The sequence below is a fragment of the Haemaphysalis longicornis genome, unplaced genomic scaffold (assembly GCF_048455015.1).
Source record: "Haemaphysalis longicornis isolate Haplotype H1 unplaced genomic scaffold, Haemaphysalis longicornis Haplotype H1 scaffold_1, whole genome shotgun sequence".
Lineage (NCBI taxonomy): Eukaryota > Metazoa > Arthropoda > Arachnida > Ixodida > Ixodidae > Haemaphysalis > Haemaphysalis longicornis.
Genome location: NW_027526203.1, coordinates 139,748,341 through 139,820,429, shown reverse-complemented (window position 1 = coordinate 139,820,429; position 72,089 = coordinate 139,748,341). Strand labels below are relative to the sequence as shown.

General features: G+C 49.4%; 1 protein-coding gene across 1 annotated transcript; it reads right to left on the bottom strand.

Annotated features, from left to right (window-relative positions):
- Positions 1-39,776: 39,776 nt before the first annotated feature.
- LOC144137036 (cytochrome P450 3A14-like) lies at positions 39,777-70,996 on the bottom strand (the record flags this gene model as incomplete). Its single annotated transcript, XM_077669441.1, is given in 5 exon segments — positions 39,777-41,046; positions 54,830-55,024; positions 64,713-64,845; positions 67,430-67,581; positions 70,788-70,996. Coding segments are annotated over 5 exon segments (1,217 nt in total), but the record flags the coding sequence as incomplete, so codon positions are not given.
- Positions 70,997-72,089: the final 1,093 nt, after the last annotated feature.

The following is a 72,089-nucleotide window of genomic DNA, read 5'->3' as shown; positions in this document are numbered from 1 at the left end:
GCTGTGGACGCCGTCCGACGCAGGAAGAGGCGAGGCTAAGAAATGCTCTGCATTTAAAATTGTTGTTTTCTAATATTCGTTGCTCACCACCTCGGCATTCCCTGAACTGGCACCATGCGCCGGCCAGATGAATACCACCTACTGCCGCGGCATACGCGTGCACCTGCCTGTTTTCTTTCTTTTCATGACTTTTTTGACCTTGCCTTTTTTTCATACCAATGTACACTCATTTCCTGTCGAAACTGCCTGTCCTATTGCTTTTGGGCGCGACCCTTGCCTCCCACCAACAGAAGCCACGTGTCTCTTGTTTCAATGACTTTACCCGGTTCCTAGAATGTGTGTGTATGGGCAGATGTTCGCCCTTTGTGTGCATTTGCATATCTTCTTTGGAACTTCTTCGTTCCGCGTGACTAATCTTTTTCCATGTCAAACATGTGCATGGGCATATCTTGTTTTGACCCCTCCTTCACCCCCGTGGCCACGGGGGAGGGGAAAACTACCTTGTTATTTATTTTTTATTATGTATTTTTCTCTGTGTTTGGTTCTTCTCTCTCTTTTTCCCATGTTCGTACCGCGTGACTGTGTGTTCTTATTATCCTTTTTATAATGCATTTTCCCGCTCTCTCTTCATTCTTTTGCTACCCACCAACCATGATCCATTTGTACAAACCCTCCCTCCTCTTACCTTGCCCTCGCCCTTGCTACATTTTCTGTATATATATAACTCTGAAACGAACTTATTTTGTACTCTGAAGAAAGGGAGTCCTCTCCCTGAAACGTCAGTAAACTTTTATTTTTATTTTTAATGTCCTTCTCGTGTGTCTCTGTCTCTACTAACCTTATTTTTTCGCGCTCTGTGTGAGTTTTTGATTTCAGACTATATATATATATATATATATATATATATATATATAGAAATAAGGGTTGGCAGTCAAGAACAACTCGGAAAGCAATGGGGAGGTTGTGTTAGCTCATTGAAACAGATAAAGAATTTGGAAAGAAAGAAAGAAAGCGAAGAAAAAATGCCCGCCAGGTGGGATCCGAACCCACGACCTCCAGAATACCGGTCTGGATAAAATATATATATATTTTATATATATATATATATAAAATTCAGGGAGTAGTAGAACTTTGAAGATGGTGGTAGAGAACACAAGAGAAGAAAAACTTCGAACAAGGTAAAAGCACGATTGTGGCCATATATATATATGGCCACAATATACACACACACATATATATATATATATATATATATGTGTGTGTGTGTGGGGGGGGGGTCTGTCTATAAACTGTAAACTGTTGGTCCCAGCACTCGTGTGCGTCTATATCTCTTCCTTTGTGTCCGTGTTCCGGCTGCACTATCATATCCTAATTATGTTCAACCAAGAAGCCCAAATAGCCCCCAGAAACATGAAATGGCGATTCTAGAGAAACAGTTGTTACCGAACCCGTGGGAATAAAGAAAATCTTCCAAACTCCTAACCTGTGGTCCCTCCAACCCCAGAACAGCGCGAAACAGCACCAAAACAAATGCCTCCTCACGAACCTTTTTTTTCCCGATAAACAACACAACAGATTCCGAGTCAACCTTTTGCCTCCTCAGGGAAACAGCCAGCCGTCCCGCCTTCGCCTTTGCAGACGGGCTATAATTGACCATGACCCCTTCGCGTGGACACTCGCTCGAATAAACCGAGAAAGGTATCGGTATAGTCACTGGGCATTCCTCATAAAGGACACGGGTAAAATACCGATTTCCGCGTGAGAACACTACTGTCGGCTAGTCCTGGAGGCCGGGTAGTGACGTCGCGGCCTCCGAAGTAAAATAACTGCAATTGAAAAGACACTCCTACAGCTGAGTATTTGTCCCTTCGCGCCCAACTAGTAAAAATGCGGTGCGACCATCCACACAAAAAGAAGAAAAAACACTGCAGGCAAGCCTTAGTAGCTAAGTGAGACGCCGGGAACTGAGGGTTGTCCGCTGAATAATAAATAAACTGGTACAAATGAACTTACGCTCTGATTTGGAAGCTTTATTAGTTTCAATGCGACGAAATGAACACGAGCGCTCTGGGTGAGGGAAACAGGACGAGGCGTCTTCAGACAATGGTGAGACGAGAACTCCAGCGCGCTGGGCGCGTCCGGAGGCGGTCCGGGCCAAAGGGCATCGGGTTTCACTTCACCATTGGGGTTATCAATGGCCGTTTCCAGAGCGGGAAATTCCAGCGGAATTTCTGCGGCGTACGCTAACCGCGAGCACTGCAAGAGGATAAGGGTGGGAGTATCTGAAGATCAAAGCCTGTGAGTGTTATGGACGGTTCTTGTTCACTGTCACCTTGGTGGTTTCGGCAAGATCGTTAACGCTCCTTTTGAATCGGGCAGAAACTCCGCCAACAGCGGTGTCACAGGTGTGCTGGCTCCCACAGCCATCTGGAGTGAACCAGTTGTCCACCCCTGCAAGCTCCTGGGTGGTAAACTCGTCTCTGATGGTCCGCTTCCCGTGTCCCTCGAAGGCGTAGAATACGTCCCCTTCCGGTGTATCCCGTGTCGTTGGAGCATTCGGCTGCGTGTCTTCGAGTGGTCTGAATGAAGATGGTGGAAACGTATCTTCATCCCAATCGCGTGTCCTTGCGCACTGGCACATGTGCAAAGGACGTGGGCGAGGGAGCTTCCGGACACACTTCGTGTTCTTCTTCAAGGCGATTTCGGCCGGGCCGGGCAAATTCAATGGGGACTTATCCTGTTCGAGTGCGCATCGCATTTCTTGAACAAACTCCGGTGCGTGCAGAGGACGTGGACGTACCAGCTTGCGGACGCACTTTGTGTTCACCTTCTTTGGGATTTCGGCTTGGCTGGATAGATGCGGCTGGTATTGCTCCTGTTCCATGGCACACCGGGTTTCCTGACCGGAGTCCGATGCGTGCAAAGGACGTGGACGTTCCAGCTTCCGGACGCACTTCGTGTTCATCTTCGTTGTGATTTCGGCTTGGCTGGACAGATGTGGCGGTGTCTTATCCTGCTTCACGGCACATTGCGTTTCCTGACCGGAGGCCGATGCATGCAAGGGACGTGGACGTACCAGGTTACGCACGGTCTTTGTGTTTACCGTTGGCATTGCCTTGCCATCCTAGTGCTCCATCTGTCTGTAGCACGCGCACCAGCCCAGTATTCCTTTGAGTTGATGATGATGTTGTTTGTTTTGTGGCACATACCCACGTAATAGATTGGCCAGGAATCGAAGTTTTGGAGGGCTGATGCGGCCTCTTTTTAAACTATACGTTTTAACCGGAAATATTTAAATGATGGAAGAGTGCGTACTCACAAGAAAGAACTGGTAAAAAATACCGAAGGAAGAGGTCGGATGAGAAAAATGGAATTTCTGACAGGCCATACTGAAGGATAACTCATATCAGGGCAGGCGCCGAGTCTGGGGAACGTATATGCGTGAATGGCTCAACCCACACCTCTGGGACAGAATCCCAGGATTGGGGCCTTAAACTAGAGAAGGACCGGGATCAAAAGAGTACGTACAAGTCGTCCTATTGGAGCGGTAAGTTACCGTGATCTCACTAAAGAAAAATAACCGCCGCCCTTCCACTAGCGCAGCTGGGCGCAATCCAACAAGTGCACGGAACAAACATGTTATTTGTAATTTGCGATTGAGCATACTTCAATTCTAAGAAAAATCATCGTCGTCGTTGTTGTAGTTGTTCTGTCAAGAAAATGGCCGCCGTGTTACAGATAATATAAAAACAGATGTGTGATTCGATGGGAGTTGAACCTGCGTTTGCACAGAGCAACGCAGTGCTCCGTGCGATTATGCTCATTTCCGTCAGTAAAAAACTACCACTCCGGTGGCTAGCGTGGAACAAAAGTCGTCGTTGTTGTTTCTACCTTCGAGGCATATACACAGATGAGGGATTGTACAAGGTTTTCGGAGTTTTTTGGAGTAATTGATGTGCCCACTTCCCCAAGTTCACAAAACCATGAATTGGAAACGTAAAAGTTGTAAACAATTGCGTGCCACCTTACACCCGAACGAGCATCACGATACGTGAGTAGAACAGGCGCACACCAGCCGCGCAAAACCCTGATTATAGGGAAGCTGTGAGGTGTGCCAGAGTGCTTGCTGATCTAATTCGCGGCGTAATACGAAGAAGCGAGAACGAAGAGACGCATACACGGTGTAGCCGAAAAGAAGTCAATCGAAGTTAGCTACGCCAAAATTTAAAGAAATAAAACCAATTGAAGATAGGAAAATACGAATACCTCTCTTACAGGGCAACGCTAAATCTCCTTTATACTAAACCCATTTACCCACGCCAAATGGCAAAAAATACCAAGAAAATGGCGAGCGCACCTGCGAACTTCCTCGGAACGGGCATTGGCTTTATGAAAAAAACTGGCAAAAACCCCGAAAACCGAGAAGATGCCGAGCACGCGCGCTAGACAAACGATTTGAACGATCAGAGGACGTGGTCTACGTTGACGCAGCGGAATATCGTGCCCGCGACGCCATGACGGTAGCGATAGTCGATTGTCAGGGACAATTACTCACAGCCGCATTGCTCGCTACGGTGCGACCTACGGAAGGTGAGGAGGTGGCCATTTCCATGGCATTATACAACATAAGAGCAAAAATATTTGTTAGTGATTCGAAATCGGCAGTCAGAAATTTTGCAAAAGGTAGGGTATCATCTCGAACCACGAGCATACTCGCGAAAGCAAAAAAAGTAAGAAAAATTCAAATAACGTGGACGCCAGCACACTCGGGTCTGGCAGGAAACGAGAGGGCCCACGAAGCCGCCTGAGGTTTAATCAGCCAGGCAGACGTCGACCCCATCTCACCCCACCTCGACAGGTCGGAAAGGGATCGCATGGTGTCGTACAGATAAATCATAGATCATTACAGACTGGCAAGACGGAAGTATCGCACCGCGTACCGCAGCCTCACTAAACGGGACTCGGTACTCGGTATGGTGGAGGAAGTGACAGATGATCACGTTTCGTAACCCGGTTGCGCCTAGTCGCTGCTATACCGATATACTCAGGAGATTGTAAGCTATGCGCGGGTCGGGCAGACCTCTACCACATGTTATGGTCGTGCCCCGCAAGACAAAATCAAAATGCTGCAGCAAATGCTAGGAGAAACTCGTTTGCTGTAACGAACATGGAGCAATGGGAGACCGCTTTGCTCAGCGCCGACCCGGAAGTGCCCCTTCGGGTCGTCGGGACGGCCGAGGCCGCCGCCAGAGTCCATGAGCTTCTGGCTGACGAGTGAGAAAGAGGGGAGGAAGACGAGTGGAAGCCACCACCTTCTATTTCGTCCCTTTCCTTTTTAATCCCATCACGGGCAAAATAAAAGTTCCTACTACTACTACTACTCCACCGCGGTCGTCACGCGCATGTAAAAAGAAAAACTCCAGCGATAATGCTAAAGTTGAAATCACACCCTGCTTTGGAAAGGTCACCGCGGCAGCCACATTCTGTAGAAGCCATTATGGATAATACGAACGTGCCACTCCTTCCTTCTTTTCACATTTCTCTCTATCTCTTGCTCTCCCTCTCTCTCTCTGTCTCGCTCTACTTTATCCTGTCACTCCCCCTCCCCTGCACTGGGTTGTATGCAGGTGAGCTCCCTGCAGAGCTCAAAATGTCCCCAGTGCATTTCCTTTCCTTTTCCTCTCCCGCGAACCACAATAACCAACAACAACTTTCCCGAGACGACTTGCAGATCCCGCCACCGCTGCCTCGAGTTAATGGCGAAGAGCTGGTAGAAGTCTGTAACGCCGAGGATGGCTTTAGATCCACCACTCGCCGCGCAGAAGACGACGACCTTTCCGATGCATATGACGACGGTTACTTGCACAGCAACTATGCAATTAACCGATACTTAAAGTCTGCCGAGTGAGTGCAAACGTCTCTGAATTTTTTATTGCTTAGGAAAAGGAATAGGTGAGCTAGTACATTTTCATTCAGCAGCAACTGAGAAATTTTTAAAGGGAATATTTTTACCTCTACCCCCCCAAAGGGTTCTTTTCCGACCTTTGGTGTCAACAGAAAACTCCCGCAAACAAATAAAAGTTACTGGCACCTCCACGAATGAAACCTGGAACGATTACAGAAACGGAGCGAGAGCCCATTGTCTTACCAATTGAGCTACGAGCCCACGTGGGGACGGGATAGATAGACAGGAGCACTCACCGATCACATTTGCGTATTTACCCCCCCCCCCCCCCGCGGTCTCGCTGAATGTCACGTGATAGCGTCACGCGACCTCCCTCGCCGCTGTGCGCTCCGCTCACGGCACGTGTAGCGGCCGTGCGCGCGCGTTGCGCATGCTCTAGGATTTAGTAAAACTTAAAGGAAGCTCACACGAACACATGGCATCTCATTTCTCCTCCGTATCTGCTGCCGATCTATGAATTACTTGCATTTCGGACATGCAGTACATAGCTCAACGATCGATTCGTACGAAACAAACCAGCAACCGTTTCAACTGTGTTCGTCGCAGTCGATCCTCACGTGTTACGCAGCTGCGCAGCTTATATAAAGCAATAATACGTCAGTGGGAGCCTTCCGAGTCGAGCGTTAATTCATTTCTAGACTGCGCCTACTATGGGTAGGTCGCGAAAAGTAAGGAATGCGGAAAAAGGACACGACTGCCTACCATACTCGAAATTTTTCTTCAAGACATTGCACGTCGCGCCAATGAAAACAAAGTAATCAGCGTGGCCGAACGCAAGGTTCGTTCGGTGCAAGGTTCATTCGGCAACGCTGATTACTCTTTTCAGTGGGCGCCACGTGCCTGGTCTTAAAGAAAAATTTCGAGTATGGAAGGCAGTGCGATAAGCAAATAACAAAAATCGGGGGCGGCCGTCTGCTCTTGGAACAGCCTAGCAGACGATGGCAGCAGCGGTCTTTGCTTAGTGCGCATGCGGCTACTCTCACCGAGTTTGCCGTATCACTCCATCACGCGGCGCTGATCGACCTAATGGTCGACGCTCCCGTGATAATGGTAAAAAATTGGGTGGGTGTACATGCCGAAGGCGATCGCGATTGCAGGGCTCTTGATGTCTCTGGACAGCAGCTTTTTTTATCGCGCGAAAGGTCACAGATGCAGCATCACGCGCACACGTGCTACTAGAACAACACGAGCGTGTGTCGCTTCGGCGCACCCTTCATGCCGAGCGCCGAAAAACCATGATCGTCGTGATGTTCCCGCCCACCGACGTACCCGAGAAACTCCAGAAGCGCGAGGCGCTGTAGCAAAAGTACCGGGACATGCACGCGAGCCTGGAAGAAACCGAATACGAAATGACCGAAGACTTCTTTAAGAAGTTCGATATAACCTCGAAGCAACAGAACGTCGACATTCTCAGGGCCGGGTTTGTCAGATCGTGCCTCTTGCTCGAACACACCGTGAAAGACAAATGCACGGACGTCCATAATCTGTGGATTGCCTCCATCCTCGATTCCAACATAGATATACAGGTCATCCTGGACCTTTACGCGTGCACCTCGTAAGTCGTCGATTATGTTAACAACGCGGATCGCGGCATCTCCGACCTGCACAAGGCCATCATCAGGATAATGCAAGAAAATCCTAAAAGGCAGTACGTGCGGGCTCTGAACGCGCTCAAGGTCACCACGCTGAAGACGATCGAAATGTCGGCGCAGGAAGCGTCGTGGTTTCTGCTGAAACAAGACATGTCCGACAAAAGTCGTGACGCAAAATACATCCCACCTGCCTCCCAGAAGAACGGACACCCGTCCACAAGAGCAAGCAGCAAATGGCCAATAAGAACCTGGCCGAAAATTCGACGCAGGTCTGGCAGCGTAACGTCATCCATAAGTACAAAGACCAGCACCAAGACTTGGAGGACCTGTGTCTTCCAGACTTTGTCACCCATTACAGCTATAACGGTAAAACCAAAAGATACGACCGAAAGGACAGACCACACATTATAACATGCAGGCACTACTGGATTGACTCGCCCCAAAACTATAAAAGAGAACATGTGCTACTCTTCCATCCATTCAAGCGCGAAGTTGGCATACTGGACAACGACAAGTTCGAGAGAATCAACGAAACAAACCTGGATAGCATAGTAGCTAGGCAAAAGGAGTATTTGATGGGTATCGGCTAGGGAAAGATCATAGAGATTTCCAAGTCCATCACTTCCAAAATGAGCGATGGACTACGCCAAGAAGGAGAAGCCGACTCGACTACGTCAGCGTCGACTACGACCAAGAAAAGAACATTCTCGATGACCCGCAGTGACATTAACACGAACCAAGAGTTCTACACACTTATGCGACAGACCAACGCGGAACAGTACGCGGTCATCAGGGAAGTCATTCACAGGATTACCACGCCCGGGACGGACCTGCTCAGAGTCTTCCTCATGGGACCTGCCGGCTGTCTAAAGACGTTCGTCCTTAGACTCATCATGGACGTGTACAACAGGTACTACAATGCAAACAACGGTAACTTCGACACCAATGCATATGCCGTCTGTGCTAGCACCGGAAAAGTCACAGTCACCATCAGTGGAGGCAGAGTGCAATTAAGCTCAACCTTCACAACGACGGCGGACTGTCAGACAGCGATCTGAACAAGTACCCCACGGTCTTCCGCAACGTCAAGTGCGTCATCATCAACGAAGTCAGCATGCTCTCTGACGACATGTTCGCTGAAGTCGACGATTGACTAGGACAGAGCACTAGAAACTACGCAGAACCGTTTGGAGGACTAGACCTGATCATGTTCGGCGACCTGCGACAACTGCCGCCCGTCAAGTCCAGTCCTATCTTCAAGAGAAGCCGCGGCCAAAACAAGGTCTTCAGCTCCAAAGTCAGGTGGCATCCCCTTGCGTACTTCCCGCTGCGTCAGGTGGTACGCCAGGACGTGGTGTTCTCGTAGATCCTCACCAAGATCGGAAACGGGAGTTCCCTAGAGCCAGAAGAAGTGAAACTGATCGAGAGTCGCTTCGTCACTGCCGATCGTGCGATGGAGGAAGGGCCGGGTGCCCTGCGCCTGTACTACTCCAACGGAGACGCCGCCACCTTCAGCACGACGGTCGTTTTGAAAGGAATCGATGACGTGGTCGTTGCAAACGCGCGAGAACGTCACCTCGGTTGGTAGACCACCGACGAGCACGCGAAGGCAGCCTAGAAAGTTAAAAAATGCAACACAACGAGATGGGTACTTTGACAAAAACGATCATGCTAGCGGTAGGAAAGCCGTACATGATCACGGTCAACATTAATGTCAAGGACGGACTCGTAAACGGCGCTGTCAGAACTCTGAAAGTGATCGACTATGCGGAGGGCGATAGCGACGTGCCCTGAGGCTCAGGTTCCAAGAACCCAACACGGGACGGTTCGCGCGCATCAAAGTGACCCCGCTTAGAAGTGCTGCAAACAGGTGCGGGTTACATGTCGAAACAGATCTTGTGCAGATAGAACTATGGTCCGTCACGATCACTTTAGACCGAAAGACCGGAGTCGCAAGCGAACCCAGTTCCCGCTAATGCAAGCGAGTGCACTGACGGTTCACAAGTCGCAGGGAGCAACCTACGTGGACGCCGTGTACGAGTACGACAAGAAGCCCCCGCAAAAGTTGGTGTATCTCGCTCTGAGTCGCGGTACGGACCTGAACAACCTCTTCCTGGCAAATGCCACCGGCGACGTTACACTCTTCCCCAGACACGAAAACGTCGACCGGCAAATGCAAGACGAGTTTAGGCGACTCGAAAATCACCATCTCCAACCAGTCGGGAAAACGTGCAGGGAATTGCTCATTGTATTTGCCACACTTAATGTCAGATCACTGGGCCTGCATTTGGAGGATCTGACACCCGACTTACTCATCCAGCAAGTGCCGGTGCTGTGTCGCTCAGAAACCTGGACTTACTCGTCGGTGGACGCGTTTTACCACGTCCGCGGGTGCACAGGAAAAACGGCTGCCAGTCGGGAGGCCAGAGGGGCGTCGGGCGTTGCAATATACGTGAGGGATGACCTCAGCAACGACGTCCAGACACGGACGCTCGAAACATCGGACCAAGACGTCGACTGCGGCGACGTGTGGGCCGTGACTACGAGAGATGGGATCGCCATTTACACACCCAAGATCGGCATCAAACGTTTCATGCGAACGCACTGTGCCTTCATTACCGATGCTCCTACTATGTCCATAATCGTCGTCGGTGACTTAAACGTCGACATTCCGAAACCACAAAACCAGTGGTTCGTCCATTTCGTACTCGAAGAGTTTGGACTCGTGTGCAACACCGATAGCAAACAACTTACTACCATTCGTGGGAAGTGCAATTACTTAAAAGAGCCATAAAGACAAAATACAAGTTTTCTTTTATTCGAAAGGTTTCGTGTTTTACAGTGTCCCCAGCACTTGCGCGGCAGCAAACGATGCGGTATTCACTGAAAAATTATTCAATTTAGGTTAAATTATTGATTCTCCCGCCTTATCGTGTGTTTTGGTGACGTCTGCAATGAAGTCATAACGGCGCGTATAGAAACGAATTTCCACTGCGCCATTCGGCTCTGCGACCTTACTGCCGTCAAACCTCCCAGGCGGCGCTAGCATACTCAGCCCTGCGCCGTTGCTTTGTTTTTGACAAAATTACACCTGGCTTGTTTTCGTTACGGTAGGAGGTAATCACTTCGGGAAACATGGGGTATGCTTGACAAACAGGGTCACGTAAGGCAACGTCGCTTTCGCCAATCGGCTAGCGCCGTAATAGACAAACTCCAAAGCGTCGGACTTCTGTGGAGCTAAAACAAGCATAGTGCGCCCAGTATCAACAGCAGTGCCCATCGTTACTACCTCCACAGGGTGGATTGGGCCGCATTTTTTATGGTAGCAATGTGGTCATGTTTAGAAGCTGCTGGAGCTCGGTAACGTGATCTTGCGTATGACCGTGCACTGACACGGTTAAAAGTTTTTTCTCAGCCGAAACAGTTTTCTCTAGCATTAGCCGACGCAAAGCGCCGCGGCCACATCAGCATCTTCAGTTGCGGACACTGATCTCCACCAGAGTTGCTGGATGGCGCTTCGAGCTCTCCGGCGCACGGCCGCCGGAAGTTCGAGCGCTCGTCCCGGAAGTCGGGCCGTTCCAGCATAGCGCATGCTACGCATGGGCTGGTTTCGCACGCATTCCGCCAAAAATGCCTGCTTGTTGCGCCGTAAACTGCACAAGCAGACCAGAGAAGTCGTCTGGGAAGACGTTCTACTTGGAAGTATTACAATATTCTGAACGACGTGCGTGATACGCAGCGAAACGCAAATGTCATATCAGTGTCGTTTTTAAGCTGGGGCTCTTGTTACGCAGATTCCCTCGCTCTAAGCCGCATTTATACCTGCGTTGGGTGGCAAACTTATACCCTAGTTACATGGCTAAAGTAACCGCAGTTAAGTTTAACCGTGGTTACTAAACTTTAACCGCGGTTATCGCCAACTGCGGTTTTGGATGTTGCACGCGAAATTGCAAGTTTGGTGACCGCAGTCACTTGATTATGAGCGCAACAAAAATAAATTATCACACTTTTAACTTCACGATAAAAAAAAGAGAAGCAGTGTAGACAAAAAGAAATATCGTTAAAGCATTCGCTTCTGACACAAACGCAACGCACTCGTGCGTGGCGAGAAGAGGGGCTTCCCCAACAGCTCGCAACTGGCTTGGTTTGCTTAGGTCTGTTCGGTGTTGGGAACTTTCATCTTAGCATCGCGGTAGATATTTGACCACCGCTATCTCTACAACTGCGAATTACAATCCATAGCACAATTTTTCACCGCACTAACATCCATTTTCTCGAATGCGGAAGTTCTTTTCCGCGATCAGATTGATTTCGAAGAGCGGCGATGCGATAAGCTGTTGCTGCCGTGGTCTGGGACGGTTCAGGCCGCAAGCAGTGCCGTGCGGGCAGGCGCGCCGGCGTGTTTACAGGCACGGCCGACGCGCGCGCCGATCGTTTCCGTGTGCTGAAAGCGCTTCAAGATTGCCTGCTGTATCCATTTCTGGCGGACGACGCGCGGAATTTACAAATTTAGCACGGCGTTTGTCGTAGTTGATCGGGCGGATCGGGAAACGAGCCGCTGCTGACGGGCAGTCGCGCTGATTGCGAGAGCGATGCAAAGAACGTAAGCGCGTCTTGGGGACAGCTTTTGGGCGCCCGCTATTTGAGAACCTTTGTCTCTTCCGAACGCCAGGTGATTTTTTTTTTTTTCGCCTCCGCTGATGCGCCGCCACTTGCGTCCGAACTGAATTGTGCGATTTTGAGCACTGCGGCTGCAGAAAGTGCGGTTAGCGTGACCGAACTGAGGTGCCAAGCTCAGTTTGCGCTAACCATGGTTAGCGACGTAACCGCAGTTTCGTCTGTCGTGTAACGCAGCAAACTGCGGTTTTGTCTAACCGCGGATTGCTTAACCGTGGTTAACTGTGCCCGTGTAACTAGCTCTCCATCCCCAGGCAGCAGGCTCTGCAGTTACCACTTTACTGACAACTGTTTTGACAGAACGGGCGCATGAACTCGGCTACAGCCTGAATACCGTGCCCACGTTGTTTTCTTTCTAGCATAAATCCCTAGCATAAATTTCTAGCATAAATCCCGTTAGAGCTGCGTCGTCTCTCAAACCAAGACCCAAGTGACATTTTCGTTCTCCTTTGCAATTAAATTCTGCTTCATATTAACGTCGCATATTTCGGTATAGCATATGTTGCGATCTGAACGCAATGTGTATAGCCAAAATGCAATAAAGTGAGAACAAAATGCCAAAATCCGCCAATCGGGACGCTTATCAGCGGTTGAAAAGCATAGCAGACGCCCGACTTCCGGGACGAGCCGTTGAACTTCCGGTGGCCGTGCGCGCGCCCGGCCGCGACAGCGGCGAAGCACCATCCAGCAACTAAGTGGAGATCAGTGGTTGCGGAAGTATACATTGCGTGCGAGTTCAAGCGAACCCTTTTGTTATTTCTGCCAGATACCATAATCGATAAAAGTATTTCTTTCTCTGGGGTTGGACAAAGCGTTTCCAAGAACGATTAACTACAATCTCAGCTTCTGCGCCAGTTGAGCGCCCTGGACTCAGGATGATGAAGCAAGGAATTCCAGGGCACCCGCGGCATTTCCAGGTGCAATGGTTCGCTGCATTCGCAACGCTTGTTTGGCACGTAAATGTATACGACAGTGGCCAGATGATAAAAATCTGATTTCCATTTGTCTTTTTCTATCCAAGAAATGTGTTTCTTCAACTCAATTCACTGGCTGTGTGACTATTTGCAGGAAAGTATTTCCTAGTGGTCAAAGTTCTGGCATAAATTAGCACGGTGAAAAAAAGGGCGAGTGCAGGATGCATGACAGGGCAAAACAAAAAAATGCGGGCCAATCCACCCTGTGAAGGTGGTTGGAAAGCGAAGCGGCAAACGACACCCACAACGATTATCCATGTGACATTACTTGAATTCACACACGTGGGTATACAAAGAGTGAAACCAGAGAAAAGTGAAACGTAGTTAACTACACCCTTTATTACTTCAAAGAGATATTCTTTGCTAAGGTTAAATCAATGCATTATCCATGAATGGTGATTGGTTGAGTTTTATTGCTTAAGCACATAAGTGGAAACTCTTTTTTTATAAAAGCAATTAAGGAAGCTCAAACCCAGGGTTTGGCGATCTCACTTCTCCGTCTCTGACGCTGCTGACGGAGGCGGCAAGATCGGCGGCATAGATGGAAAAGTGAGATGCTATGCGTTGGTGTCAGCTTCCGCTAATTTTTACTATCTCCTTGCGCTTGCGGAAGGGGCGCGCACGGCCTCTACACGTGCCGTGGGCGGATCGCACAGCGGCGCGAGAGGTCGCATGATGCTATCACATCGCATTTAGCGAGAACGCGGGCGGTAAACCCGCATATGGGCTCGGTGAGTGCACCATCTGTCTCCCCTGTCTCCGCGTGCGCTCATAGCTCAATCGGTAAGACAACGGGCTCTTTCTCCGTTTCTCTATTCGTTCCAGGTTCGGTTCCTGGCGGTGCAAGTAACTTATTTAATTTGTTTTCGGGAGTGTTCTGTTGACACCAACGGTCACGACAGAACCCTTGGGGTTCAGAGGCAAAAAGCTTCGCCTTAAAATCACAGGACGCACAAAATTGGAGAGAGGGAGAGATAGCAAACTTTATTTCAACCTCAGGTTCAGGGAAGTGGGGTGGGGGAGGCCCAGACGGCGTCCGCAACCGCCAGGGTTCGCGCCGTGACCAGCCCTTGACTGGCCCCGTCCGAGCGGTGTAACCACTGCTCCCAGAGGTGGGGTAGGAGAGAGGGGGGAAGAGGTCCTTGGGACACTCACATAGCGCATGATAGCGCGTGTCGAGCGCCCCGCACGCAAGACAGGTAGGGGAGGTGAAGAGGTGGGGATGGGTGTGGGTTAGCATGATGCGATAAGGAAAGGTGCGCGTTTCAAGCTGTCGCATTACGATAGCGGCTACCGGGGAGAGGTTAGGGTGAGGGGGTGGGTACGTCCGGCGGGGGAGGCGGAAGTGGAGGGCTATGTCCCTGAAAGTCCGATGGGGAGGAAGCTCGCCCATTTCTTGTGCACTTACGCCCCTAATGATTCCCCCGGGCGTGCCGAGTTGTTATGTACTCCGCCCTCTTCTGTCAGTCAACGAGCCTACTCTTCCTCCCGCACAGATCACTCATGATCACCTTAAGGCACTCAAGGCAGAGATTCAGGAGGACACCAACAAAGCCCTGCAGTCCCTCAAGAACCATGTAGCCTTGCAGACCAATCGAATCCAGAGCACAATCATGTCCCTGCATGACGAGATGCTGAAATGGATGCAGGTAGTCACACCTAACTTCGCTCTACCACCGCTCCCACTCTCGCTAGCACCCAACAATGACAACTCAGGTCCTTAAGCCGTCCGTGGTGTGGCAGTGGAATTGCCGTGGCTACAAACGCAAGCGGGGCAATCTAGAGGCCCACATACATCACCAGTGTCAACTCCCCCATTAGCAATAGCACTTCAAGAAACCAATACGCCAGCTGCACTTAATGATTATTCGGCTCATTGCTCCCATACTTTTCGGCTCACTGCCCCCACTGCTCCCATAGCTGCACCCGCAAATAGCTACGCTTGTTCACAGGAACGTGCCGGCTAAGCACCATACGCTTGAATCCCCTATCCCGCACATACTTACCACCCTCTACATACGTAAGGCGAAAACCTCCACCATACACGGGCTGAATGTCTACAGCCCGCCTAAATCGAAACACTACTCTTTCAAATACATTCTTCATCAAACACTCTTCGTCACGAAGAACGATCCACTGCTCGTGGTGGGCGATTTTAACGCACCACACACTGAGTGGGGCTATCATAGGACGGAGCGGAAGGGACGCCTCCTTGAAGCCCTAGCCCAGGCACACCACCTCACTCTTCTCACAGAACCTTCCAACCCGACGAGACTGGGCAACAGTGTACAAAGAGACACCTGTCCTGATATCGCCTTTTCCAATCACCCCGTATTCAGAAGCGCATGCACCCCCCCCCCCATGGGTTGGGTAGTGACCACTTCATAGTGAAAACGACGCTGAACTATCAGCATCACCTACGCTCGCACAGCGACAATCCTCTGAAGCTCTTGGACTGGAACCGATTTAGAGCGGAGTGCCCAAGTCTGCCCCCGGCGGCCACAGAGCAGGACCTCGATGAATGGACCACCCGACTACTGCAGGCGCAGCTCCGTCCTTTCCTGTAGCTACGTAGGGTGACCTAGGAGTCACTGGTTATGTATCTGGCTCGAGCTGCGGGGATAGCTAGAGAGATTGCTGCCTCTTCTGAAGATGTATTTTTTGTTAAAACTGTCGCCGTGGAGAGCATTTACCCTATGTGGTCCACTAGCACCACGTCCATAGCCTTGTCGGGATAGTCTGCTGAATCTACAACTTCTGTTTCGGGGCTGCTGCCATATTGGAACCTGCGGCCCACATCATCAGGGCCCTCAGTGGCTGCCTAGGCCGATTCTTCCCCACCATCCTGTGATCAATAAAGTTTCTATCTATCTATCTATCTATCTATCTATCTATCTATCTATCTATCTATCTATCTATCTATCTATCTATCTATCTATCTATCTATCTATCTGTCTGTCTGTCTGTCTGTCTGTCTGTCTGTCTGTCTGTCTGTCTGTCTGTCCGTCCGTCCGTCCGTCCGTCGGTCCGTCCGTCCGTCTGTCCGTCCATCCATCCATCCATCCATCCATCCATCCATCCATCCATCCATCCATCCATCCATCCATCCATCCATCCATCCATCCATCCATCCATCCATCCATCCATCCATCCATTCATCCATCCATCTAACGGAGAATTATCGGCAGGACTTGGGTAAACTCCTGCCATTGGCTCCCGCCAGTCAGAGCTGAGGGTGACGCATATGGAGTTTCATAATGACCCTATTCTGAGTGTGTCCTCCACTGCATGTGTTCCCTTGACTCGGTACAGTGGAGGATACCCCACTGATTTCACATGGGAAAATAGGTACAAGGATCTCCTGAACTGAAGGATCGTGTGGAGGAGGGATCTAGAATATGGGGGTAAGTTTCACCTCAAAATTATGGGTGAGTAACATACGATATTTTTACGTTAAACTACTGGTTATTGTTGTTAATGCTGACAACACGTTTATTGAGAAAAGAAGGGAAGGAAGTTGGGTCAAAAATAGGCGCAATGGGTGTCCATCCTCCGGTAGGCCGCGGACCGTTTTAACAAAAAAAGAAAAAAATGGCTCCAATTTACGCTCTGACAGTGGTAGGAAAGCAAAGTTTTAACGAATGATCCACGGCAATTGTTCACGCGACGTCACTTAAATTCACACACGTGGCTGTACAAGGAGTGAAACCAGCAATTCTGCCAGCAGTTACCTGGCGGTGATTCGTAAGTGAGAGAAAACGGAGAGGAGCGTCTTTCGAAGGGTGAGCCAGCGGAACCTACCGCAAGCGCAGACACCGAAACAATTTGGAATGTGAGCTTACTGGTTCCCATTTATACCGATTTGAACTAGTTCGTTTGGTAAGTGAGATTTGCCAGAAAGCCGAGGGAACTTTTAAAATCGCTACTTATCAGAACCAGTTGCGCCATTAACCTGTGGCAATACCTCAAAACACAACCGAATTGGTATTCAATTTAGAAAACGGAGTCCCATTCGTGGCAAGCAGTGCGCAAAATGTAGTCTTTCGCTAGTGGCCAAACGTCTGTATATGGTTTCTACATTTTGCTTTCCCGCCCTGCAAACCAATCCTTATCTTTGCCGTGCGATCCCTTAATTCCTTCGGGTCCGGCTTACCCAAGACATGCTGTCTAAACGGTTAATCAAGCCCTGCGAAGGAAGCGTGCAATGGACGCGGAGCTGCTCCAAAACCGGCCCAAAACAACCGCCGCTGAAGCAGACGTCAAATACGACGGAATGCGTTGTGCCGTCGCGCCCGCCGGGCTGAGCAGGCTACGGCGCGCGGGAAACACTGCTTACGCCACGGGAACGCTCTGCCAGGGGGATCCGCCGTCCGTTTTAGGGGCAAAGCTCCTTAAGTCATGGGTCTGTCCATCCCTTGTGTCTCGTGGTACGTGACCACCGCATGCTTTCGGAGATGTCGCAAAGTGGGCCGCGTTGCACGCGCAAGAACCGGCTGCAACCGGCAGCGCAAACTCGGCACCGGGAGCGCGAGCTTGTCTGTGTTCGCCAACGGAAGCGTGAGCGCACGTGCACTGCGAGGGGGAGATCACGCAAGAGATCACGCCACGAACGCAGGCACTCGTTCTCGGAGATCGAACGAGACGCAAGGACCTTTGCTCGTTTCCTCTCGTCTTGTTCGGGCACAAGTTCGCCCTAAATAAAAGTTCTTTCTTTACCGTTGTGTCCCATCTTACATGACAAATTGTGGTGAAGGTGCGGGGTAGTCCTCGATGGCGCGGGGTCTTTCACCAGGTCTGGGCCTGGGAGCATTGACTCCGAAAATAAAAGTTTATTTGTACAATGTACGCACACAGTCTTACGTCTTTCTTAATGATGTAATGGGCGAACTTTCACGGGAGAGTTACGGTTACCGATGATCTCCCCCTCTCGAGCTTCGCCCCACTTATCATCATTCATTCCGTGGATATGGCGTGATTTTTTTCTGTCCCGTGACTGCAGCGATCCTAACATTTGGAGGCTGTACTACATGCGAGCATAAATGAACGTTGTTGTTGCATTTTATATTTATTACCAGGTTATTTATTAATTGCGGAGTTTTTAATATGCAAGTGAACTTAAAAGTTGCAGTTGGAGATTGCGAAAATACGAGCGCCACCCGGAGTGGAAAACGGGAACCGCGCCTTTATACTGTTTCTACTTCGCACCCCTGAAAAGGGACGTTTCTTGTCGCGCCCACAAGTATGCTACGATCCACGGTGTTCCGAAGGCCGTTTTCACTACCGTAAAGTTTGTTTCATAGAAACAGACGCTTGAATGAATTCGCGCCGTCATCAAGGTCGTGCTGTGCTGAGTGGTGTCAAAATTCTTCACGCCAAGCCGGCATAAATTCTTTTGGATCCCGGCGGAGGAAAGGTACGATCTGCATGCTGCTCGTTTTGTTTTTCTACGCTTGCACGACATAGCAGGATGCGGTTTCAGCAGCAGATTTATAATTTAAGTGAGCATACACGCGCACTATTTATTTGTTACAATCTGGTTGTCTTCTTTGCCTCTTGAATTACGCATAAAATGCGGAGCAGAGCATCTGGCACTTAATCCAATGACTACATTATTAATCCAATGACTACATCCATTAATCCAATGACTACATTAGCTACACACGTTTGTTTATACGTGCGTTATTCATTTAATGCGTTTCGATCGTGTGTTTCGCATTATGACTTAAGTGAATGCACGATATGCAGCAGAATGTATTCGTAGCAACATGCAATAACTAATAAAACAGTGTGAACTTGTCCGCACTATTTATATTACCTTTTGATTGCCTGGGTTTAGTTTGTTTTCGTAGCATGCGTTGTTGTTGTTATTATTATAAATATATTTGTGATTATTCTAATTATTATCAGTATTATTGTTATCTTTATTATTATCAGCCTATCTATGTGCACAGCTGGAGGAAGGCATCTCCCATACACTTTTGGCTCAAAGTGTGGGTCCATAGGTTCATATCGTGTTGTTAGCACTATGTTGACTAAGTAGTGACTACAGAAACTATTTTATTGCTTTTCAATTGTGTTGTGCATTTTATCTTCACGTGAATCCACGGCATATAGCAGAATAAATTTGTAGCAATAAATATACAAACTAAGCAATTACAGTATATATTTATAATACAATTATAACTATAATTCCGCAACTTATAATTTATAATTTACGCTTCAGTTCCGTACTTCGAGATTCAGCTTTAAGTACAAGAACTATATATTCACGAGAACGCTGTTACAGCTATAAGCCGATAAATAATTAGACAATGCAGGCTTAACCTGTGCTAGTAATTTATTACAGGTTTTTAAATAAAGTTTATATAACCAGTTTACTGCAGGGCCCCAGAAATACCCGAGGAATACATAGTGCGCGAAAGTATATATGCATCAATGATCGTTTAGAGACCCTGGTGTGGCATGGCTGCTTTTTTCTGCAGAAATGTAGTTAGGATTAGGAAGAAAGGTTGGTCGTTGCCAACGAACATTATGATCGCACAATTACAAAAATGTATCCGCTTCTCTGAATAATAAAGGCTGATTTTGATTAAACATTTGCCTTTACCATTGGTGTTGTCACAAGTCGTCTTTGTAGCCATAATCAATTTAAGAAAGAAAGATTCCTAATATATCAGACAACGTTTATTTCGAATACCGATGCCAGTGTTCACTCAAACCTACCGTATGTGCGCCTGAAAGCAGCAATAAAGATAGTATTCATCCTAACCCCAAATATATACACGTGCTTGTTGATGTTCCAGATCTCGCGTTTGGCTGAAGTGTTCGAGAAGGCAGGACCTGGCTCATTTACCACCTTGCCAGATCTTCCTGCCCATTTCACCAGCAAGGACTACGCGAACCTTCGGCAGACAAGGCACTGGATAGATATGCACTGGCTGGATACCTAGTTATTAGCTTGCGGTCATGTGCCATACACTTTTGTATGCGACTAAAAGCGTAAAATATCCAAGTTGTGTTTTTACTGTATGAATGGTACTAGGCAATAAAAATGTAAAAACATGTGCTCTTTATTCTTTTTTAGATTGTGTGTACTAAAAAAACCAAAACAACGTCGTACTTAGAACTAGTGGCGCAAAAAGAAGTGGACGCGCAAAAGACCCCTGTGTATCAGGTGTGGTTAGGGCCTATCTGTCATTAACGTGCTAATTACATGCAAGGCGCTTGACACAACAAGGCACAAACATTTCCTTTAACTCCACAGACGACACATTCCCCTGCACCCATCACGCTTTTTAGCCAACGAATCAATCTTTCCTGCTAAACGTGTTTTTAGGTTTTTAGCAGAGATAAAAAATTCTACAGCTGTTGTCATATCACGCATAATCATCCTGGCCATCTTACACCACGCGCATACACCAGCCATCTTCAATGTACTTTCTTTTGTTTCACTTTTACTTTTACTTTCACTCTTAGGTTTTAGATTTTACGGTTACATATCTCGTTAACCTTGTTTTGGTACCTTGTTTTGACGCTCTTTGCCCTAGTTGGCCTTGCGCCATTACAGCAATCCATCATCATCAAGGCTGGCACAAGCTTGTGGCAGCGTGTTGCCGGTGACGATGAAAAATCGCTAAATAAGTGTAGTGACGCTCTCCCGTTAAAGACTCCTTCGAGGACTAAGCCTCAAGCAGCGACTGCGCCGAAATCCCTGCGAAGGGAGGTAACGTTGAGAAAACACCCCGAGTTGAGGCCAAGCTTCAAGGAAACAGGAAATTGAAGCACGCGACTACTTCACCGGCGTTGCTGTTGTTTTGTTCGTCCCTGCTGTGACTGTGCATCCGATATTTCATCAGCAATATAAGAAGGGAAGGGAAAGTCGTGCTGACTTACGCTTACGCTGTAATCATGAACGGGGCTGGTAAAACAATTTTACATCGAGCGCCGTTGCCATACGTGGACACCTTCGGGTTGGTTCCGCCACCCTCAAGGGGAGCCATCACCTTTGTCGTACGAGCTGAATCAACGCCGCTGTCCCACCCAAGTCCTACTTCCCAACGAAGGCTCTCGAAAACCTTCGAATCTGCGCCCACGCTGAACGTCTAGCACGCCAAATTTTTTTCGCCTGTTGTCGCTAAGTTCATAGCAGTGCTGTCCCAGCTTTTCGAACGCTTGTCAACAATACCCCGAACAATTTACTGTGAATCGTTTTGTTTATGTTTCATTGCCAGGCGCTGACCGCGCAGTTCATATTTTGTGCAGAAAGTGTAAATTCCATTGCTTCCTTCTGACGTTATGCGGTGACCAGAATCTCGTTCATCAGAGAAAGCGTGTAACATGTTCCTCACTTGCCCAGGCGTACCTACACACAAAACACAAGTTAGCCTGAATTGGAGTTTGTTGGCTGGAATACGTCTTTTAAACTCCTCACGGCAGGCGGCCTGCTCCCACGTGTGGTACTATGATGGTGGAAAAACTGCCAGTTTGCACCGGGGGCCACAAGCCGTAGTAAATAGGCGCATTTACCACGATTGTAGCTCTTCACAAAACGCAGTATCTAGCTGTGAATACTGCGTTTGTGATAATGGGAGTATTAAAAACTCCCACGCCTCCTCCATCTCCTTCTCCTCCTCCTTCACCCCTTCCTCCTCTATGCCTCCTTACAAAATGGCTGCCAGTTGGTGTCGTGTGTCGTGTTAGCTCCAGCGTCCCCGAAAATTTATTGTCGATGTGAACTTGCGGCCGCACGAACGGATGTGAAGTGCTTCCGGACAATCGAAGCTCGTTGCGAACATTGTGGAACCAGCCTAGACTACCGTGCGACGCACACTGCATCGTCGCCTCCGAGTCACCGACCTTCAAGCCGCCGGAATACGCCAGCGAGCCGACGCGAGGCCTAAATGCAGTGATCGCTGAGAGTGGCTCGTTAAAAACAACGCGGTTGTGCCTCTGCGAGGTGGTTGAAGGTAAGATTATCACGTTTTTGATTGTACCCAACATTTTGGGAGACTTGTGCCCCTTCTCCGTGTCAAATAAACTCAGCGTGTTTCCCGCGTCACTGCACGGGCGATTCTCCGCCACTGGAGGTGATCGTTGTGTGTGAAAGACGGCGCCATGCCCGGAACGTAATTGGGGAGGCCGAACGGTGTGAAATCAATGCGAATTTGCGCGGGTCTCGAGCAGAACACTCACTCATTCACACTCGCGAGCAGAATGAAAACTGTCCGAACTCTGAACTGCTGTTAGGTATTTTTGTTAGGCTGTGTCTGTGGCTTACTGGCAAGCGAGGGTGAAGTTGGCCGGTCAAACGTCGCAGGGCGGCCGCTTTGCTTGAGAAGTACGTGTGGTGCCAGCCCCGCCTGCTGCGAAGAGGGGGACTGCCGCGTGCCGCCGGCGATTAATTGCTTTCACTGGAAAGGGAAAAGGTCGGGGTCCCATGGGAGCTCTCCGTACGCTAGTCGTGTAATTATAACCAGCAAACGCCATACGAGGAAGCATTCTGTAGAGTCGACGGTCCAGTGCTTATTTTATTTATTTTTTTAAAGGGGGGGGGGGGCAGGCAGGCGTCACTCCGACAGAAATTTTTCCTTAACTCTGGGTGAGGGGAAAGAGGGGCAGTGCGGGTGGTAAAACCTGAAGGAACACTACACGCAAAGAAAAGAGGGAGAGGAAGCATTTTGAGAAGTTGGTCACCACAGTCGCGCTCCCTTTCGAACAGCACAGCACTTCGTTTTGACGAACTAGTGGGCGCAGGTGTCTCGGACGGAAGTGCAATTTTGCGTAGCTTTAAATAAACATTCAGACATTACGGAAAGCTGGACACAAGAGTGACAAGGTCAGCGTCTTTACAGTGCCGGTTCTTTTTTTTTCAGGTCAGATGCCCAATATGCTTCTGTATTTGTTGCCGCAGATTTAAAGCCTTTTGCTATCCCTCTAATGCATGTGCTGCTGTGGCTTCCTGGCGAACGTCAGCGTTTGGGAGGCAGGTGCAAGCAAACAGTGCACCGACGGCATGCTGACCTCATTGTTTGCAAATGGCTTAAATTTTTTTCGTTGAGGAGTGTTGTAGTAGATAAAGTTCTTACCAAGATACCTTGTGTTCTCGATGTAGGTGTTTTGTTGATTCGCTGTTTTTATTGTCTTATTAACGTGTTCACACGTATATCGTATTTGTGTAATTTTTATGCAATAAATTGACTGTGCAGAAAACAAACTTTTCCTGTTTCGCCATTCAACGTTTGAAGCGGAAAAAGATTAGAAAATACGTATTCCTCAACGAAAAATGAAAATGCGGCCTGTGCGCTCATTAGTAACTCCCCAATACAGTAATAAATTCCTCTGCAGCGCTTATAGCAAGCGCACAACAACAAAAAAAAACCTAGAATGCAGGTCAACACTGCTCTCAACGCGCCACCTGAAAACTCCCAGTTGGAGGAAACAATACACTCCCAATGGTACCCCTGGAAACTCCCATTGTAGTGGCAGCAAAATGAAACTCCCATATGCCACTGAGAAAACTGCCGAAATAATGGGAGTAAGGCGAAACTCCCAATTGGAAGGAGTTTTGAAAACTCCGAATTGGTACTGAGCTATGCAACAAGCCATTTACTCCCATTCCGGCTCATTTGTGTTCGGTGTGTAGTGCAATTAACGGTGTTCTACATTTGACTCATGTTTCTGTAAAAGGGTGCGCGGCAAAGATAAATGCCTGCAAACTGCATATCGCTGCATTCCAATCTCCCACTATCGATTGTGCAAGTCACATTGTTTTACTGCTGTTTCTCCCCCGCACGGGGCACCTTGAGTAATCTTGGTCACGGTATTGGCGACACCGCGGACCCCGAGCCCCCATACTCACGCTGTATCTACCGAGGCTAGGAGTTTTAAGGTGAAGGGCCAAAACCACAAACGGTGGCCGTCGGAGCCCAGGTCAAGCTCCGGCGAATGGGCACCCTGCCGGTTCACCAGGCAGGAAGCTCGGGGACCTCTTCACCTCTCAGGGTAAGGCTAACGAAGAAAGTACCCCGTCCCCTGCTTCTTTTACATGCCATATGATTAATCGTAAAACCCCAACTACACATGATCGGCCCCATGAAAAGGGGCCGCACCGAAGGTTCATTACCGCCACTCCCAGCCCTCAGTTTTCCAAAGCCCGATAACCACCCCCGTTTTTTGGTATTAAAATCCACTGAACAAGAAGAGCCTCTTGCATCACAGTCCATGTTCCGGATATCAAAATTTCTGGAGGGCATCATTGGTGACTCATATAAGGCCAAAAAACAAAGAACTGGAGAAATCCTGGTTGAAGTATGAATAATAGTAATAGAAGTAGAAATAAAGATGATGATGATGATGATGAAGTTCACAACCTACAGCAAGCCACGATCCTCCTTGCTCAAACTCGCATAGCCAATCTTGAAATCAGGGTGACACCCTACCGGAGCCTGAACAGTTCTCAAGGTATTATTTCGGAACTAGACCTCATGAATGAGACAGATGCTGACCTGCTGGAGGGCCTGAGAAATCTGGCCATTGTCTCCCGGAAATCATCAGCATGCCACCCTCTCTCCTTAAACACTGTCCTCGCTGTAGCAATCCGTACTATAATATTCAATAGGTTAGTAACGGTGTGCTCCATTTACATTCCTCCAGATCTTGCACTTTTTAGCTCTGACTTCGAGGCGCTGGTTGACCAGCTTCCCGAACCATACTTTCTCACAGGCGACCTGAATGCGCACAATTCTCTGGCTCATCTCGCGCGGATGCTCGAGGTCACCTGATAGAGAAGTTTTTAACATCCTCTGGAGCATGCCTTTTCAACAAGAAACAGCGCACATACCATAACATAGAACACAACACATACTCATATCTTGACTTGGCTATTGGTTCCGCAGTTCTCTTTCCTTGTCTTGAGTGGGGCGTGTGGGCACGGGCCCATATGGTAGTGACCACTTCCCCACTTCACGAACATATATACGTAAAGGCCCATGCAGTCCATCTTCCCATAACAGGTTTAATAAATCAAAAGCAAACTAGAGTAAATTCACATATACATCTATATACATCCTCTGAGAAGAAGTCCTTGCGAGATAGTAATAAGTCGACTTCATCTTATAACACCCCCTTCTCACTTCATGAGCTGAAGATCGCACTCAGTACTTCTAAACCTTCAGCTCCAGGCGGAGACAACATTACATACACTATGATACAACACTTACACGCACACACTTGAAACACTCCTTCACCTCTACAACAAAATATTTCTTTCGGGGCGCCTTCCAGGGTCTTGAAGGGAGGCCATCGTAGTGGCCTTTCTGAAGGAGGGGAAGGACTTTTTCTCTCCTGAAAGTTACCATCCCATTGCCTTGACAAGCTGCCTGTGTAAGCCGCTCGAGAAGATGATCAATAGGAGACTCATGTACTTCTTAGAATACAATGGTCTTCTCGAGAGCTGCTAGGCTGGCTTCAGGGCGGGGAGATCCACCAATGATCAGTTGGTTGCATTGGAGTCCTACATTAAAGATACCTACTGTTACGAATGGGCCAACGCCACGTGTTTAGCTGTTACGATCGGCCAACGCCACGTGTTTCCCGCATCAGCTGCCTCGTGTTTCCCGCATCAGCTGCCACGTGTTTCCCGCATCAGCTTCCACGTGCGAAGCCACGACGTTCGCCACACCCTTCAGGCACCTGCGCGTCGGTGAGTCACGCCCCGACATTCCCGGCTCAGACGTTTCGCTATCGGCGCGATCAGCAGTTGATAGCGCGACCCCGGCACCTTTCAAAGACACTCTCTCCCCTCTCTCGGACGCCACGTGAGGCGAATCCATGAATGACTCACGAACTATGGACAGAGTGTGTGTGTGTCTGTGATTTCGTGGCGTGTTACTCTTGGGGGCGTTTTTTGGGTATAAATAGAAGCAGCACAAACGTTGAAATTCATTCGTGTCGGAGCAGCGAATCCATGCGGTCGCTCTGCTCGTGTCCTGTATTGTAACCTCGCCCGTCAGGGCATTGTATGTTTCTTTGGCTTCGGCTCACCTCTCGCTATGAAGTAAACAGTTGCGTTATCCTACTGCTCTGGACTTCTTCACGGCTGCAACAGCGGCTGGCCGCTCGCACCATACACGCTACCCATCGTATGTTGGAGGCCACGGAGAAAGGATCGGGTGCCCCCGCTCGGTCGCAACACTACGTACATGGCCAATATTCCATGGCAGTATTTTTTGATATTGAAAAGGCATACGATACGGCATGGCGCTAAGGCATTCTTCGAGACCTCAAATCCTTTGGTATATCAGGTCACATGCTGAACACTCTTTCCAGTTACCTGTCTGAACATTTCGTGTCTGAATAGGTTCGACACTTTCAAACGTTCACGTGCAGGCAAATGGCGTGCACCAAGGTGGCGTTTTGAGCTGCAACTTGTTTATAGTAAAGATGAACTCCCTCCGAAAGGCACTGCCGCCACCCATCTCCTGCTTGATGTATGTAGATCACGTTCAAATATCTTTTAAAGCATGTAACATGTCTATATGTGAATGTCAGGTCCAGATTGGGGTTAACAAACTTGCTCCCTGGGCAGGCGAAACTGGGTTCAAACTTAATCCTTCTAGAAGTACCTGCGTTTTATTTTAAGAGACCTGGGATGCAAGCAGTCGCTGAAATGAAGTTCCACGGCGAAATACGTTTACAGCGCCGACGAAGGTGCAGGGACGGTGACGGCGCTCTGCCACTCGCAGGTTCACCGATCGATGGTCGTATGAAGTGAAATTTGAAGTGAAACTTCTAGTTTAAACTAATACTCTAGGTGACAAGAACTTTTCAACAACACCAGAACAAAAAAAAAAGAGTGACGCAATCGGCGATGATCGCGCTTTAAAAAGCCAGCGAGTGTGGCGGACCGCTGGCTCGCCTGCTGCGGTGCGCCGCTCTTATGCGTACTTGCGCACTATGCGTGCCCTTTCACTAAACAGTTCTAGTTTGCGTCGCCGTTACGAATACATGGTGCAGCGTTAGCTTGCCGTTTTGTTGCGTGTCTCAGTGACAAAATGCAAGGGAGCGTCAGAAGCGTGAAATTTGTTTTGCGATTCGGAAATATAGTGACGGTAAAACAAAGTGGCCCGGCGAACTGAGAGGCCGCTCGCTTTCCTTATTTGCTCTCACTTTACTTAATTACGATCTTGCATCATATATTCCCAGTTCGCAATTAATATGCTAGAATGAGGGTCAGCAACGTTTTCAAGTGTAGGCCGAGTTGCATGCAGTAGACACGGCGGAGGGCTGGACGGCAAATCGGGTGGGAGGGGGAGGGGGCATTGAATGCAAAAGAAAAATAACGAATTTCCAATAATATTTGACAATAATCTGGCGAAGTGTGAAGATGGTGGACAATTCAACTGAAAGCGACCAATTCTCTGTTCTTGTCTCGCTGTCTAACTCCATTTGAGGACAAAACTGGCGTACGTGTCGGCGTTCAGATTGTTAGCGACGACCCCGGCACAACATTATAACCAACAGATTCAGTGATGATCGTAAGTAAATATTCGGGGCAGCGCGCCGTGTATGCGGCTGTGTTATGTTATGCAGATATAGAACACATCTCTGCAGGCAGCGGGCGTGCGATTTGGTGCTTGTTTTGCGTCCTTTTATAGCGCTTAATTTGTTTATTTGACGCTATTGCCTCACCTGCTCGCTAGTATACATGTATCCTGCCGTTCGTAAAACGTGCGGCGTAAAACTTTACACAAGTGTAATTTAGTCAACGAAAATACAAAACAATTTCCGCTCGTTTTCAAGGCGGTGCCAGGCCAGCAGTGTCAGCTGAGTCGGCTGCGCAATTCTTCCGTTCACTTGCATGCTCCCGCTGAAGCAACCTTCTGCAGTTACCAGCAGCGTTGCGTTGTTTATGCTACTCGTGAACGTTCCTTTGTCGACCGCACGAAAGAAGAAATAACGGTAATGGTCGTCAGCAAGTTTGACCACCCGACCTGGCGATACTGTCCCACGGCGCGACGACGGTCGCTCAAAAGAAAGCCGATAAATCGGCTTGTTTTAGCGGATATTATTTTGTTTAGCCTCTGCAACTACTTTAAGTGCTATTTCATACAGTGTGCAGTCATTTAAACGTGCCACAAAGTGATTAAACAAAGTACAACCAACTTTCACTCTGGCATGTAATTGAAAACACATGGAAGGCGGAGAGGGTCGTCTGCTTTTGTACTACCCAAAGGCGTCGGCCACTAGGGGCGCTGCATGTCGCCAAAACTCCAGCGCAGGAGCCCTATACGTTAAACATTCTAAAGGTCCCCTCACACTAATTCTATGGGACCGATAAGAAACTGTTCCTGCATGTTTTTACCGGTTTAGTGGGATCTCGTTTGGGATATGGCAGCGTTTTGTACGGGTCCGCAACGAAAATAGCACTTAAAGGGGCCCTGAAAGGCGTGTTTTGAGCACACTAAATGAACTAGCGCAATGCTATCGTTAGATTGGGTCGTCAACGTCATCTGTGCCAAGTATTGCTCTTTTAAGCGCAGCAAAAAGCTCACACTTTTGTTGCAAAGTTTGTCGCTTTTTTCTCACCCTTCCCTTCGTGTTTTTGGACGCCGCCATCTTCACATATCTACGTCAACGATTCCCAGATGTTCGTCATGAGCTAGACACCCTGCTATTGGGCGACTTTTTCACGCACTTCCGCCAAAGAGATGAGTCGTCTGCTCAGCGTCGGCTCGGCGGCTGATCTGCCAGCGGAGTGCCGGAGTGCTTGGACATTTTACGACAAACAAAACAAGTGTAAACAAGCGCTTAACCGTTTGTATCAAACGCAACACGGCCATAACACGACATGGATATTCTCTTACCTGAGTACGTTCCGTAAAGAAAGCGTTGAAGCCCCGTGGCAATTCTTTCGTGCAATCGCAGAGAACGCCCTGAGCCGAATAAGATGCATATTACCAGCGAAAAAACAGACAGGGACGAGGAAAGAAGCAGACGGGACACTAGCGAGTGTCCCGTCTGCTTCTTTCCACGTCCCTGTCTGTTTTTTCGCTGGTAATATGCATCTAAGTCAACATCAACTAGCCCAACGTTCAGCCTTACCTGAGCCGAATGCCCGGGTTTGACGCACACATTTTATTCATCTTCAAAACAATCCAGAGATGCGTTTCGAACGAACACAACGTCACGATATGCGTTGCAAGTCTCAACCGCGATTGACAGACTCCTCCTGTCGTAAATTCGGCACTCACCTCGCGCGCAGTTTGCGGGGACGAACAGCAAGTCACTTAACTCTAGCGCACAAGCCGAGATTATCCACCCGCAGAAGCACAACGTCGCATTTCATCGCGAAACAAAGGCGTCCGCAACACACACCATCGCCGCCTGTAATGCCAAACGCACCTCGCACTTCCCGATGGGAGTGAGTGGTACGCCTGCAGTATCCACATGTCGCGAGGTGGGGCCCCGAGCTGAACCGGGATCACGAAACCGTAACTGACTTCTAGAGTGGTTTGTGCCTTGTTGCCAAGGAAACCGATGTTTGATATTGCAAAAGAAATGGCGCCATCTCCAGCGCTAGAAAGCTCAGAGCCGCGAAGGAGCATGTTTTGCCAACGTTGCAGCTCTCCACCACGCGTCGCCCCAAGCTGACCTGATTGAAGCGTTTTGTGCACAGGTTCTGTATCGGTTTAAAATGTCTTTTTCACATGCCGCCGGCAGGAATCACCACCGCCGCAAAATAAGACCCGGAACCAGCGGGGCCACATCTGATACGGCGCTTTTTGGATAAACAGTGCGCGGTGCATCAGAGAACGAGCGCACGATCCTCCCAGTGCGGCTGCGAGTTCGCCACCGATAAAAAGTCACGTGCCGCCGATAGAAACTGCACCAACGTACACCGCGAAAGGGCAAGGCCAGGCCGCCGCACACATGCGGCCAGATTTTTCGTTCGCTTTTCCAGCCTTGAGCGGAGTGCGGGATTCATGGTGTCAACAAAGCTTGCCCGTAGCAGACGGCAGTCGGAGGAGCGTACTATCGGAAGTACGTCACCGCTGAGGAGCGCAGCATCATGAGAGGGACTGCTCGCGCGCCGTCAACAGCGGAGAGTAAGTTGAAAGGAGGAGGAAACGCGGCGCTACGATAATGCGCGGTTTTTTATTTACGATTTCTCAGCTAATACTCATCCCTTTAACAAAATTCTTGCGGGAGGAGATTGCTAATATATTGCTTTATTTGGTTACATCTACATCCATGCATCGGCGGAAGGTATTTCAGGACCGCTTTAAAATGCTAGACCCAGTGCTTCACTTGGGGCTTCGCCTCTCTTGTGGCGCATTCCGTACTAGCCCTGTCCAGAATCTATACCGACAAATGGTGCTTATCACACCAGCGAACCTATGTTCACATGTTTTACACCTTTAAAATGTCATCAATTGACAACCATCCTTTTAAACCTGTTGTTAATGGTACATCCACATTCGAGATATTTGTAAATAGCCCAACCATTTCTACACCTTCCCTTTCTCACTCAGAGTCAAAGAGCAGGTGTCTGAACTGGCTGCCTCCTTTTTAGATGCAAGTTCGCCCCGCGGCAAGTTCGCCCCGTGCTACGCCACTTGTTATTCGTAAAAATTGAGAAAAATCGAGTTCCAAGAAGCGCAATTTTGCAGCACTTCTTATTTTTAAAGGATAAATATTACAGTGCAGAATTTCACAGTGACACGTCCAAAACATCCTCCACCGTGTCTTGTGCTGCTCACGGTCCCAATTTTACTGCAAGCAGAACTATGAATATAAACACCAGTATCTCTACGGCGGAGGTGTATGCCATTTTTTTTGTTACAACTCATATTATTGAGCATGATGTCTCTAAGTCTGTAATTTATACCGACTCGTTGAGTGTGGTGCAAGCATTGTCATTCACAAAGTCATCCAAAAACTATGTCATCAATCTCGTCCTCAAGACCATTATCTGTGCATATGCCTCAAATCTTGAACTGACTGTGTGTTGGGTCCCTGGCCACTCTGGAATAGCTGGTAACGAGACCGCGGATCAGCTGCCGCTGCTGCTGTACTTTCAAATACACTGCCCATACACACTTTACCCTACACTGACCACAAGCCACGCATCAGAAAGCACAATACATGGCCTTCACAATACATGGCAAGCAGACTGGAATGCCGTGACAGACAAGAAGTTACACCTAATACAACCACACTTGGGACCATACACTACGGACACACGCAACAGACACTCGAAAGTCACCCTGGCCAGGTTACTGACAGGCCACACACATGCCACCCACTCATACCTGCTCACTGGGTCTCCAAGACCCGTGTGTAGCAGGTGTGGGGAGGGCCTATCTGTAATTCACATCCTATTCACATTCAAGGCACTCGGCACAACAGGACACAGACACTTCAGAGAACTATACAGACAACACGTTCCGCTGCACCCATCCTTGTTTTTTGGTGACAATACCATGGTTTCTGTGAAACGCATTTCTAAATATTTGTCTGATGCCAAGTTTTTAAACCTCATTTTTTATCATGCATAATCAGAACTGGCCCTATACACCAGCCATCACCATTGCCTTTAATTGATTTTACTGTTATTCCAGCTTACACGTTTTATTACCAACTTTTTCTCTTATCTACGTTCGTCTGGCGCTCTTTGCCCTAGCTGGCCTTGCGCCAAAAAATCCAACTATCATCATCATACTCGTGTTTCTCGGCTGGTTATTCAGGTATGTTGTTAGGAAGCAGGACTTCACTCCAGTGAGCTTTATTGTATGGTCACGTAGCAAGGGCAACGCAGGTTATCAAAAAATAATGTTGTTTGGAGCACACTTGTGCCCCTCGATGAACTTAAAGAAAAAAAGAAAACACAAACCTCGAGGAAGCAGTCAGCGGCCTGACGTGCACAGATTAGCGTCACCGAAACGAATGCCACTGCATATGCCCTGGGATAATTGTAACGTGATTGGTTTTAAATATTGGAGGTAGATCGAGAACACTGGAGATGAAAGAAGATTATTTTGGCCAAGTAACGAAAGGGCAAAACACTCTCCCTGCCAAATTAGAAAGCCTGCGCGTCATACACAGGAAAGAGACGGAAACACGCACTTCCCTCATAGACATAAGCAAAAGCAAAGCCAAGTAAACAAAAACAAACAAGTCGCAGGTGATATCTACGTTTAGGTCTTAAGATGTATGATGCGATAGCGTTACCTCGGCTTGGAGAGAGCATTTCGGTTTGAAGTTCGTGCATTTACCAATTATGCTTTCCAAGAACAACAGTTCAGCAATCAGAGCTACACTAGCCGCAACGATTTTTAATCACCGCGGCACAGGAAATGCAGAGGCTATTTACGGTTTCGTGGCTTAAGATGTGGGTGTGAAAGGTTGCGGCTGCGGTCTGTTGATCAGTTCGGCAAGAAAGTGACACTGTCAGTGTCGGAAAGTGTTTATTTTCGAGTGTCGTCGCCTGACTGAACATTTTAGTTTTTCGGTGCGGAGTACGTTAAGACCGCACAATGTCCGTCCGCGTCCGTGCGCATAGCAGTTACAATCGCAAAAAAATCACACCGGCACCCGCATAATTCGAGTCTGTGTCTGGTAGACCAGACAGAGTTAGTGTCAGTCGGGTTACCGATTGTGCTACGACCGTGAGTTAGTACTCGAGAGTCAAGACGGCTTACTCCCTCGTCTGTGACGGTGTGGAGTACCTTAGGAAGTCCCAATGCCCGTCCGCGTCCATCCGTGCGCACACCATCATCAAACAAAAATCAAGCGAAATTCGATTTGAGCCATGAGTTGCAGCTTCATTTAGGGAATAATGAAGGTGCATCTCACGGCTCAAATCAAATGACGGTCGGGGGCCAAATGGGATATCACTCGGGGCGCAACCTGGATGTCATTTCGAGTCCCCGAACTCCGCACCCTCGCCATCATCCACGGAGTGGGGATGCTGCCATTTTTTATAACTCGCACACGCAGGGAGAGTGAGAGAAACCTTTACTGAGTAATATCTACTGGATGTTTGGGAAAAGGAGTAAAGAGATATAGGCCCCAAGGATGGAACCAAAACTTCAGCGCCGATTTTGAGGCCACAGGCTGCCCACGACGGCATCGTATGTGTCGATGTCAGTGTAATACACAATTATTATTATTATTATTCACGTTACCTTACAGGTTCCCGTAGGAACATTGAGTAAGGGGGGCGAGAAAAGCAAAAACACAAAATATGACAGAATAAAACAGAGTACAAAACATTACAATGTGGTAATATAACATAACTTAAAGAGGAAGGGCATGGAAAAACATAATGTAGTTACAATGATGGTGTCTAATGCCTGAGTTGTTCACCCCTGAGCATATCCTTCAATATGACCAGGCTGCGCAAAGAGAGTTTGTGTTTCCCCGTATTTAGCACAGATCAATATTAAAGTCGCATGTTTCCTAGTGAACATATTCGCTCATATACAGTTGTGGATATATGTGTTGATTTCTATACTGCGCACAGCCTGCGATTGTTCGGCGTAGGGATCCCCGTGTGGCGCGGGGGAGGATGGTGTTGCTGGGCGTAGAACGAGGAGACGTTCTCAATATTTTCTCAATATTTTGGGGGAGGGCAGTGTGGCAGCCGCTTTCAACAGGGAGCATGGTATGAGAGTTCGCTCGGATCTACGTCGGCTGCGTAGCACCGTTCCAAACCCTTTTGTCCGGTTGTTCATGGGATGTGGACTTTCATCATTGTATATTAAGTGCAATGCACTTCTTAAAGGAGCCATGAAAAGAAAACACAAGTTTGGTTCATTCGAAAGATTGCCTCGTTAGAACCATAACGACACCACTTATAACGCAAACTTCGCTCAAATAAGCTACATAATTAGGAAAAAAGGAAATGACCATGCGACCCACCAGCTCATTTTCCGCAACAGAACCTGTGATGTCACTTGGGAATGCTCTGCGATTGGCGGAGGCCGGCAAAAGCAAACGCATGTTAGGCAGGGCTTACAGTTTGCATAGCGAGCTAAATGCCCGTGAAACATACTGCACATTCTTTTTATGACAAAGAACGGTGGAGTAAACGGTTGAAGGTCCGAACGAACACGCAAGCGTGTGCGCCAATGCGTACGAAACTAGGCGCCGGCCGGGCTCGACATCTCGCCGTCGCGCAGACGAATTTTCGGGTTCGAGGCTCATCGGGGCCAACGAACCGTTCCAGCACGCACAGCCGCGACCTTGCTTCGTATCGTAATCCCTTCACAGGAGGTTGGCCGTCATATCGCCAACCAGCAAAGGTAAAAATAGAAACGAGGGGAGTAAGGAACAGCAAGAAGCGACGAGATAGTGCCAGTCGTCGCGTAAGTTTCGAATGGTGTTGGCTTGATGCTGTCGTTACGAGCTCGTTTCCAGTTTACAACCACTGAAAACTTCAGTTTGTTCGAGTACTTTACAATGAAATTTCGTTGCTGCGTTTTGAAATGTCCATGTAGTACGGGCAAATCGTCAAGGGAGTGCGACATCCCCGCCGGTGAGGAGATCTCCTTTCATGTGCTGCCCAACGACAAACCTAGGCGAAGCAAGTGGCTACGTTTTGTGAACTTTGCAAAACGGAGGAGAAAGAGAGCTAAAGGAAGTACGAGTGTGCTCGCTTCATTTCCGAGGAAGTGATTACGGCAGGGACCCTTACGTTAGCTCACTCCTGGGACATGCTGGCGCTCGTCGCCGACTTCGTCAAATCGCTCTGACCTTGGGGAAACAAATGCCGTAAACACCGCGCATTGACGCTCGTATCTTTCTGGTCGAAGCAGAGAGCTCGCGCGAACGGCTTTCCATACACGACACCGGCCAACTGGCATAAGTGATACTGCTACTGAAATTGAACTATTATTAGCCGTAATCAAAATACGGCACATCCGTACCAGTCTATATTCGTCAGTCGCGACGGGGCTGACGAGGCAGCGGTGCTGGGCGTTCGTCTGTTGTGGCTATCGCGGAATGGTCGCTTTCCCGTCCACCGCGTATCCCACAACTCTTGCCGCTCGTGCACTTGGAAGCATTGAGCGTTCAAGTGGTGTGAGGTTGTTAAATGCAAGCCCGAGCTCCTCGGCGAGAGTTTTGTTCTCCGGATCAGGCGATTCCATGACTAGGGCTGCGGGTGCACTAGGTTTTACTAGTATTTTTAAAATGGCCGTCGTCTCGATCGACTCTCGCGTGTGGGTGCTATATGGAGTCGACATACTAAGTATCTGTTTCATGGACCGGCGCTATGACGCCATTGTACACGTCACGGAATGTTCAATTTTAGCGGGAGATTTAAAATTTTGGCTTAAATTGCCTTATTTCTCAGTGAATAAAGCATTTGCTTCCGGGAAAGCGCTTGGGGTACTATGAAACACCTAATCTTTCGAATAAAACAAACTTTTGTTTTCTCTTCATGGCTCCTTTAAGCGACCCTGAACCTGCGTCCACCGGCGATGTCCGCATAACATATCCACGTGGGGGATTGGCCAGTTAAGTGCGAATGCACTTCTTAAGCGACCCTGAACCTGCGTCCACCGGCGATGTCCGCATAGCATACCCACGTGGGGGATTGGCCAGGAATCTCCTCGTCTTCCTTGGCAACGGGGGGAGATGGGCGCGCGCTGCCTGGCCGCTGACATGGCACATACGCACGTGGGGGATTGGCCAGGAATCGGGCGTGAGAAGGGCTAATGCACCCGCTTAAAGGAGTACTGACACGAAATTTCAAAGCTGAGATCCGCTCTAGCAATCAAGTACAACGACAACACAAATAGGTGTGTGTGAATAAATGCATCTTTCTTTCTTTGTAGTTGTGTGTGTGTGTGTGATCTCTCTTTCGCGAACATTACCGAACCGCGCAAATTCAACTCGTGCATTCGCACTTTCACATTCTTCCCCTCGGGGAAATGCGGGGAATTTTTTAATAATCCCCCTGCAGCGTTTAGGTATACCTATGCCTGCAGCCAGGAGACTAACGGAATTTTGAGCGCATGTAACGATGTTTCAGCATCTATTTGATAGTTCCGCTAGGCGGATCGCCAGGAGGACTTCCGGTTTTCCGTTTCTGTGTGTAGGAGGGTAATGAAGCAACAGCGATTGCCATGATGGTCCACTACAACCATAGTTGCCTTTGCCCTTCCGAATACCCCGGCGTCGGCATGTGCTGTGTTTTCATAGTTTCAGACCATTCCTCTACGAAATACTATCCTAGATCATTGTGTAGGTTTGCCTCCATGTTTTTTGGTGGAAGCGGGAGGATCTTTTTGGAGAGCCGCTGGATGGGTTACATCATGGGGTACAAACAGTTTTTCTCTGTTGGCGCGGCATATATTCCACAGTGTGGGTGGTCCCAATTTCATTTCCTAGTGGATGTTTTTGTACTAGGAGAGTGGGCTTTCATATATTCAAAGTTATCATGAGACACAATTAGTGAACTTGCCGGTGAATATGAAAATCGAAGGGTTGGGCTGCCTGATATGATGTGGCGATAATGGTGCTTATTTGACTTTCTTCAGTGCGGGTAAGTTTCTGGTACGGCAGGCTGACCGATATCCAGCTCATGATCAGTGCCTACTTAAGTTTTGTCGTTTTCCTTTTATTACTTCCCTTCCCCTGTATCGGCGTTTAACAATGGGGTCGCAATGTTCTCGTAATTGCTATTTGGCGATTGTGTGATCGGCTCTGCCGTTTCTTTGCAGGGTCATACCGATATGATTCTTACTTCACTGTTTTCCGAGATCAGGTACCAGCGAATTTGATGTTCTGTAAATTGGCCGCGTGTCGCAATTCATCGATTGCCTGACAGAGCTCGCGGCGGTGACCGGGCCACGAAAAGCTCAAAAATTCATTTTCAATTTTTTTAATTACAAGCCATACTCAGCTTTATTATTTATGCGGACACAGTTTATTTCGTGCCTGGTTCTCATCTAGGTTTTCCTGCCATTTAGAGAGTGAAGTTAATCTTTTGCACCCTTGCGACACAATGGTAGCTAGCGCAGGCATTAGTATGGTTAGAGAGGCCCTTTGGTGGTGGAATAGGTTGCGGCACAGCTGGAGACCGTGTCTGTTGACCATGTGACTACCCATGGCACATAGACCGAACCAACGCCTCCTGTATTAACATTGCCTGACGCGTCGCGCGCTTTTCAATGGGAAGGGTAGGTACGCTTAGTTCAGGCACTGATCCGCTATGTGGCGCGTGCCGGCGGACATCTGGCCTTACGTCACTGCTCGCGAGTCGCGAACGCTGCACCCACTTCTACGACGTGTGTCTGTCAGCTTGCCTGTTGGGCTTCAAGGGCCGTTTCGCTTACATCTTAGCCGTTACGGGGCGCTAGTTCTGTGGCGCACTGGGGATCTCGTTCAACGTGTAGTTCGCTTCATACTTGCGGCATTTTTCCAAAGATAAAGACAGAGACGGACTGAAATAGTGTAAGAACATTCTGATTGTCGGGTAGACATATAGCTAACAGAAAAACGATATTTTCGGATGGGGCAGCCATTATTTTGCTGATATTTTTCTTTCTGGAGTATTTCGAGAAGAAAAAATTGCTTGCACGTTTTTTGTTCAGGCGCTCACTTCTACGATTACTTTCCAATAATATCACGTGCTTGTAAACTTCAGAAAATTATAGGAAACAAAAGGATAAGCAGCTGCGATCCCGCCACGCTGTCCGGGCGCTTCTACAGTACAGTCCTCAATTTTAGAAGTGCGTACCGATGCGGAGTGCGAACAGGGGGGTCAAAACAATACCTAAATGCGGAGGGGATATAGGTGGGATGCCCCACTCAGAAAATGTAAGGGCCTGTGATCCGAGTAGATAAGCTCGCAAAGGCGGCATCAGCCTGCGGCAGCGCAAGGGCTTTTGCTTCGTGACAAAGGAAGTTTTATCAGTGACAGACCAACACAGACAGGCATGGTTGAAAACAAGAAGGCGTAGGAGCGCCGCCTCGGGAACGCTAAACAAACTTTCCACTATTTTGCATAGTTTCCGAGAAGCGGCGCTGGCTGGCGGACACGAAAGCACGCTGGAAGGCTACGGAGCGGGGAAGGGTAGGAGAGAGCAACAGGAGAGTGGCTGTTTGGCCATTTTTCGCTCACGCGTTAGGCACTGTTTATACAGGCGGCGTTGACCGAACTTCACTGTGCAGGTGCGGTGCCTGCCTAAATCGGGTATATCTCATATTTCGTCGCGGCCGTAGTGTCATTGTCCGTCTTTTTACAGATGAGTTGCCGCTGCTCTGTACTCCGGATTCGGGTGAGCCTTCGTATCTGGCTGCCTCAGTAGTATTTTCGTGTCAGCATCGCTGGCCCACTTCCGCAGACGCTTGATGAGCACGGCTGATAGCGGACAGCTAGCAGGCACAAAAAAAAACTGCGAAATGAGCCTGACAGGTCTATCGCGTTAAAAAGTGTCATCCGGCGTAGTAGCCCTTGAGGCGAACCACGTGGACGACTACCGTACGCGGGCGCCTTTGCACTGTGCCAGAGTCACCGCCGGGACAACTTCGTAGATGAATTGGCGAACACGTCGTTGATTTTGGTTGGGGCCGAAATACAGTCGCGGGAGCTTTTCGCTTAATACGCGCCGTCGGATTGTAGTCCAAACCCACACAAAATCACCTGGGTGATACACGGTGGCTCCGCATCAGAAGTACCGTCCAGCATCCGCCAGCTGTTGGTCCGTAGTACGTTCGCGAGCAATCTGGCGGGGTTCCTTCACCCACTCTGGGTATCCGTAAACGTCGGCGTTGAGGTTGTCGTCTTCAACGTACGGTAGCATGGCGTCGAGCATCGTTGTCGGCTTTCGACAGCAGACAAGCTCGAAAGGAGTCATCTCCGCAATTTCCCGTATTGCTGTTTTGTACGCGAACGTGACGTAAGGTGTTATTTCGTCCCATGTGTTATGTTCAACATCAAAGTCGGCACAACGAATACCGCGGTGCCTGCCCTGCGAGCATTTATCTTTCCACGTGATTATTTCTGGAACAGCTGAAGTACACCAAGAACACTGGAGATCAAAGATGGTTATTTTAGCCAAGTGGCGACAGGGCGAAACACTCTTCCTATAAAAATTAGATAGCCTCGGCGGAATACAATAGAAACTGAAACGGCCGCTTCCCAGCTAACTTAGATAACACAGCTGGCAACCAGAACACACAAATAAACAAACCAGAGGGTGTAGTTCGCGGCAGTATACTAAACCATGCATCCCTTGCAACTGAGTGAGAATATATACTACAGCCTAACATATCCCAGGAAACCAAGCAGGCTACACTGTATAAACTAAGATTGAACACCATCATCCCCTCGCTTTGCTTCATGGGTATGAGGTGGAGCCATGCATTTGAACACTCAATCTGGTTTTATGCCATTGGGGGCAGCTTAATAATTCCCGTAAGAAAGACCTACAGTGTTGTTGCTGTGCGTGCCCGTATTCACTACAAAAACACAGGCATGGAAAAGAAACATGCTTGTCCTCAGATGTGTACTGGCAATAAAGAGTAAGCAAACTACTAGAAACTACTGCACGAGTATTCGATTATGCGCTCTCCTTTATACTTTCTGCTACGCAAGCACTAGATTCTTGCTTAACAAACCCCTTATACAAGAGCCTTCAACATTGTGCTGCTTCACACCGCAGCTTCATTTCTATTAATTTGCGGCCTTCGTGACGAACAATGTAGACGTTCTTTTAATAGGGCAGGGTACATGATTTCGTGAGTTTTGTAGTGTCTAGGGAAGGATAACGTGGAGGCCTTTAAGATGATGAAGATGTGCTCACGCCTTCATAGTTCTTGTCCTTCAATCTTCTTGTAGCGTATTCGTCTAGGTGGTTGATTGATTGATTGTAGGGTTTAACGCGCCGACGCAACGCAGGCGATGAGGCGCGCCGTAGTGGAGGGCTCCGGATTAATTTTGACCACCTGGGGATCTTTAACGTGCGCCGAAATCTCGTACACACGGGCGTTTTTGCCTTTCGCCTATATCAGAAAAGCGGCCGCCGCGGCCGGGAATCGAACCCGCGACCTCGTGCTCAGCAGCGCAATCGTCTAGGTGGTGCCGAAGGTGGCAGCTGCCAAGCTGAGGGAGGAGAATGTCCTTCTGAAAGGCGTTATAAACGTACGTTGAGGGTTGGAATTTCAGTACCAGGCAAAGCTTGTGTTGACCCTAAGAGGTTTTTGTCAGCCTGAACCAACGTGATCGAGCACTCAAGCTGGGGTGACTTCTCTGTTGTGTGTTCCTCATCCAAATGTCAGGAACAATAATTCTTGGGGTCTAGGAAACTTGCAACGCCGTCTTCCTGTACCGCAGCTTGACCTGTATCGGGGTGGCGGGAACAGCAAGCACGGTCTTCACTACTAGTTCCATTGGATCCTTCACTCGGGCGCATGGAAGGACCTCAAACTTTCTTAAAAGCTTGCACAATGCCGCCTTTAGTTCGAGCAAGGCGAACCTGTTCCCAATGCAGGACTTAGGGCCGATACCGAATGGCATGTAGGCTCCTGGGTGGTGATCCTTGGAAACCTCTGGAGCGAACCTCTCTGGGCTAAAGCAGAAAGGGTCTGGCCAGTGTTGTGCGTCGTGGTGGACGTGCCAGACCGGCGCGAGGATCTCGCATCCAGCGGGGAAAAACTGACCGAGGATGGTGGTGTCGGTTCGGCAGTGGCGGGACACGAGCAACACCACGGGTGGGTAGAGTCGCAGCGCTTCCTTCACGAACATGTCCAGCCGTTGTAGCTCCTGCAGGTCGCCGTATTCGAGCTCTTCGTCCGAAGGGTACTTCCGCATGAGCTCTTCGTAGACCTAGATGAACAGAAGGGAGTTACGAATCAAAAGGGTGTTCTGAAAACCTCACCTTGAACGTGCAGAGCTCAAGTCTTATGTAAACCACTTGCACTGCTCATTTCGACTGCATAAATATGGACTATTTTATTCTCATTCCCAGTTCTGCTGACGTGACTTACCATTCCGCCACATGTCTTCGTCGTAGCAATATTTCATTTGAACTATATTGCGCACCTTAGAAACAAAAAAGAGACGCCGGAAAGTTGAAAAAGTTCAAATCATTTGCGTCTAACTACGACGACGTTTGAAACGCTTTTTCTGTCGTGCGAAAATCACATAGCAAAGTGTCAAAGCCAAAGCCGTTGCAATCAAAGTCAAAGTACCAATGATCAAAGCACAAAGTGCCTGCGAGTCAATGCCTACACTCAGACGACATGAAAAGTATCCCTCACGAGAAAAATGAGGACCCCCGCCTTCATCATCATTGTTACACGGAGGGGATTTGAACTTTGCTTGAAGAGAGAATGCTCTAAAAGTGTGGTTTGTGGTGTTTCAAAGGGCTTGCATTTTATTGCCTTCAACTCAGCCACAGTCCAAACCAAACGCCCATGCAACGCACCGCAAGGAAATGGCGAGCGACCCCAATGCGACGATAGCGCATTGGAATGGACGCCGGCTTCATAATGATAGAGGAACTCAAGTTTGATTCCTACCACAGGGGGCGTTTCTTCTTGTTTCATCGTCATTATCATCAAGCTCTGCCCTCACATTGTGTAAAGGTGTCTTACCTGCTATGCGTTTTCGTTACGACACATGGACCGGTTAGTTTAAGAAAAGTTCGCTTTAACAAACTCCATTGTCTGGAAGAAAGTCCAAAGCTAACCTAATGCGATGCTGTGATGTTGTATATATTAGTTTGTGATTGGGACGTCTGGATTTGTTGATTTGGTTAGCTCTGCTTTGTCCTCCATTTGGCTTCTCATTGGTTAAGCATGTGGCGTGATCAACGTGCCAGTTGGATTTCCTGCAGTAAAGTTGGCTTTCCTGCAGTGAGTTATGCATGTAAAGACATCCCATTGCTTATGCGGTGCCTTTTGTGGAAACCGGTTGTGGGAATTGGCTTTCCTGCAGTAAAGTTGGCTTCCCAGCAGTGATTTTTTCCGACACCGCCACAAGCTATACATAGAAAGCTTCGCGTTAAAAAAAATCTTTTGTGACTTTGCGCATCCGGCAACGGTGTTTATATGGGGGGATCAGGAAATTTGAAGACATTACTGCAGAAGCATGCTTGTATTGTAAAGGGGAAGAGTTCTCGCAACAACGCTTTATCGGAACGTGTGTTCATGAACGACCGCAAGATTGACTGATAGAATGCGAAGACCCTTGCAACAAAACAAAATGACACCACGCGGCTAGATCAGGAATCACTAATCATACAGACCACATCCAACACAGTTAATCGCAAAGGCGTAAATCTAAACCTGATCTACGCACGCCCTTTGCAGCAATTACGCAAGCCCATTTAAACGAACCACTTGTGGAGACGTCCTCATTGTGAGCAGGGCTTGCGTGCTGGAAGCTGGAATGCCAACATTTCTTTCAACTAATCGGCGCCTCTTTTTACTGCGAAACAGTATTACCCTATTCTAGCCACTGTAACAGTATACGTCTGATCATGATGATGATGATTTCTATTGGTTTCCCCTTTGTATCGGGGTGATGACATGTCATCTGATCAAAAAGGACTAATACACCTATGTTCTACACTTTTGGTTCGATACTAGCGCTGCTTAGGGCAGGCACAAAAAGCTTATTAGGCACAAAATATTTTTTTTCCTGTTACAGGTGGTAACTGTCCTAGGCAATAAACCCCCCAACCCTCCCTCCCTCACTTTTCATTCCGGTGAAGCCGATTTACTCGGCGCCACTCAGGGGCGCCTCCTCGCCACCGCCGACCCCTCTTTCACAACTGTTATCACGTCTGTTATTCCCGTCGCCGCCACCAATGCGCCTTTCACAAGTTGCGCAATCGGCTGACAGCGGCGGTAGCGCCGTCATCAAAGTATTGCGGATAATACACAGAAACGCGAATGGGCGTAAAAATGACCAAAAGCCGCCGCCGCATGGCCGCCTCAAATTCTACATCACCCAGTAGCTGCGAATTCTTCCGCTTAAAGAGCAACCTTCTCGGTTGGAACGCTGGCGTGAGCCCCAAATTTTTCTTCAGCTTGAAAGGCTTTGCGAACGACATTTTCGCCGGCGTATCTCACGCCTAAGTATGCGCCCATCATCGGTTGCTGGTTTATGCGTGCCCGGGTTGGGGGTGGAAGGGGGGGGGGGGGGCGTGAACGCACCGCTGGGCTTCATGCCGCTACTGATGACATACCTGATGTGGTGGTGGGAGATCTAAACATGTAAGTTTCGTGGCTTAGTGCGCCCTGTCAGCTTTACAAGGTAATCGAGAGGTTTAGGTCTGGGTTCGTATGTTATAGTCAGTAAGATGCCTAGACGGGGAAGAGAAACGGACAGCCACATGTTTGTCTGCTAGAATAAGGCTCGAAGCCTTCCAGGTTTTAAATTTCTATGGGATGGATGCATATGTAGCTCGCTTGGGGGAAGAAGAGTGGGAATTGAAGGAACGTCTGCCCGAACAGAAGCGCGAATGCGCACAAAATCAACGGAAAGCCGGTGCCGCAGCCGTTGCGGCGAAAGTTCCAGCTCGTCGAGTAGCTGCGATTCCCTGCCGGTTGAACAGCAACTTGCCCGCTTGGAACGCCGACGTAACCCAATATTACTTGTTCACCTCAGGAGGCTTTCAGAGCGTCATTTTCGACGGTGTCTTTCACTGAACCACGCGCACATAATCGGTTGCCGGTTTATGCTTGCACGGGTTGGGAGTAGAGGGGAGGGCGGGGGGGGGGGGGGGGGCGGGCGTGCACGCGCAGGTATAAGTTCCATGCCCTTACTGATGACATGTACATTGTGCTGGCAGGGGGTTTAAATGTGGACTTCAGTCGGCCCAATGCAACCTGTCCGGTGTCCTCGGTAGTCGAGCGGATTGGGTTGGTGTATTACGCAAATAGTAAGAATAGTAAGTAAGGGAGGGAAACAGACAGTATTGATAAAACAGCGCTAAGGCGACACAAAGCGAAGCGCGACAAACACAGGCGCTCACTAACAACTGTTTATTTTTGGAAAGAAAGAATATTTATGGGGGAAGAAAATCATCATGCCTATCTGTGTGTGCATGGCGACACGTGGAGTACAGACAAAACAGGCTGTGAAAGGTCGTGTATAACACGGACGCGGTCTTTACGTGAAACATGAACTTCTCCTATGTCGCCAAGTAAGTTATTTCTTTATCGAGCAGTGCCGCAGAAGGTGTGATGATCCTCTGCTATGAATGAAGAATGCCTCGCAGATCTCACACGTGCGCTGGCATCTGCGTAACAGGCAGCTCCGTGTTTCCCGCTAGCATAAAGCTCGGGTCCTTCCAAGTTTCAACTTTTTGGCTCGAAAGTATGCTCAATCCCAAATTACAAACAAACGTGTTTTGTTTCTAGTACTGCGTGGACTGCTTCCGCTGTAGCTTCGCAGGTGATCCACCTTCAAAGAGTGGAAGGGCACTAATTTTTTTTTCTAATGTACTCTCCCAGTCATACATGATGCAGTGTGACCAATGAATTCGGTTTCAGCGCCAACCACAACTTCAGGGGAAAAAAAGGGATTTAGACAGGACAGAGGTGCGCCAACAACTGCGCTGTGTCTCGCACTGACAGCGATTATAAAGCTGTGAAAATACAAGTTACAATGCTACAGAGAAAAAAGAAAAAAAGAAAAACAGTAACAAAAAACGTCTAAAATCGTGACGGAACCGGCGCACCTTTATCGTCAAGATATTCAAACTCGCGAGCAAACAGATCAATGGAAGGCTTGCTATCGCATCTCTCCCCTGTCTTGTTAATAACGTAGGCCTCAAAAAATTCCCTTTCGCGCTGTTTGCTGTATTTTTTCATTACTTTCGTGTGTTCCAATTTTGGGGCGCAGGCTTCGGTGGTGAATTGGGTCTTGCAATATAGCGCCAAATTGCTTCCTGAGCGTCTTTGCGCGGCCGCACCATGCTCCAGTAACCGGTAATTGAAGCACCGCCCCGTTTTCTCAATATAGACACTGCCAGAATTCAAGGAAATTTTGTAAACCACGTTCTATGAACATGATTGAAATGGAGTGCGATGCGCTTTTTCACAGATAGGTGGCCTAGGCTCACAACGGTTGACCTTGCAGCACATGGCATCCAGTTTATTAGGTGCGCTGAAACTATACGTACAATGGCACGCTGCGCATCCTTCTTGATGGGGTGCGAAATTCCATGCAGGTAGGAAACAACGGCAGTATTCTGGCTGGTCTTCGGTGTGCTCTCGCTTTCCATGGCTCCAACATGCTGCCCGCCCAACAGCATTCCCGATAAACCACAAAGCATGGATGCGGGCTAGCCCGCAGCAGACAGCGTCTCTACTTGGGACACAAAACTTTCGTTTATCTTGCACCTGCAGGACGTTACTAGCGCGTTCCTTAAAGGAGCCATGAAGACAAAATACAAGTTGGGTTTATTAGAAAGACTGCTTAGTCCCGATAACAATGATACCAATATCATCGCAATCTTCGAAGAAATAACAGAGATATTAAAGAAAACGTGTGAAGTATTCGCGACCCCCAAGCCAATTTCCCGCAACTTTTCTATGACGTCACGGAACCTTGTTTGTGCGATTGGCGGCCGCCTAACTGGCCTGTCGCGACGACACATGACTGGACGTCTGTAATGACGCCTCTAGTTCCATTTGACCGCATCACTTGAATGCTAACGTGCAGTTAACGCACTGAAAATTATGTTTTATTGTTGGCCCGTATGACGTCATGCTTGCTCATAACACGTAACTGTGGCGCGAAATTTGATTTTAAATACGTCTTGCTTTTTTTTGTTAAAAAAGATCTTCCCCGCACGGGGCACCTTGAGTATTCATGGTGACGGTGAGCAGCGACACCGCGGACCCCGAGCTCCCATACATAGGCCGTGTCCAACCGTGGCGAGGTGTTGAAAGGTGAAGGGTAGAAGATGTAAACGGTGGCCATAGGAGCCTTGGTCAAGCTCCGGCCGATGGCCTCCCTGCCTGTCTACCAGGCAGGGAGCTCCGGGACCTCTTTGACTACCAGGGTAAGCTCAAAGGAGAAAGTACCCCCTCCTCCCCCCCCAACCGTGATCGGCCCCCTAAAAGGGGCCGCACCGAAGTATCCTTTCCCCCATTGCCATCTTTGACATTTCCTGAACCAGATCATTACTCTCGATTTCTTGTCATGGAGTCCCTCGATCCAACCCAGCCTCTTGCATCTGAGTCAGTCTTCTTGATCGCCAAGTATCTTGAAGCCATAATAGGAAAATCGTATAAGTGCAAAAAACAAAGGTCTGGTGAACTCCTAATCGAAATAAATGACAAGCAGCAGTCTGCAAAGCTTCTAGCTCAGACTAGACTGGCTGATCTCGACATCAGGGTCACACCCCATCGGAGCCTCAACAGCTCGCAGGGTGTGATATCCGAGACAGATCTCCTGAACGAAACGGATGCGGATCTCCTTGCCGGCTTGAAGGATCAGGGCGTCACTGCCGTGAGACACATCGCTATCCGCAGAGACGACAAGGAGATTCCCACCAAGCACATTATCTTGACTTTTGACCGCGCAGTTCTTCCATAACACATAAATGCAGGTTTTATCCGTTGCTCCATCCGTCCGTACATCCCGAACCCGCGGCGCTGTTTTAACTGCCAGCGGTTCGGGCATGGTACAAACTATTGCCGTGGCCGAACGACGTGTGCGAAATGCGCGGCGCATGATCATCCGAGCGACAATTGTCTATCCGATACCCTGTCTTGTGTGAACTGCGGCGGGCCGCATGCAGCGTACTCCCGCAAGTGTGAAAAATTCCAACTGGAAAAAAAGATAATCAACATCAAGGTAACTGAGAACATCACCTTCCCGGAGGCGCGAAAGAGGTTCGCCTCTTTCCCCCTGGGGAGGTACGCTGACACAGCTCGCCGGGGGGCGGAGCGGCGTCTGGTGTCCACAGGGACCCAGTTCAGCGAGTCTGACCTGGTCTCGCCCCCGCCCCCCGCTGGGTTGCCTCACGCAGCCCAACCCGGCACCACGCCGCTGCTGAGGCAGCAGCGGTTGTGGCGCAAACCACTTCTGTTGGGACCGGTGCCGCTCCCGCCTCTACCTCCCCGTCCTCCAGTGCGTTGGAGGGTGCCGAGGGGATGGACACCACGGGCCATGGACTCCATTGGATCTTGCCTTGCTCCAGTACTGAGCGATCTGCTGATGTCCCGTTTTGACCGGAACTACAAGACAACCTCAGTGACCTTGATTTCGTGCGCCTGTTCCGGTTTGTAGACGACTTTCTTGCCCTTTTCAAGTCGGCTGCCGACGATTTGGGTGATGAGTCCGGAAGACAAGTCCCGGATCTATTCAAGGTGACTCGAAACTGCCTGCCGAATGATCACCGGCTGCGGTGGCTCGACTTGGAGCTCACGTTCTCAGCGGACCACGTCTGTTAGCTATGCTCTCCCCGCTCGAAGAAGGCCTTATTTCCGTTTTTCTCCGGCCACTCCAAGTGGGTGATGAGAGGAATAGCGGTAGCGGCCTTAAGGAACGCGCTAGTAAGGTCCTGCAGGTACAAAAAAGATACACGAAAGTTTTGTGTCACAAATAGAGAGGCTGTCTGCGGCGGGCTAGCCCGCATCTATGCTTTGTGGTTTATCGGGAATGCTGTTGGGCGGGCAGCATGTTGGAGCCGTGGAAAGGGAGCGCACACCGAAGACCAGCCAGAATACTGCCGTTGTTTCCTACCTGCATGGAATTTCGCACCCCATCAAGAAGGATGCGGAGCGTGCCGTTGTACGTATAGTTTTCAGCGCACCTAATTAACTAGATGGTATGTGTCGCAAGGTCAACCATTGTGAGCCTAGGCCATCTGTCTGTACAAAGGCGCATCGCACTCCGTTTCAATCATGTTCAAAGAACGTGGTTTACAAAATTTCCTTGAATTCTGGCAGTGTCTATATTGGGAAAACGGGGCTGTGCTTCAATTACCGGTTGCTGGAGAATGGTGCAGCCGCCCAAAGACGCTCAGGAAGCAATTTGACGCTATATTGCAAGACCCAATCCACCACCGAAGCCTGCGCGCCAAAATTGGAACACACGAAAGTAATGAAAAATACAGCAAACAGCGCGAAAGGGAATTTTTTGAGGCCTACGCTATTAACAAGACAGGGGAGAGATGCGATAGCAAGCCTTCTATTGATCTGTTTGCTCGCGAGTTTGACTATCTTGACGATGAAGGTGCGGCGCTTCCGTCAGGATTTTACACGTTTCTTTCTTACTGTTTTTCTTTTTTTCTGTGTCATTGTGACTTCTATTTTCAGAGCTTTATAATCGCTGTCACTGCGAAATAAAGCGTAGTTGTTAGTGTGCATCTCTCCACTGAAAATCCTATTTTCCATGAAGTTTCTCATTTCTTTGCATTGGAACTCAGACTCCCGAATGAGTGCGTTGATGAGTGAGTACAGAACCAGAAAAAACTGAGTGCCATGAGGAATGAGAAAAGACGTGAGTACATGTACTCGCTAGTATAGAACTCATGAGTGCTACTAGCGAGTGCAGGTAATCGTGAGTACGATGCTCGCGAGTGCTGCTGTATAAGTACTGTACGCATGAGTACATGCTCTCGCTAGTTGTACTCATGAGTGCAGAACTCGCGAATACTGTACTAACTAGTACATGCACTAGCGAGAACTGTTGAGTACTGTAGAATGGCTCTGATCCGTACTAGTTGGTACATTTTTGAGAAAAGCGGCTCAAATTTGAAACAAAACGAAGAACAAAACCACACAGGACACTCCTCTGGCTAAAACTGGATTTTTACGAAAAGAGAGCACAGATATATAGATAAACAATCTCCGAGTGTTGGAAGGTTACTGACAGGGATTATGACATTGTTCTGCGCAGAAACTATTTTGCACAGTTTTATAAGGCCACGGACGGAACCCTGATGCATGACTCCCCAGCAGGTTAGAGGAATGTCGATCGCGAAGGCTGTGGCAACCTCACGCCCTTTTCTGATGGAGCCGAAAAGCAAATGCCCATGTGTTCGAGATTTTGGGGCTCGTTAAACAAGTACTGACACCAAATTTTTACACCTAAAAATGATATAATTGGCTTCAGTAGTTTGTACGGATGCTTCACAGAAATGTTTGCAGCGATCTGAGGCAGGAAGCACATCAAAAATGTATTTTAATTGTCCCGGCTGCGAGCTACCACAAATCGGCAGCACTAGCGAAATCGCTATCGGCATGATGGCATATTATCCGGCGTGCCTGGTCGGTTGAGGCTGACGTCATTTAGTCGTTTTCGGAACCGGAATGTCTAGCCTGCACTGCTGTGGTCGGTGGTCTTTCTTCCGGTAGGAGGCGTGGGTGTACCTCTCTGAGCAAGGCTTGTAAACTTTGCGCACTTTGCGTTTCGGACGTCTTTGCTCTTCCACTCATGGCCAGCGCATAGTGTTCCCTTGCACTGGTGCCGAAAACTGCGCGGTCTCTTATCTGAGCGGCCGGACCGCGTCGCCGAGGCCGAGCTCGCCAAAGTTCTGCTATGGTAAGCTCGCGGAATGCGAAGTACCACTCAGTGGAAGCCTGTCCGAGCAAATCGACGACGACGCCAAGATGCGTTATTTTCCACGTGACGACGTGCAGCGCGAAACGTGGGCTGAGTTCGCGCGCGGCGACGGCCGGAAGAACTGTCGCCCAAGCCAGTGGGCAGAATTTGCTCGTTGCACTTCTCGGCTGCTACCTGCAGAGCGCGAAGTTGACGGAGGAGCTGCAGTAAAAGCGGAGTGGAAGCCATTAGGCAGTTTTAGAATACGGGAAGCCGGCGTTGGGGGCCCCCAGAAGTTAGGGGAACCCAAACGCAACGCGCTCGCGCGCAGCGAGTTCCAAAGAAGGAGCGTCCCCACCAAACGCTTGCGTTGCTAGGGTCAGCTTGGGTGTTGGGAACTTTAGGCTTAATATCGTAGCGAATATTTGATAGCCGCTGTCTGTACAACTGCGAATGACCATCCCTTACACAACTTTTCACCACACTATAATACCCTTTTTCGCATGTGGAACTTTGTTTTGGCAACAATTGCCATTTGAGCGATCAATGCCCAGACATCTGCCGTGGCCTGTTTTGATTTTACCGCGCAGGTGGGGCCATATTTCGGCCGCTCGCCGCACCGCGATGCCGGCAGTGCCGGGTCGGACTTCCGAACCTCCGCTGCCGGTCAGCGTAGGCTTACCATCGCGGCTATTATCTGTCCGCCGCTTTTAAATTCAGCGCTGATAACAATCCCTAGCACAATTTTTCACCCCACTAACATCTACTTTCTCGCATGTACAACTTCTTTTCCGCGATCAGATTGACTGGAAGAGTGGCAACAAGCTGTTTCTATCACGGTCTGCGCCGGTTCGAGCCACAGCGATATTAAAAAACGGACGACGGCGAAGACGTCGTCGGCCTAATCGCCTCATCTGTGGCCAAATAAAGTTGTTCTGTCTGTCTGTCTGTCTGTCTGTCTCTCTGTCTGTCTGACTGTCGGGTGGCAGCGACTCATCCGAGTATTACGATTCAGACGACTTGTCGACTGGGCGGGCGAGTGCGGACCATGTGCAATCGTAGCAGACGATGCGGCAAACGTCCCTGACGTCACGGGTTTTTGACTGACGTTAGCACCAGCAGTTCTTGCTGCCACAAAACCGTGGCGTCACATTGTCCGTCATGCATTTGAACGGCCATTTGGCGCGCGACGAACGAATTTGAAACTGAGTGGAATAAATGCGTTATAATTAATTATACGCTGGCGCCTGAACGCTTTTGGTTCGATTTTTGTAATTAATGGACCAATAGGTATTCTTTAAAGCATACAAACCGAAAGCGAGAAATTTAGTGTCAATACACCCTCCCCAGTGTCAAGATCCCCAGGTGGCGAAAAATAGTCCGTGGCCCTCCACCATGTAGCCCCTCATCGGCTGTCAAGCGCCGGCGAGTTAAACCCCACAACCAATCAATCAATCAATCTCACGCCCGAGTTTTTGGTTCGTCTTGTCGCTTATACAGTACTGATGAGTACTGTACTCGGGAGTAAAAACTTGAATTGGATCCCGCAATGGAGTCGCGGCGTGTTTGCACGAGTCGCAGGCATTTTGCGGTGATTCACATGGGCAATAAAGTCCATCCGCTCCCTCCCCACCGTCGGGTATCACGCGAGAACACGTCACCCCTCCGTGCGTAAACATCACGAACAGCCGGCAGATGCGGCTGGCCGAGGCCTCTTGAGCGGCCCGTGGGGGTGAGAGGCGGCCTCGGTGGGGATTTTCCCCTGCTCGCGAAATGATTTTAAATGCGCATGCATTTCTTAGGCGGGGGTTGTCGTGCGTTGGCCGGCGTGCGCCTAGCAACAGCTGTGGCGCGCCTAGCAACCGGAGCACGTGGTAGCTCGGGCGGGAGTAGCGGAGGGCAAGGGGAGAGGAGGAGCGCGCTCGGCGTGTGAGGGCGCTCGCATCGCGGAGCTCGGGCGGAGTAGCGGAGAGTGAATGGAGGGGAGGAGCGAGCTCGGGCGTGTGAGGGCGCTCGCATCGCGGAGCTCGGCGGAGAGAGCTCGCGAGCGGGGCGGGCGTGTTGCGCGGGTCTCTCTCTCCTCTCCGCGTACCCTCTCTCCGCTCGCTGCGCTCGGAAAAATATATATAAATGCAGTGGAGCGCGCGCCTCTCTCCGTGACTGCTTGCCGCAGCGCATTCATCGGGGCACCCAATGCATTCGCATTTCCGCACGATCCCCTTCGGGGAGGTGGGGGGATTTTTTTTACCCATGACTTCTTGTAGCGCCAACAAAACGACAGAGGACACAGGAAGGCGACGGGCACAAGCGCTCCTGCCCGTCGCCTCCCTGTGTCCTCTGTCGTTTTGTTGGCGCTTCACGAAGTCATGGATTACCGCTACCAACTAGCCCGAACCCAAACTCTAATAAGCTTTTTATCCGCCTGAAAACTTGCTGTCATCGCTTTTGTGACATTCTCTTACGTGAGTTGCTGCTGCAGATGAATAATACGGTGAGCAAGCCGCGCCCAACCTTTTGGCATTAGGTGGCTGCTGCCAATGCGCCAAGTCACCGTACCACATATCACCGGCGTAGGAAACTCAGATAAGAGCGGGTCGCGGAAGCAAAGTTGCCAGACGGGCGAGAAGCATTCCGCCAACAGCGAAGGATTCTCTGATGAGGCGGCGATCGTCTGTACAACTTAGACAACTCGCTCCCTATAATAGCGGCACCGCTTCCGAGTACCCCCGCGTGGCCTTGTGCCGGCTGCCTCGGACGTTTACGGATGGAGGCGTGAAGTGCGGTAATGTGATGCGCGGCGCGGTGATGGAGCGAATGAATTTTATGCCCGTGTAAATCCCCCTTTAAAGGAAGGTAAAATGACGTGTTAAGGGGGAAGCCTGCCGCACTCTGCATTCGCTCTTCCGGGGTGTTGCCGCTCTCGGCAACCGTTCGTCACGGTCTTGCCGTATTTCAAAGCCCCCGGCCTAGCATGGGTGGCTTCACTGCACTTACTTCGTTAGAATTGTTCGAAGAAAGAGGTTCGGGAGGCTTGTTAAAAGTACAACGGACGCCGACGCCATTCTTTCTCGGTCTTCGGAATCGGTAACCAAGGAAGCTTCGCCTGTTTCAATTAGACAAAATGGGGAAGCGGGAACCAGGAGAACCACATGGTACGGACTTGAAGCTTTCTCTGGCTCTGTATTGGTCGAGTCCATAGACATAATGCAGTGCGTGAATGCCAGTCGTTGATCACGAATGCAAATTATTAAAAACATTTATCATTTATGAATACCAGTAATTGTCAGTACAGACTAAGTACAGGTGAGTGCAGATTGAGTACGAGTGCGAGTGGGTACAGATTGAGTTCGAGTACTCGTAATTACAGAGTGAGCAGAGTGAGTTCGAGTACAAGTAAGTAGAGATTGAGTACGACTACCCGTAAGGGGTAATGCGTTTCAGTACGAGTGAAAGAATTATAATTGAGCGTTTGATGAGTGAGTACGAGTGATTTTGAGTACAGACAAGATTTTAGTGTGAGGTTGAGTGAGTACAGCATGAAGGAAAACTTGCTATTGACTTTCATTGAGTTCTTTCTATTTTGCCGGCCTATATTCTAGGAGTCGTACGGCGCAACATGCTCAATGCAGTGTTGCCAGCTTCGTGAAATTAGCACACTTTGCACTCGCATACAAAAAAAAATTGGTGCAGCTTGCACTACTGGCGGAAGGCTGGAGAAACAGCAGAGGCGGCGGCCCCTCTCACTTCGTCGGAGACCCGGCTGTTGCACTTTACATTTTTTAATTTCTCGCAGAACCTTCCCCATGACTAGCAGGCCCGGATCGTTTCGTCCACGTGCTTGGACATCTCTCCCAAAGTGAACCGAGTTATCACGCGCTATAACCCGCGGCTAAGTCCGAAGCCAACGCCCGCGCTATGAACCCAAAGGAAATGCTGTGCGCCCGGAGTGCGTTGAAAGCGCAATCGGATAGACGCCGGTGTCATAACGCGGGGGACCCCGGTTCGATTTCGATCACGGGGAGCATTTTTTTTAGATTCAAAGCATCTCTTAGTCTACCCTCCGCCGTCCGTCGGCGTCCAGCGTCCGCACCTCTCATCCTCGTCCACCTCTCCACGCCAGCTGTGATAACGCCGCTCTCCTCCTCGCCGCTCGGCTACTCTCGTGCCGGCTCAGGAAGACACCGGCAACACTGTCGCTCCAGGAGCCCTAACCAGCAGTGATAACGCCGCTCTCCTCGCCGCTCGGCTCGTCTCGTGCCGGCTCAGGAAGACACCGGCAACACTCACTCCAGGAGCCCTTAAATGGGAAGCGTGCTCGTCTCGTGCCGGCCCAGGAAGACACCGGCGACACTGTCGCTCCAGGAGCCATCTCATGATCGGGGCTATGTCCCTTCCTTGTTGTGCCGTCCACACCCCCACTGCGTATGCGCGTCTCTCCTCTATTCTCCTCTCCTCCAGCTGTATAAAAGCAGGTGCGCGTTCTGCGCGGCGTTCTGTCTGCTCCGAGACACCGCCTGCGCCGGTTCTGCTCCGGTGTGGAACCTACACGGAACACCCATGCTTTGCATCACCACATAGTTCCCTTCGGGAAGATGGTGTAATTTTTTTTCTCATTTGGCTGCACATGTTATCGTTCCCCGCCACTCCGGCGCAGTGGTTAGGTTGCCGGTTTCACAGGGTAAAGGTACCGGGTTTGGCTGCCAGGACCTCCCAAACCACAGCTCTGTTGTTACAAACGTCAGCTCCACAGACAACAAGATTCCAAACCAGATATTGTTCGGTTCAAACTGAAATTACTCACCACTTTAACACTAAGAAGCAAGTGGCGCCCTCGAACAAATCGTTTTGGTCCTTCGTTAGGCAAAAAAGGCAAAGACACTTTTAGGGGACTTCCCAGTTCCGATGCTGTGTTTTTAGAAAGAAAAGAGGTGCTACTTACATTTCGTGCCTGTGTAATATGCGGCGTATCGAACGTACAGCCCCCACAAAAATGAAGCTTTCAAAGAAAGTGTTAGCCATTTTGTAGTGCCAAAGCAGGTACTGGGCATCCAGCCGCCCAATGCGACTGACCCCTTCGCCTGGAGAGCGTGCTGCGTACCTTCTCTTGCTCGCGGGGGTGTTGGGCCAGAAGGTGCATAATAAAGGACAGGGTGGAGGCCGTGGTCTCAAAGCCGGCGAGCAGGAACAGCAGGCTGTTGGCCAACAAGGTGTCGTCGTCGATGGGCAACAGCTCTTCTGGGGGGCCCGCTGGGGGATCGCCGGCTTTCTGGGGCGCCGGTTGCTTGGCCGCATGCTGTCCGCGCAAAGCGAAGGACACGAGAGTGAGCAATTGGGAAGATTTTGTGGCTACAAAGATCGATTCACAATTTTGTAATTTCAGAGGACGAACTTCGTGCCAGGTGTCCCCAAAATGCATTGAAAACCCGGCTTAGCCTGATTCGTGACGCCTGAAAGGGGAATTCAGTGGCGGCACGTGAGTAGAACAAGCGCACGCGATCTTTGGAGAACTCCCATTCAGGAGAAGCTGTCGCGTGAAGTTCGAGAAGCTGCCCGTCCTAGTAATTGGCGCTAGAATAAAAGAAACGAACGCGAACAAAGGGAAGCGAGCACGGTGTATACCAGTAAAGGAGCAATTAATAATCGCTTAATAATACCAGACATTAATTAATAATAGCAGACTTAAACGCTCGAAGAAATTCCCGCTGATGTTGAATACAGGCTGTATGTATTACGGATTTCTTCTTTTAACTGGCGCTTCAACGCAAGCCAGGCTCACCCGTTGGGAGCTTACTCTTGGCGAAGCGGCTCTATTTATGAACCCTTCTAGCCGAGACACAGTTTTTTAGTCGCGGTTCTCAGCCTACACGAACATTATGTTTTCTCTAACCACTTTTAGATACGCAGCTGATTCGCGCTTAGTAAACAGGGACGCAGCCGTGGGCCGCAATTTAAACGACCGTGTAAGCCAGACATCGCGCACGTGTTCCAGGGTAAATCCACTAAGCGTGAGGACGAGTATTGCCATGCACTGAGCCGGTCGAAACAATAGCCTGATTGTTGGCACAACATTGTACACCGCTGTGTCCGTGTCCTTTGTCACAATACACCTTGTGACCATTCACTGCCTCCAAAGGAGAAAATGCTTCCGGGTAGGACATATGCAAAAAAAAATAAAATAAAAAAAATGCACTGGCTCTTCGCGTGAATGAAGAGCGCTAAAACATTCGTAACGCACACTGAGTCTTTCCCGCTGGCTGAACATTAGTCCTGTTATTGACCTGGAGAAAAATAGACTGAATGCCCTTTTATGTATCGCGTCATGATGTCAAACGATAGGTAAAGAATGGGGAAAAAAGTCAGTACATGACTAGTGCTTGTAACGTTTTTTTATTTAGAAATACTGTCGCGAAGCATGCCTCTGTTTTGTTTACTTATGTGTTTTGTATTCAGTGTCTGGCCGAGCCAGGAGGTTTTATCTGTGTACGAAGCGGACCGCGTGTTATGTTCCCTTTTATTTGCCTTTCATTTTTACATGCACCCGAAAAACCCTTCTATTCGCCAACTAAGTCTAACCTGTGCCATTCACCGACAGCAAGGCCTCCATCCCGAGAAAGTCAAGGAATACGTCGCGAACTGCACCATGGTAAACGAAGCCACTGCTCCGTCGTTTTGCAGCAGCCGCGGGAGCCGCTATCGTTCCGGGATCCCCCGATGAAGAGCTGGAAGAGTGGCTTGCAGGTTGAGCGCGTACGAAGTTTCAACAGGTGTGATGACGAAGGCACTTTCTGTCATGCGTTGTTCTGTTTAGAAGATGCAGCTCGAAGATGGTTTGAGAACCACAAAAGCTCCCAGACCGACTAGACTGTTCAAAAGCAAGTAACTTAAAACATTGACCACAGTCGTGCGAAAGGTGCAAGCCGCGCTCTTGCTCGAAACGCGCACTCAACACACCAACGAAGGGTCGTGATCTTTGTTGAGCAAATAAAGAGATTGTTTCGCCGAGCGGACCCCGAAATGACTGAAGAAAGGAAACTCGGGTTTCTGATGCGGGGGGTAAAGCAAGAGCTGTTAGATTGCCTCGTTCTTAACCCCCCCCCCCCCCCCCCCCCCCCCCCCCCCCCTGAGGCTGCCGCGTTGTAGAAACGTATGAAATTCGAGCGAGGCAGTCCGACCCCCCAGCCAACGCGCTGGTCTCGGAGGCCATCGGTGCACGGGCTATTAGCTACGATATACTGCGTGAGACCGTCCGAACAGTGGTCAGGTAAGAGCTCCAGAAACTTTTTCCAACGACGCAGCAACCTCACGTCGCTGGCCTAAGCGACGTGATCCGCGAAGAAGTGCAACTAGTACTGGGGACGTCTACGTCGCTGGAACCACCGTGCGAGCCGCAAGCTATGGCGTACGCCGCTTCTGTTCACCGCCACCGCCCGCCGGTTGCTACTCGTCAGCAGAAGCCGTCCTTCCGCTGCCCCCTGTCGCCCGGCCGACTCCCTGCTGTGCAACCCTCACCCCCAGAAAAACCTACGTGTGGCAAACCCCAGACCGTCGCCCCCTGTGCTAACACTGCGGAGAAGCCGGCCACATCTACCCACGCTGCCCGTACAAGCGACTTGGAATACAAGAATTCCCCATCGACGCACCTCCTCCGTTGCCCAGACAGCGCTCCAAGGAGATCAACCATCACCTGAACCGCAGAAAATGAGGTCCACAACGCTGCAACCGTTCGCCGTCGCTCTACCCATGGGTTTCGCTGAGCAACCAAAGCAACGCTGACTTTGCACGTGCAAGATCCCCCCTCCCAGAAAAGGGAAACAAAAAAAAAAATTGGCGCAGCTTCCACTAGTGGTGCAAGGCTGGAAAAACAGTAGAACTCGCGGCCCGTCTCCCTTCGTCAGAGACCCGGCTGTTGCACTATCATCAGCAGCAGCATTTCACTAGGCCCCTGCAGGATGAAGGTCTCTCCCATCGACCACCAACCACTTCCGTCCCGCGCCGCTCGAGTCCATTCTTTGCCTCCCAATTTCCTTATTTCGTCCCTCCGTCGAGTAATTGGCCTTCCTCTTTTTTCTAGCCCCGTCTGTCGGTGTATACTCTGTCACCCAGGTAGTCCACTGATTATCATTTAGCATAACTACACGGCCACCCAATTACATTTGTTTTTCTTTATTTCAACCATGATATCTTCTGCACTAGTTTGTTCTATGATCCAGGAAGATCGTTTCCTGTCTCTGAAGTGTTACTCCGGCTCATTATTCGTTTCCTGGCCCGTTAAGCCGACCTAACTTTGCTGTCAAGTTGTTCAGTAACACTCCAAGTTTCTGCTCCTTATGTCATCACCTCACATTTATTTCTCAACTTGCCGCTGAAACTTCTCCATGACTGGCAGGAGCGGAGCGTTTCGTCCGCAGGCTTTCACATCTCTCCCAAAGTGGACCGCGTTAGCATGCGCTAGAACCCGGGGCCAAGTCCAAAGCCAACGTCCGTGCTACATATTTTAATACAACGTGAGCGCAGTCCCAAAATTCTGTCTCTCCGATACCCTTTCCCACACTTGAGCTGTGGGAGAACCCGGTGACCACTGGCCATCTTGACGTCCAGCGATTCCTGGCATACTGAGCGAAGGCTTTCTGCTCACCTCATGGATACCCTAAGTAGGCAACCACTCCCACTTCAGAAAGCTCAAATAAACGTCTCTCTCTCTCTCTCTCTCTCTCTCTCTCTCTCTCTCTCTCTCTCTCTCTCTCTCTCTCTCTCTCTCTCTCTCTCTCTCTCTCTCTCTCTCTCTCTCTCTCTCTCTCTCTCTCTCTCTCTCTCTCTCTCTCCGTGTTACAAATCCAGAGGAAATGGTGCGCGCCCGGTATACTATGATAGCTCAATAGACTCTCGTTTCATAACGCGAAAGACCCAGGTTCGATTCCGACCACGGGAAGCGGTTTTTTCTTTCCAATTGGCTGCATATGTTATTGTTCCCCACCGATGCTATCCCGTGCCCCTCGGGCCTTTGGGGTGGCCCAGTGGTCAGGTTGCGGGTTTCCCGCCTTAAAGTTTCGGTTGGATTCCCGGCACCTCCCTAACCAAATCATTTTCTCGAGGCTGGGGGGTTCTGTCTACGCCGGACGGATTTGTGCCGGCCGAAACAACTCCGCTGTGAAACCCAGCAACTCCAGGAGGTGAAGTTGCACTACGGCGAAAAATCGAAAACCCTCCGACGACGCAACGACGCACCGAATACCTACATTCACGAAGCGACCAAGGCCCGACGCCTCCACCTAACCCTGACGCGACACTAGACGTGAACCAGCCCGCCATTATCAAGACGACGACAAGCACGACGCGCAGCCACCGACCGTCAACAAGCAAAAGCCGAGACACCGCGCCCCGACGCACTCGGAATTCTAAGACGACAAGGTTCGATGTACGGTTATCCATCGACGGCCTTGACGTGGTCGCTCTGGTAGACACGGGAGCCGACTACTCATTAATCGGCGGATCACTCGGAACGAAGCTCAAAAAAGTTACGACCAGCTGGAATGGTCCCCGTACCCCACAGCCGGAGGTCTCCTCGTCACCCCAAGGCGAACGTATGCATCGCGCGTCACCATAAACAAACGGCACTACGCACATTGCTGTTTTCGTCATACTTCCAAACTGCTCCGGCGAGGTAATTCTCGGAATGGACTCCTGGCGAACAAAGGTGCTACTTGAGAGTTTTATCTGACCGTTTTTCATGGTCCCCACCTCTCAGACAGCAAGCAAGAGCGCCATTGCGCATTCTTGGTGCGCTCTGGCGCAAGAGGCGTTACCCATAGAGTTTCATGGGAACGCTGTAGGGGACACTGACGCTATTGTCTATGCGAGCCGCCAAATAGCGGCTTGAACTCCGGAGGAGGCGGCCATCCATGCCTGGAGGAGGCGTGATTTTCGAACTTGGCTTGACCCAGCCGTTACCTTGATTTGACTAAAAGTACTCTTTTTGAAATACAGAAGCTGTAACTAATGTTCATTAGTGTACAAATAATTAAATCGTGAAAACAGATTGTACTTCCTGTTCATTTTATATTGAGGTTTAGAAGAATTCTATCAGACGGGAACGGCTCAGCTTAGCGGAGCCGACCATTAGGCTGAGCAGGCGGCGAAGCGCTTATGTGTTTTTGTGTGCGAGTCGGCGACGGCATGTGGCTGAAGCATGGCGGCTGTACGGATTCCACAAGTTTCCATGGCCACGGGCGGTGACAGCGATTGTGCGAGCGCCTTATTCACGCCAATAATTGCAGGCAGCTGATTACCGGCGTGAAAGGGCAGCCTAGCAGATAATGGTTGCATTGGCGGAATCATTCTGTGCATGTGACCTATACCTCTTGTTTCGCCGCTTTCTACCGTGATAAGGTGCTGACCACGATCAACGTGGTTGTGACCCACCCGCCGGATGAAGCTCCCGCGATATTATTACATGGAGAAAAACTAGACGGCTGTACACATATGCCTACTGCTGGTAAAGGTTTTTGATTTGGCTTAGCGGCTACCGCACTCGTGTTCTTGCAAGCGTCGTCATGAACGGGACTAGGACGTGCCAGCGTGCTCGTACTGTCCACCTTGTGCGGAATCTCGAGTTCGCGTCCGTTTTCACAAGTGCCGTGGAACATGGCTAGTTCTAGTGTAGGGGCTACACGGTGATGCTACTGCTTTCTGTATCCACTTCATTCCACCCGAGCAGTATTTTATAATTGCAGCCACTGGAATTGGGCGCTAACAGTACTTCTGCCTCGAAATCCGAAGACAAGTGCACATAACAACCGCCAAGTCTCAAGTTAAGCCAACTTCTACAATCATGAGTCTACATCCCACAATCGGCTCCATGGTGGTTTAACGATTGCAGCGCCAGTACCCCCTCTAGTTTTTAGTATGAAACTCTATGGCGTTACCGGAGTGCGGCCCCGCGTCCCTCGCCGGGCATGTTGAGCGGACCGTCGCGGCAACTTACGCTCCCGCGCGGAATTCTAACATGGCTGCCCCTAGTAAGGCGAGCGCGTTACTGCGAGCTCCTTTTATTTAGTTGAAACGTGAGCGACGAAACCGCGAAAGCCCTTTCGAATGGTCAAAGATGTCACACATTCCGACAAGGTTTAAAACCGAAGCGAAAACCGTCGACCGAGGCGCGAGCCTACTTCTATGCAGGTGCCTGAAAGACAGCCTTGTCTTGGCTAATCCAAAATTGAATGGTTTCTTTTAAATTATGAAGGACCATTATATGGCTTCAGCGGCGAAACTATATAATAAGTGAAATAATGCCATAAACAAAGTATTTTAATTCATTTGAGCGACCAAAATACTAATTATTATTATATTTAATTTTGAATGACGTTTTCATTACAAAGGCACAAAGCATGACCAGTGACGCGAATCAATTCCCGTCGAAGGAGATACGGCTATTCCTTAGCGAAAAGCCTTTCAGCCTCTGCGGCTCCGGTTGTGCTGAGCTGGCCGTCGAAAGCGGAGCGGGCCGTCAAAAACGGTCAGCTAAAACTCTCCATTATTGATCTTCAAGGAAAAGTCAGAAAGTTTCTCCGATGATCATGCCACGCGGTGAAAGCCAAGCACCCCACACCGTGCTGCTCCAAGGATTCCCGATGAACACGTCACCCTGCCCCCCAGTACAATCCGGATGATGAGCCGTTTATTGCGAAGATGCTGATCATGATACTGACGGAATTGTATAAATCGACGATAGCATACTTCTCGAGCGCGTTGTCTCCGTCGCAAGAGGCATTGCGCGTTGAAGCAAAGTAAAACGCATAGTTTTGGTCACGAATTTTGCAGTGGAATATAAGCACCTAAACAAGGGCGCTTTTATTCCATTCCTCGAATGCAGAAAGTGAGTGACATGATCGCTGTCGCCGACTTTCAACGCGAATCGGATGACACCTTCAAGCCCGCTCACTTCTTTAACGTCAGCCAGCGCTTTCGCAATAAAGACAGGAAAAGTGGAGGTCTTCACTACATTGCTACAGTGCCTGTTTTTCGTCGACTTCCAAGCTACGTGGGACTGCTCTTGCGAAGCACTGAATAATCAACGAAGATGAGGCATCGGACAAGCGCGAAGCTGTCCGGACGCATGTTGACGACATGCTCAGCGACATCAGACAACCCTCGAAAAGGCCTTGGACAGCTTCACTTGTGGTTGTAAAGCAGAAAGACGACACATTAAAGTTCTGCGTTGGCTACCGACGGCTGAACAAAATCACGAAAAAGACGTGTGCCCGCTCCCAGGAATCGATGACGCCCTCGATCACCTTTTTCATGCGAATTGCTTCTCGTCGATGCACCTGAAAACAGGGTACTGGCAAGTTGCAGTGGAGGAGAAGAGTGCCTTTATAACGACGGACGGAAAGTACGAATTCAACGGGATTCCGTTTGTGCAGTGCGCGCGCACCACGGCACCAGCAACATTTCAACGAGTTATGTACACTGTGCCAGCCGATCTGAGGTGGCACACCTGCCTGGTCTACCTCAACGACGTTGTGGTGTCCGTCCGTAAGTTCTACGCACAAGCTTGGCGAGGTTTGAGTTTGTACTTGACGCGATTCGCTCGTCGGGGTTAACGCTGAAGCCTGAAAAGTGCCGCTTCGCGTACGAGGAACTCAAGTTTTTTGGCCTCGTCGTCAATGCCGATGGAGTCCTGCCTGACCCGGTGAAAACTTCAGCCATAGCGAACTCCCAAGGCCAAAGGACAAGAGGGGCGTGCGAAGATTCCTCGGACTGTGCGCATACTACCGGTGCTTCGTCGCACACTTTGCACGCAATGCAGATCCACTCAAGCGCTTGACGAAAGATAGCACCCCTTTTTGCTGGGAACACACCCAAGGAAAAGCATTCCGCGACGCGTGCGGAACGCGTGCACAACGCGTGCGAAGCCCGCCTGTCCTAGCTCATTTCTACGAACATGCCGAGACGAAAATGCACACAGACGCCAGTGATATAGGCTTGGGGGCCGTCCTCGTCCAAGATCAAAGCTGCTGGAAAAAAGTAATCACTTATGCCAGTCTTCGTCTATCAAAAAAAAAAAGTACTCAGCCTCTTGAAACAGTTCCTTGCTATCATATGGGCAATTGATAAATTCCGCCCGTACGTGTATGGCCGACCATTTAACTGAAGTGGTGACAGACCATCATGAGCTGTGTTGGTTCGCCAATTTGAAGGACCCCCTGGCCGTCTCGGGAGATGAAGCCTGCGCCTCGAAGAATTCGACGTGACCACCGTTTAAAAATAGGGCACGAAACACTCGTACGCAGACTGCCTGTCACGCGCCCTTGTCGACCCACCGCCACAGGACCCCGACAAATACGGTGCGTTTCTCGGTATCCTGACCACAATCGACCTAGCTTCCCAGCAGCGTGCCGACCCTGAGTTGCGCCTTATAATAAACTGCCTCGAAGGACTTAACGTCGCCGTGCCAAGGGCCTTTACGCGCAACTCCGCTGGATTCTGCCTAAAACTTCGGTGCTAGTGAAGACCTTCGACACTACAACGAGAACGAAGCACCTTCTCGTCATCCCCGCCGGCCTCCGCGGTGAAATCTTGGGTGCGTGTCACGACGCACCATCATCAGGGCAACTCACCACGGCACGTACTCTCGGAAAGATCAAGACAAAATACTACTGGCCCACCTTACATCCGACGTCACCCACTAAGTCCAGATCTGCCGCGACTACCAGCGGCGGGAAACGCCGCCGACGAGACCGGCCGGACTCCTGCAGCCCATCGCCGTACCATTGCGGCCCTTTCAACAGATCGCAATGGACCTTCTGGGCCCGTTCCCTACGTCACGAGCCACGAACAAGTGAATTCTTGTGGCCACCGACTACTTTACGCCCTGCGCAGCGGCCGCTGCTCTTCCCAAGGAAACTGCAGAAGAGGTCGCCAAGTTCTTCATCAACCAGGTTTCACTGCGACTAGAGCACATCAAGTTCTAATCACGGAACGCGGAACGGCCTTCATGGAGGAGTAAGACTCCTTGCATCAGCAAGGAGTCTTGCGCTACAGTAGCATGGATTACCGAAGAAAGACAGCATACCACCCCCAAACAAACAGGCTAATGGAGCGCTTGAACGAGGCGATTGCAACTATGCTGTCTGTGTACGTCGATGTTGAACATAAGATTTGGGACGAACTCTTCTCTTATGTCACGTTTGCGTGGAACATAGCTGTTCAAAAAACTGCACAGATGACACCGTTCGAGCTTCTTTATGGAAGACAATAGCCCAAAACACGATGGGGAAGCGAGACCTCTCACGCGTACAACTGGGTATTAATGCTTTCGCGTTCACAACCCCTAGGAAGTGTTTTGGTGTCTTCGGGCTTTTTTGTTATGAATATTACGAGTGGTCCGTACAGAATACCTGCCTGTACTTGTCTGTGTGCTGTAATCATTGCTGTTTTGAAGCGAAGCTTTCTATGCCTAACTGAAGGCAACCGTCCAGTCACCAACGCGCACTGCAGGAAAGCGAACATTACGCGATTGGTTTCACAAAACAATGATGATAATGATGATTATGATAAGCGAAGGCGCGTCAAGGGCCCCAAGAAAAAAACTCTTCCCGTGGTCGATATCGAAACTCGATCCCCCGAGTTATGAAGCTGAGATCTATCCGATTGCGTCATTCGGACACGGTAAAAACAATTTAGTTTTTGCACTCTGCCGGAGGTGGCAAGGGAGAAAGTTTCGCGTTTTAATCATTTTTTTCCTAAGAAATGGGCTTTCATTGTTTTGTGTATACTTTATATTATTGCGCGCAACGTACACTTTTTCCCGTTCCATATTTCTTTTTTTGCAGCCTTTTCCTGTGTAATGTACACCAGGTACTCCGATGGTACAATAGACGGTCAGATTAATAACCAGAAAAAAGCCCCGGGCTGCGGGCGTGTTTTTTGCATTTCTACTCCCTTCACTGCGGAGAACTCTGCAGGGTGATTGAACAACATACCTGGGCGTCGAGAAGCAGCTGAAGGATGTCCATTCGTCGGGTTTTCCCGCCACCGGCGTTGCTAACACCGCCTCCCAAACGCCGTCGCGCCTCCACAACGCTGCGAACGTTGTCTATTATCTCCCAGGAGCGCCTGCGAGGACATCGGCATGATCACTTCAGTCGATCTGCTTTCTGGAATCACGAAATAACTTGTGGCTCCATAAAGTCTTCCAAACTTTGGGAAATGGGAAGGTTGCATGCGTGCTGTGCCTTGTGTATCTTTAATACGATTAGCTCTGCTGCCTAATGCGCTGCCTACAGGGCGTCATGAGCCCTGTATCCCGTCTTATCCGAAGCCATCAATTCGTGAAGCCTCGGCAGCCTGGACTGCTGACAGAGGGGCGAGGAGGGTTGAGGGGAGAGAATGGGTGGCTCTTTCAGCGAATTACGTTGATCGCTAACCTCCCCCGCTTCGTACAGCAGACCTTAAAGCCATCGGAATTATCAGCCCAATATCGCCGTGCGTCTACTGCTCATGGGCAATAAGAGAGAGAAGAAGAAGCGCTTTATTGAAGAAGGACATGCAGAGAGGTTTGCCAACATGCGAACGTCGACATGCTACTCTGCGGGAAGGGGAATAGGGAAAAGGTAGACGATTAGTAAAAACAGGAGCAGTAGAGGAAAGGAGAAAAAAATAGCGTCACACATAAGGGCATTGATTGTGGCGAGGACTGTCCGCGTAAGGGGGCTATAATGTCTCAGCGATGCCAATATCTTCAAGATAGCCAAAAAATAACGCACCAAGGACTTTCCTTTGAGAGGAGGGAGATTGCCATGGTACAAGTATCAGGCTCAGCGTAATTGGTCCAGGGTGAAGACATTTTATCTTCTGGTGTAACCAGCTCCTTGCGTCGGTGTAGGCGCACCACTCTAGGAGCACGCTAATTCGTTTGATAGAACTTCCTCGTTACCCTTAACAAAATAGCTCCCGTCTATCACAGGCCTATTATGCAATATATCATGAAAAAAACTTTACCCTGGTATTCTTAATCGTTCTTCCACTCGGCCTTTAGGGTAGAAAATCCTTGAAATCGATTTTCCCATGCATAAGCATTGCGGAATGCTCCCCTCAGCCAAGTGGAAGGAACAAACGAAGTGGAGGAGGGACTCAGAATGCCGCCCTTAGCCTAGGGACACACCTGCGGTGCTGAAGTGAATCTCAACATAGGTTAGCCCAGCACTCGAAGTCTTTAGACACAAAGCGTGTGTCTAAGTTTTGCACCCTTCCTAGCTTCACGATATCAGTTTCCACGCATGGGTCCCGTACCGGTAAGCGAAAACTCTCGTACCGTACGAACATTGATCTCGTACACGAACATTGATCTCGTACAGCAACTGTTTAGCTTTAAATAGAAATTGTTTCACAATGTGAAGTTGACGCCCAAAACAATACATGCCTTCGCGCAGACATAATTCACATGACGACGACAATACGCGAAAGAAGTCAGACACACATCGAAATATCTCTACTCAAATGCATGGCTGCCATGAATGCAATATGAATAAATATGGGGCGTTTTCTTTCTGCTGAAGCACATATTTCTTTCTGCTGGAGTACGCAGTCGTCATTTGGGACCCTTTCACTAGGAATAATGTAGAAAAATTAGAAAGAATACAAAAGAAATCTGTTCGATTTATATTTAACTTATACGGTCTCTACTCCATTACTGAACTTCTCAACAAAGGAAGGTTCCCATCGGTTTCCCAGAAAAATCGCATCTGTCGCTTAACATTTCTTTTTCAAATAGTCAAAGGGCACCACCATGTAGATACTTCGCTCATTTCACCCTATTCTTCTGGTTATGCTACGAGAAAACGGCACTGCCTCATGATTTCACCATTTGTCCCGCAAAATAACTCCTTTAATTATTCCTTTTCACACGTACCATTGTAGACTGGAATGACCTGGCAAATGATGTCTCACAAAGCTGATTATCCTTATTCGAGTCGCACTTGCTTTGATTGTTGTTGCGTCTTTTTTTTTTTACTTGCCGTCGACCATGTTTCTGTATAATTATGTGTCATGTTATGTACTCGTTACAAAGATGTAACCCAACCTGCTATGATCTCGTTACGAGATCGCAGTATCTACAAATAAATAAATAAATAAAAATATGAACAGTTTTTTGTAGCCGAATGTTTATTCCCCATACCCCGGCCCAATTCAGAAGTATCCAGATCACGTTGATAAGCGGTGAAGTAATACGGGTGTTCATAATCTTGTAGACTACATAATCGTCTGCAGACAGGCATATTGAACAGGAAACGACCGGAGATATACCATTCATTAAATTAAATGGTAAGAAAAAATGAGAGACAAAATCATTTCTTCTTTTTCTTTAAGAGAATAGAAGAATACGTCGTAACAATGCAAACCTAAGTAACGCATCACTGCAGAAGGAAGAGCAAACATTGGTAGCCCTATCTGAAGACAGGCATAGACAGAATCCTTGTCGGTTATCTCCAACCCGACTCCAAACAACAAGAACATTCCGTAGGGAACTTCGGCTCTCTCCTCCCCCCTCCCCCCGCTCTTTTGTAAGCCACAACGCTTCATGTCACACAACACAACACAATGTGCACAACACGCATCCACAACAAGGATGCGAGCGACGTGCTCGTATACTGCAGCTCGCGGCGCCGAAGCTTCTAAGTAGCCAACGTGAGAGACCCACTTGCTGTGCAACGTGGCACCGTACATCCAGGAGACGCACTGTCCCAGGATGGGAAAGGCGACGAAGGCGGTGGTGAAGGCGGTCTCGGCCTCGTACAGGATGCCCCGCAGAAGCTGTGCCAGGGGGTTGTCCGGCTTCTTCTGGCTGTCCAGCTGCGCAGGGAGCGAAATCGCGACGTCAGCATCGTTCCTTTCTGCCATTAAACGCACGTTGCATGTCTGAGCGCGTACTTTAAAGACAAACGCGGTCACCACCCCCCTCGCTGGCATCAATAAGCGGTTCGTGCGTGGGTTGACCTCTGAATTCGCAGCTACTACGGTAAGAAAACACAGTCGAAGGATATTTAAAGAAATAGATGGAAGTGAAGTGAATCGGCGAGCTGCTAACAAAGCGGCGAAAGCCTTAAAACTGTAATACTGGCCACCGGGGAGCCTGCATGGCAGAGTACTTATCAACGCAATCATGAAGCATGTATACAATGTGTGGACGGGTATATCCCCCAGCAAGGGAAAAGAAGTGGATTTTATCAAAATACAGCGATAGTTATAAAGCAACTGAATAGCTAAAATTCACCAGCAGTGAAACATAACCCCTACTGTTTCGCAAAAAGTGTGCCCTGAAACATGTGGGCAGAAAATAAAATCAGAGGCACAAACACTTCCCCTTTCAATACCTCGTCTGCGGTGAATGCAAAGCAGTCTCGCATAGGAACAATTCTTTTTTCCCTGTGGGCAGTGACCGATTTCCTGAGGGCCCACCGCGTGTACTACTCGGCGTTTATTCTATGCAACACGTCGTTCCTGACAGTGAGGGATAAAATATTAGACCAGAGTAGGCATCGGAGGTGAAGAAAATTGTACCGAATCGAAGAGAGACTTGGAATCTCAGTCGCGCTGTAAAGGCCATATTAATTGATTGATTGATTGATTGATTGATTGATTGATTGATTGATTGATTGATTGATTGATTGATTGATTGATTGATTGATTGATTGATTGATTGATTGATTGATTGATTGATTGATTGATTGATTGATTGAATGTAGGGTTTAACGCGCCGACGCTACACAGGTGATGAGGCTCGCCGTAGTGGAGGGCTCCGGATTAATTTTGACCACCTGGGGATCTTCAACGTGCGCCGTAATCTCGAACACACGGGGTTTTCGCTTTTCGCCTCCGTCAGAAAAGCGCCCGCAGCGGCCGGAAATTAGCCCTCGTCCTTGTGCTCGGCCGCACAGCGCCATAACCATTGAGCCACCGTGGCGGGTAAAGGCTACATAGCACTGGGAATTAAAATTGGGCTGGGTAATACTAGCGAAATATTTCCCACACAGGTGTTTCGATTTGGACCTGCTCATATTACAGCCAGCGCAGCCGTTAGTCGAACCCGAAAACCTTGTGACAGCACCACGACACGTCAGGTGCAGCGTGAAACGACGGCCAGTGGAACTTGGCAGATTGCTGAAACAGGTCGCGAAATACTTGATAAGAAATGTATATACTATTCGGCAGTCTGTAGCCGCATCTTTGAAACGTCACATCACAGGAACCTCATACTTCAGCAGACGTCCAAACGCAGCATCGTCGTAATACGCCCACCCGAAGGTGCTGCGCGAAGCCCTACAAACTCTTAGTGGTACATAGATGGGTAAATCTTTAAGATGCGTTAACAGCGCTTTCATAAATGCTCACTTGTGGATATTCGCAAAGTTTTGACGGTCAACCGTTTGCTGCGGCTTAAACGGCCCGCAACTGCAGGCGGTTTCTCGCACGCCGTTTACGAGCCTCTTCCGCGCACCGTGCTCCGTGACCTTGACAACTTTCATTCGCGTTCCTCTGTCCCAGCGATCACCTTAGCTCGCCTAGCTGTGGCACTGGCTGTCTGTAATTGTTCTCGTCGTTCTGAGGCACCCACAATGTGGCGCCGTTGTTCTGATTCGACCATTTTGCCACCTAATCGGCTGTGCACTCGCCTATCACAGTTCACTTAGCATTACGCACTAACGCGTACAAGCGGCCACGTGACGCCTCCGAAAGCAGCCGACGATTTGGAGATAGTTTCTCGGGTGGCATGAAGCCGAGGCGCCTGCTGCAGCGGCAGCCTCGGATTCCACGGTGCCCCTCTCCTGGCTGCTTGGCCACTGATGTGCACCGTGCACTCTGCGTCAATCGCGCTCCCCTTTCTTCCTATTCTTTCCCACTCCTGTCACTCCTTCGTTCTTGAGTCCGCGCAACATTGCGGGTCACTTGTTGGCAACACGGCCCTCTTGTTATTCAAGGACTAGTCGAGAAAAGGGCCCACCGATAAACAGCATCGCCACAACTTGCCCTACCTGACCCTGAATAATACACTGCCATGCACAAATGAGACCCGAACACGAAAATGCGAACCAGAACGCCCAAATAGCGCGATTTCTTTTCATGAATGTCCAAATGACCGGGGCCTTAGTTACAAAAACACAGTTGAGAAATGTGGCTTTCCTAATATAGCAATAGCGCGCCGTTACTAGACCTCCACGAACAGTATTTTTTTTTTAATTTCCACTTTCCATGGCTATACTTATCAGAAAGCGTAAAAAACCAGCAGCTAGACTGATAAAGCATACTTTCATTCGTGGAGAGAAAAAAAATGGCATCCAGCCAGGAGTTTTCCGTTGACAGTGGAGGCGGTATGCGCCAGCTGGAGGTATGCATTGGCGGCGACGCGTTATGAAACTCCATATCGAGGCCATCCTCGCTTCCTGGGAGGTAACAGAACCGCCGGAGAGAATTCGTCACTCGATCCTACATCTACGCGGACTGCACACGCTGGCCCGCCTCCAAAAGGCGACACTAGACGTCGACGTTACTGTCCATCCTGGTGAAAAGTCAAGTTAGAAGCAATTCCTCTCTCAAGGCCTTCCTGTTTGTGTAAGCTTGTCACTGATTACACTCTCGACGTAGAGCCCTAGCTTTAATACTGCCTTGTTAGGGGCGTCGTGCCCGTAATGCTTGAGGCTTTCGTTCCCATTTCTCTGCCCTGGTGATGATCGAGCTCTCCAGCAGCGCGTACAGTTGAGTATGCAGGCTTTCAATGAATGTCGGCTTTTATTGGAGCAATTCATTGAAACAGATCAACACGAATATGAAGTGCATCTCTGCTTGTTACTACCCTGCGCATTACCCATTTCCCCCTAATTACTACGGGGTCACTGGACTTTAAGCTCATGTCGAATGGAAAAAAGATCAGTTAGAACTTTGTGCTAGTCACTTTGTGTTCGCCGCCCCTGGGGTTTTTTTGCGCTTCGCGCCTACGCTCGTTAGGAGGAAAACATAAATCCCCCTTCCGCGCAATAAAACATTGTTTGGTGCCTGCTTACCTGCCATGCGAGAGCGCAATTCGCGATGACGTCAAGGGACAGTCCCTGGGCCGCCTCCATGACATCGATCGCTTCCCCGTTATCAGCCTTCCGCTCCATGACGCTCATGAAGTCCTCCACGCACCGGCTGATGATCGGCGTCATGAGCTTCATCTTGGCAGCGCTAAAACTCGGATTCAGGACTGTCCTCACGTGCTTCCAGTCGGCCCCTGCGGAGTTATGGAAGGACATGAGGACGGAGAAAGTAGTGTCCGGAGGAAACGTCAAAGACAAAGATACCAAGAACGGCTTACGAGTAAGAACTAAAATAACTCCTGGGACACCTACGCACTTAAGAGTAAAAAAGGCAAAAGCGTTAACGTCTAGTTGAGCACTGCCGAGTGCTTCTTTTAGTTTTGCGCTGCGAATGATTGTGGCTGTTGCGCCGCTGTGCCGGGTCCGCCGAGCAAGTGCTTGATTGCCGCCGAGCACAGCGCTCACACCCAGAGCTCCACCTTCGGCTTTCCAGAGAGAGAAAGAGCCAGCGGAAGTATCGAATACAAGCGTAAGCATCATTACCGACTCCCAAAGGGCATTAGATTGTTTTCTACCACCAGAATACTTTAACGCTTAGGTAAGATACTCCCTTACACAAGTAAGAAAGTTAATAACGTCACCTCGACACCCGGACACAAGGGCCTTGAAAAGAATGAGGCATCGACCAGGAGGCACGGGAACTCACACCGCGCTCCTTGCGACCGCGACTACAGCACTCCACTCGAAGAAAAACGCTAAAAACATCTTCTCATAGTACCCAAAGAACACGACTTCTCCCCTTGCTACAAGAGGGTCTCAATGCCGAGGAATCGCAAACTCTGTGGAGGATAAACGAACACAAGTATCTACAACTGTATGTGGGCAAAGGTGGTCGGTGGAAACATCACATATTTAAAATCTGCTAAAATCGGAGAAGCATCCACCTTCTTCTACGCAACCTACCCGTTTCCAAGAGTATACTCGGGGATAACAACTAAAACATTGTATATTCCCCTTCTATAGAGACATGGGAGGTAGCTTTGACAAGCTTGTTACCTCAAGATCAGCGCGAGCTGATGAGAGGGCAAGGGAAGGACCTGCTGCATCCGGCGCACTACAGACTTGCGGTTCCACCTTTGAACTCCGTACCATCTCTTTACCCTCATTTCGTAAACACCAACTATTTCTTCCGTAACAAAGGTCTTCTCGCTCTCTCCCTCCTCACAAAAAGAAAGAATGCTCAGTCCAGCTCAGACATCAGAGAATAAACGCTTTGAAACACTAACA